Source organism: Lynx rufus, unplaced genomic scaffold, assembly GCF_022079265.1.
Source record: "Lynx rufus isolate CCGP_SWC_20201006 ecotype Redwood Valley unplaced genomic scaffold, mLynRuf1.p SCAF_1, whole genome shotgun sequence".
Classification (NCBI taxonomy): Eukaryota; Metazoa; Chordata; class Mammalia; order Carnivora; family Felidae; genus Lynx; species Lynx rufus.
In genome coordinates, this window is record NW_025814823.1 from 149,522,125 (window position 1) to 149,594,213 (window position 72,089).

General features: G+C 36.8%; 1 protein-coding gene and 1 non-coding gene across 2 annotated transcripts; both read left to right on the forward strand.

Moving 5' to 3' along the window:
* Positions 1–24,538: 24,538 nt before the first annotated feature.
* Positions 24,539–26,792, forward strand: LOC124518695 (cytochrome c oxidase subunit 7C, mitochondrial). The gene is made up of 3 exons (XM_047088724.1): positions 24,539–24,737; positions 25,723–25,866; positions 26,667–26,792. The coding sequence occupies exons 1-2, from the start codon at positions 24,663–24,665 to the stop codon at positions 25,837–25,839; spliced, it is 192 nt and encodes a 63-aa protein (XP_046944680.1). The 5' UTR covers positions 24,539–24,662; the 3' UTR covers positions 25,840–25,866; positions 26,667–26,792.
* Positions 26,504–26,566, forward strand: LOC124523601 (small nucleolar RNA Z39). Its single transcript, XR_006965046.1, has one exon. It is a non-coding gene; the product is annotated as a small nucleolar RNA Z39 (small nucleolar RNA).
* Positions 26,793–72,089: the final 45,297 nt, after the last annotated feature.

Below are 72,089 nucleotides of genomic sequence, written 5' to 3' on the forward strand. Positions count from 1 at the left end.
GATGAATTTCTTTTAAAGAAATGATTTTCAGGTTTCAGTTGAAAAGCCAAGCCTCACATTATATTCCAGGCTCAGTACCACAGTATACTACACAAAATATTGGGCAAAACATTGAATGTCAATCTTATTTTTTTGAAAATGTCTGATTTTTCTTACCAACGCAGGTAACGTATTTTGGGAATGACATTTGTTTTGCAGTCTTGTCTTACCTCAAAAGAAGTAAGAACCATAAACAAAATAAAAGACAACCACTCTGAAACATTATTCTTTATTGTTTTTGTTTAGGCTCCTAAGGCAAATCTATATGAATGCTCTTACACTGCTTCAGACAAGGTTAAACATGTAATCATTGCAAGATATTCTAAAATGTATGCATTTACCGATCAGTCAGCATTCTGAAGTGTGAAAGGCATCTCCTTTATAAGAGTTGGCTTCATACATGGGAAAGCATGGAGCCTGAAGGCTTAATTGACATTTGTAAGAAACAATCTGTCCGCACAGAGCACCATCTGTTTACAGTTATTGCCTATCAAAAGAATGTAAGAATCTTTGTCCTGTGAACAATGATTCTAGAAACCATTGTATTATTCTCACCTAGTAGCCGAGTAGCAGAAAAATATTTTGTTGGCAGGTAGGCTAATTTCCATTTAGGAAAAACTATGGAATACTGATTGTCCCTCCTTCAGAATCAACGTAATTTCTTGTCAATGCTTAAATTGTATATGGTAACCAAGAAGCCAGGTTTATTTCCTTTTTTCTTGAGCAACTAGAAATATTCGAGATGACTAAAAATGGCTGGGGGGTAGGGTTGTGTCTTTATACCCCAGACAGTGTCTTTCAGAGTTTTTTTATACATAATAAGAAGGTAAACACTTGTTGAATTTAATTGAAGAAACTGATGTGGCATCTAAACACAAAAATTGAGTTTAAAAAAAAACATAAATATATTTAGACTAAATGAACTACTTGCTTCCTATCTTGTTTTGGCATAAACACAGCACAATAAAAGTTAGCAAAGATGAAAATCTAGTACCTATTATTTTGGATAAGGACAAAAGCAATATAAGCCCTGCTGTTTGTGAACATAAAAGAAAATTGCTTATCTGATTCAGAAAGGAGTTGGACCAATTCTAAAAACATCATTCCTTTTATACTTTTTTTTTTCTTTTCACCAGTCCTGATGTTTTTCTAATTCATTAAGCTGAGATCATCTATGTGCAGGCTTGACAATATGGTTAAGTAGGAACAAGGCTCAATAAATCTAATGAATTTTTACTTACAATTTGAATGTCAATGATGCACAGTTTTTCAGAGACAATGACTATAATTAAGTCCATTCCCCATTTTTTTATCTGAAGTGATAGCATGGCAAAACTATAATTATGCAAAATGACACATTTCCCAAATTATGCATTATGAAGACATTAAAGATATTTAAAAAGTAATCACACGTATCTAAAAAAAGGCACAAGACTGTTATTTAAACCTTCAAATAAAATTATTGACTATCAAACTTACACTTAAAAAAACTTAAATAGATGTTCATGGGTTATTTGCTCTATGGTTTTGGTTTGCTTACATTCCTAAATTACTCCTTTCCTATATCTACAAGATAGTAAGCACTCAGATAACTTTTAAATATGTACTTCACCAACAAGAAAAGAAAATCAAGAAAAGACAGAGTAAGAGACATTAACATAATAAACTAAGGAGAACATAGAAATTGATTAAAATGTTAATAAATGTTATTTATATTTAATAATTAATGCTATGTGTTAAAAATAAAAATTTGTGGCACCCAGCTAAAGCAAGGCTAAGAGAGAATTTTATATCACTGTACATTTGCATTAGAAATAGTAAATTTTCAAATCAATAATCTACACTCTCACCTTACCTTTTATGAAGTTAATATTATCCTGACACCAAACCCAGACAAAAACAACACACGTGCACACACACATGCACGTACCCATGTAAAAACAGAATTTAACAGTATATAAAAAGAATTATGCACCATAATCAAATGGACAAGGTACAAGGCTGGCTCAATATTTGGAAATCAAATAATGTAATTCACTGCATTAACAATGAAGAAGAAACTCACATGATCATATCAACTGATGCAGAAAACACAGTTGACAAATTGAAATATCCATTCGTGACTTAAAAAAAAAAAAAAAAGAAGAAGAAGTCTCAGAAAGCCGGGATGGGAGGAGAACTTCAAGTAAAAAGAACAGGTACAAATTAATTCGCTGCTAGAATCATACATAATAATGAAGACAATACTTACTCCCTAAGATCAGAAAAAAGGCATGATAGCTACTCTCACCATTGCCACTAAACATAGTATGAGAAATTCAAGCCAGTGGCAAAGTAAGAAAATAATACAAGGCAAATAGATGGGAGAGGAAGAAATGAAACTGCCTCTATTTGCAGAACACATGGTGGTGTACGTACAAGATTATGTTGAGTGACAACAATTAATCTCAAAAAGTCTCATATTGTAGGTTGTTATTTTTATAACTTTCTCAACATATGAAAATTATACGGATGATTAATAGATTAGTAGTTGTCACGGTTATGGGATGATGGAGAAGAAGAGGGAGGTGTGACTATAAAGAGATGGCATGATGGAGATGTTTGTGTGAACAGACTAGTTCTGCTTCTTGTTTGTGACAGTGGTTACACAAATCTACATGGCTCATAAATGGTATCAAACCACACATAACATTGTACCATTGTCACTTCCCAGGTTTTGATATTGTATTACAGTTATGTCAGGAAATTAAGTAAAGGGTACATGAGACCTCTCTATATTATTTTTGCAACTTCCTGTGAAACTACAATTATTTCAAAATAAATTTTTTTTTAATTTTTTTTTCAACGTTTTATTTATTTTTTGGGGGACAGAGAGAGACAGAGCATGAACGGGGGAGGGGCAGAGAGAGAGGGAGACACAGAATCAGAAACAGGCTCCAGGCTCTGAGCCATCAGCCCAGAGCCCGACGCGGGGCTCGAACTCACGGACCGCGAGATCGTGACCTGGCTGAAGTCGGACGCTTAACCGACTGCGCCACCCAGGCGCCCCTCAAAATAAATTTTTAAACAAATGAAAGAAAATCACAGACTAGGAGAATACATTTGCTATTACTTTGAGTGACAAAGAATTGTTACATGAAATCTATGAAGAATCTGAAAATCAGTAATAAAACGTAAATAAGCAATTATAAGAATGTGCAAAGGCTGGAAGGAAATTCTTAGAGAAAGAAAAAGCACTAGCAGACATCATTAATTCACCCTGTTCATTTTGCTATACTCTTTCTCCTTTATATTTGGAATATTCCATTAATAAAGACATGAATTTCCCCCTAGTTATAAATGGAAAACTGGACACATAGATTTGTCCATACAGTTACCTTTTTGAGTTTCTCATTTCTTATATTTTACAAAAGATTCAGGCTTAAGAATAAAAGCTACTTCCATCAGAAATTCTTTGAAGTAGTGAATGTTAATGTACAACACCATTCCTAAACTCTTTGTTTAGAAGTCAAGATCTCCCAATTTCTAACTAGTTAAAAATACTGCAAAATGAATAAGACCACTTTATTTAATTGTTGCATAAATTGTTTGTGTAGACGATGGAGTATGAATTAAGAGAAACAGGGACATGGGAATGCTTGGGGGGGGTAGGGAGAAGTGTAGTTTACAAAGCTAAACAAAACTGTAATCTAGCCGGGACGTATAGAGTTTAGAAACTCAGACTGAGAGTGATTTTTTTTTTTTTTATTGATTTCAGGTAGTCATTTTTGAATAACAATGCCATGATTTCTGCCTCAGTTCAACTAAATTACCATGTTCATCTAGTTCTATCCTGAAGGAAGTAAACCTATCACTAAAGTGTCAAAGTTAGTTTCTACTATAACCAAATATCTCTGAGCTCAAGATTAATGAGAAAATAATCTCAGATAAAACCAAAAGGAAAAAAAATACCTTACAATAAACTAAATAAGTTTGATTTTTAGTCTATTTTTGTAACACATCTGAAATAAATACATATTTGCTGTAGGAGTATACATTTCTAGGAAGAGAACATACTCAGAAAATAAAGATTTGAGGTGTTCAGGGGGAAAATTATCCTCAGGAACCTATGTCAGCAAAATCATTCTTTTTTTAAAATTTTTTTAATGTTTATTTTTGAGAGAGTGCAAATGGAGAAGGGCAGAGAGAAGGGGACAGAAGACCTGAAACGGACTCTATGCTGACAGTAGCAAGTCCTAAGTGGGGCTTGAACTCACGAACTGAACCCTGATATCATGACCTGAGCTGAAGTCGTATGGTCAACCAACTGAGCCACCCAGGTGCCCCAGCAAAATGATTCTTGAACTGCCCAGTCCCTAAGCAATTTCCTGAGTAGGAACAAGGGTGGAGGTGGGGTTGGAGACCAATTCAACATGGTACTAGAGTCACGGAATTTGCAGTAACAACAAATTTGTGGTAGTTCAGGTTTAAGTATTATTCATTAAAGAGATAATCTGAAAAAAGTAAGTCATTAGAAGAAAAAATGTAATAAATCATTTGGAAAACAATAGCATTTGTCTTTTATGTTTTTATAAAATTTAAATTTGGGTTATACAAGTGTTTTATCAATAATAGGAAAGCTGGACATTTTGAAATAGGAATAGGAATAGACGTTTTGAAATTTACACATGTTGAATAAACTAACTTTAGCTGAATACAGATTTATTGACGGTAGGAAATAAATGAATTTCTACCACATTTTTAAAAATTAGATTTCCCAATATATTTTTAGATTTCCAGGGAAATTCTTCATTCCAGACTATATCTATCATAAATAAAATATTGTCCAGATATAGTATAGCATTTTGAATTTCACCACAATGAACTCCAAAGTAAAGATCTTTCATCATCGATTACCTTGTAATTTATTTATCATTTACTCAAAAAACTAAGTTGGAAAATCTGGTTGTTGAGAATGCTTTGAAAATATAAACTGATTTCAAAGGACCAATAGCGACCCCTTTCTTTTTTGTACTTAAATATCAAAGACTTAAATTCAATCGCTTACTTTCCTTTTGTTCACAAAAGTTATTAATGTATGTTAGTGAAAGATGACACTCAAGCAGAAGAATAATTTCAGGGTAATTAAGTAGTTTCTTACATTTAAGGTTATTAAGATACTTCTTGTTTATTTGCTTTTTTTACACACTTCTTTTGTCCGCATAAAAACAGAATATTGCAAAGGAAGATATATAGCTTAATAATCCACGTGAATTAGCATTACTAGACTAGTCAGAAGATACCAATGCATATAACAGCTTTTATGACAAATGAATACTTTTCATTTTTTTTAAGTTTTTTAATTTATTTTGAGAGAGAGAGAGAGAGGGTGCGATCAGGGAAGTAGCAGAGATAGAGGAAGAGAGAGAGAGAATCCCAAGCAGGCTCTATGCCACCAGCACAAAGCACAACTTGGGGTGATCTCATGAACTCTGGTATCATGACCTGAGCCAAAATCAAGAGTCGGAAGCTTAACTGACTGAGCCACCCAGGCACCCCAATACTTTCCAATGTTTTAATTCTCTTAATATAAGTGTATTAATGCTAGCATGCTTTTTATATGCATATATTACTTTTTCCATATATAAGTGTGATACACATTTGTTATTCAGTTTTTCACTTTAGATTTACATATTAACTGAGATATTTTTGTTTTAAATCTGTTTGGGGCACCCAGGGGACTTAGTTGGTTAAGGCTCCAACTTCGGCTCAGGTCATGATTTCACAGTTCATGAGTTCAAGCCCCCTGTGCGACTCTGTGCTGACAGCTCCGAGCCTGGAGCCTGCTTCTAGTTTTGTGTCTCCATTTCTCTGCCCTCTCCTGCTCATGATCTCTCTTACTTTCTCTCTTTCTCTCTCTCTCTCTCTCAAAAATAAATAAATATTAAAAAATTGTTTTTGAATCTGCTTGATTTGGATACAATGAAACACTATTATTTACTGCAACCTCAACTATTATAACTAAAGTATTAAAGGCAGCTAAATAAAAAGAATGGGTGTGATATTCCCAAGCAACAGCAAAGCACTCAATGAATTTCATAGCTGTAGCAAAACTTTTCTCTTAAAATAGGAAAAAGATATTTATATGAAACTTCATCATCATAATCAAATATAGCACTACTATACTGTATATTGACTTTATACATCATACAAGACTTCACTAGGACTGAAATGTATTATTAAAAGTAGAGTGACAGGTGTGACAAAATCTACTGCTTGTGTGCCTTCAGCTACATTAAGTCTCATCACAAACTGAAAGAAAAATGTATCACATGGGATAAAGAATAAAAAGAACAACTCCAAGGGTTATTATCTTGTCACTTCCTATATACCTAGACTTACTCTATAGCCCTTCTTTTAAGTGAATGAAGAGCTAGAATACATTACAGGCTATAGCATGCTTCTTTCTAAGACCTCTCTTTCAATTTACTCTTCTGACCTTAAGTGATCACCTCTAAGCCCATGGCCTCAAATCAACTCTAAATTGATGATGCTCCAAATTAGTTTTACCTCAGAATTCTTCTCTGAGGTCCATATCCACTATGGGCAATGTTTACTCAATTTCTCTATTTGGGTGTCTCAAGAGTGCCTCAATTTCAATATATCCAAAACTGAACCAAAATTTGTCAGTTTCCATTTTTGCCTTCTAAGTATTGTTCTCTTATTCATTTATCTTTATCTCCATTGAGAGTATCCCAGTCCAATCTACTATTATATGTCATCAAATTCTGCTATCACTAACAGCCTTCCCACTGGTCTCCCACAATTCATTTTTGCCCTATCCAAGTCATTCTTCACTCAATAGCCAGTAACATTATTTTTAAGACCAAAAAAAAAAAAAAAAAGATCTTGGGACAAAGGGAAAGATAAAATGTATCTTGTACTATTTTCTTTTTGAAAAAAAAAAGTTTATTTTGAGAGAGAGTGTGCTTATGCAAGTGGGGGGAGGGGCAGAGAGAGAGGAAGGAGACAATCCCAAGTAAGATCCATGCTGTCAGCACAGAGTCCAATATGGGGCTCCATCTCATGTACTGCAAGATCATGACCTAAGCTGAAACCAGGAGCTGGCTGCTTAACCAGCTGAGCCATTGATCTTGAACTACTTTCAAATAAAATGATAAATGACCAGAGAAAAATGAACAGAGGAATAAACAAAGTGTAGGACACTGGTGATGCTGATAAGAAATATCAGATTCAGTGGAGTGGTAGAGATGAAGGCAGACTGGAGTGAGATGCAATACATGTGACAGGAGGAAGTAGAGAAACTGTGTGAAGACAAAGATTTGAAGGAATTTATGGACTGAAGCAGAGAAAGAGGGCAGTTGTAACACTGAAATACTGAATCAAAGGAGGAATTCCCTAGGAAGCAAGGTAATAGAAAATATTTGAATGCTGATTGATCCCTCCTACCCCAATAGGACAAAACCAGGAAGAACAAGAAAGGCAGGTTTCTGTTTTTTGAAGAGAAAACATTTTTAGATAAAATCTGTAGCTCACGGAACATTTCCTCATCGAAAAACTTTGGCCCAATGGACAAGATTGTGATCAAAAAGGCAGTTGAGTAACTGGAGTGGTGACCCAACCCCCAACCCTCCCTGCACCCTAAAGCTGATGAATGTGAGGTACCTAGCTGTAAGAGGTGGATCTTCACCAAGAACTCTAAATGACACGCATTAGAGACTGGTCATTGTAGAACTCTGCCAGACTGTGGACTCCTGCCACTTCTCATTCATGTATCAGTGGAGTGCTAATAATACCCAAGGGTATTGATCTTTACTCACTCTATAAATAACATATTAAAGTGAGAGACAATTCGTGTTAGCCTAATGGAGTGTCCAGCGACCAAATTTTCTCAGATTTCTGGGCAAAAGAATTGTATTCCTAATACCCACAAGTTTCTGACATAAAATTATACCGGAATGTGAAAGGAAAAGCAGTGGAGTCCTTGAATCAGCACCAAAGGGTGGATAAAGGGATAAAGTGAAATTATTACAATAAAACAATGAAAGGAGTACTGACACTTCTCTCCGTAGAGAATTGCAAGTTCCATAGGTTTTTATGTAAAAGCCCAGGCTCTGGAGTTAAACTGGGTTCAAAACTCCTGCAGTCTCTGCCACTTACTAGCAGGGTAATTTTAAGCAATCAGTGATCTGGAAAGGTCGGTTTTCTTTGAACAATGGAAACTTTTTTTTTTTCTCAATTTCACAGTGATATTTTTATTAACACCAACTGTTTTGTAATTATTATTTTTAATGTTTATTTATTTTTGAGAGAGAGAGAGACCGAGAGACAGAGCATGAGCGAAGGAGAGGCAGAGAGGGAAGGAGACACAGAATCCCAAGCAGGCTCCACACTGTCAGTGAAGAGCCCTAGGCAGGTCTCAAATTCACAAACCATGAGACTGTGATCTGAGCAGAAGTCAGCCGTTTAACTGGCTGAACCATCCAGGCTTACTTTTTAAAAACTTTTTAATGTTTATTTATTACTGAGAGAGAGAAAGAGAGCACGAGCTCTGGGATGGGGCAGAGAGAGTGGGAAACAGAGAAGCAGACTCCACACTGTCAGCACAAAACCCGACATGGGGCTTGAAATCACAAACCATGAGATCATGACCTGAGCCCAAGTCCAACACTCAACTGAGTGAGCCACCCAGGAGCCCCTGTTGCTGGTTTGTTGTTGTTGTTGTTGTTGTTTTGTTTTGTTTTGTTTTTTTAAGAACAGTTACCACTAATATACAAGCTCTGCATCAGTTACCCTTGACTTCTCACATGTCTGAAATGACCAAGGAATAGCCATGTTGATACTGTCATAAAAAAGTTTAATGGCCTAACAGAAAAGTGAAACCATTTTTAGCAGAATAACTTATTCAGGAAAGCCTAGCTGAAAATCTTTTCATTTCTATTTTCTCACCCACATGCATTTCAAGGTTCTTAAAAGTTATCTTAAAAAAGAAAGAAAAAGAGCACCTGGGTGGCTCAGTTGGTTAAGTGTCCAACCTCATCTCAGGTCATGATTTCACAGTCTGTGAGTTCGAGCCCCACCTCTGGCTTTGTGCTGACAGCTCAGAGACCAGAGCCTGCTTCAGATTCTGTATCTCCCTCTTTCTCTGCCTCTCCTGCACTCTCTCTCTCTAAGAATAAATAAACATTAAAAATAATTTTTAAAAAGACAAAAATGATGTGTATCAGTTTCTCTTATTTAATGTGGCTATAGAAAATACTTGACCAAAAGCATTGACTAAACCCTATTCTAAATAGATTCAGAAAGAAAAAGCTAAGACTCCCGTTAAACAATTTGATATTTCTGTTTCATCCTTACTATTTTATTCTGTAAATATAAGGCATGGGTATAGTAAGACAAATTTACTTATGTTACTCTTTTATCTTATAATATTATGGATAAAAGAAATTGGATGAACTGGTGAAATACCATGTCTCCATTTGTATTAATAATATGAATGCAGGGACGCCTGGTTCACTTAGTTTATAGAGCATGCAACTCTTGATCTCAGGGTTGTGAGTTCAAGCCCCATGTTGGGTGTAGAGATTACTTAAAAATAAAATATTAAAATAATAATAATAATATGAATGGACATAAACCTTTGATGGACAAATATAAAAGTAAAGCATTTTACCTGTGAAAATTACAATTTTAAGGATAATAATATTAAAACAAATCCATCAAAATTCAGTGTGGATTCTTATGTCGGTCTTTGAAGGTTGGCATCTTCCCTCACATTTCCTGCACTGTCAGTGGAAAGTAGAGTGTTTTATCAACTTCTAGAGAAAAGGCAGTATTCTAAACAGGAACGGTTGACACACTTTTTTTTTTTTTTTAATAATGAGCAGTTTATTGCCATTAAGACAAGAAAATGCAGACAGTCACTTGTAACTCTAATTGCAGGCATTCTAAAATGTCTGTTTGGAAAATTACCTCTGGTACACTTATGAACTACTTTGAGATATATAAATTACAAATTTTTTTCCAGGAAACTAATCAAATTGTATATAAATATAGCTCAATCATCAATTAAGATACAAAGTTGCTACACTAACTTTAAAGACAGCAAGTATACTCCATTCCCTTACTTATACTTAACGTTTGTTTTAAAACAGCTCAGGCCTATGTCTGATATAACAAAACTTTGTGCCTCATTCCAGAAATAACTGTCAAATTTAATGAATGAATGATTCAATGAGTGAATTAGCAAAATAGTTAACCAACTAGTAAAGAACATTTATAGAGACAAAAATAGGTACTTTTTTAAAGGATTGATGTAGAACTGTTTTTTGTATTGAAAATGTTAATCTTGATTGTGTCAAAATCTTTCCAACTAGGATCATTCCTTTCATCTCACCCATTGCCTGAGCTCGGTGTTCTTTCTTTCAGTGACACTGGAAGGATGTTATGTTTACTTTATCGCTTATTGAACATTGTTATAATCATCTATATTTTGTGTCCCCTACTAGACTCTAACCTACCTTAGGGCCGAGGTCTGTATTCCTGGTAATTGAGCGCTCTACCCAATATGTAGCATTGTACTAACATTACATGAGTTAAAATGTTTTGAATATATTAATAAACAAGCTCATCTGGAATGAAATGAGTGACTTGGTATAGAGACTGAGAGGACCAGGGAAGGCTCTCTCAGGATACCACAGTATTTCTTTAGGATAAGGAAACTTTCACCAAGCAGTGGATGCAAGGGACATGGTTTAGGCAACCATATGCGAAGCATGAAAATTGGTAATGTTAGCCATTTCCCTTCCTTCTTTTACGTTTATTAGTTCTGACATGTTCTGTGTACTATACCATATAAAATAAGCATTTTATTTCAAATGGCTAAATGTATTGACATTGAGTAGTAAAAATGTTCCAAAACATCCTCTTCTATCTTCTGGCTGCAAAAGAATAAACTTCAAAGAAGCAGTGAAATCACCTCTCTGTTCTTCCTGTGTGCCTAAAAACAGTACACATTTATAAATATAATGGAATTGATTTTTTAAATTACACAATTTGGTAATTTTTTCTGTAGTCCATTCATATTTTAATTACTTAATCCATTTTCCCTTTAAAAACAAAAGTTACACACACTTGAGTAATGAAATGTTTGTTTTAAGTAAACAAAATAGGAGACTAAATTAGATAATAAAATTTCATACTCTGTTCTTTTTGTTTCACTACTGAAGCACCTGTCAGCCTATCTTATTTTTAAGTACACAAAACACATTACAGATTTTGCCAATAAAACCCAAGAAGGAGCAAACAAGATTAAGCAACATCATCCTTTTTTTCTTATCAACTGAAAATCAATGAACTTAGAAACTGTAGTTTTGGTCTTCTACAAACCAACTGTTATTCAGAGAAAAACTATACACTGTTACAAAATTTTAGGTAATGCTAACAACCTTCTATATACTCCCATTTTACAATTAGCTAGTAATTAGTAACTATCTAAAACTATTGTATCCTATTTAAGAAAAATAAACTGTTTCTTATTGTTTGATCACTTCCCCTTTCAAAATAAATTTTAGATTTAATTTTTGTTCATTATTTTGTAAATTATGTTTTGAACATTTATAATATGCTCATTGCTGCAGGCACCAAAGTGAAGTGAAATGGAGCATTAAGGCTTGTGCCACAGTCTGTTTCCTCGACTCAGTTATCTATATATTTCACAAGGAAAAGATTTGACCTAAATACTTTATTTCATTGTTGTTACTTTTTGATATTTGAAAAATTTTCCACTATTTCCTTAAAATCATATTGAATACTATAAGCAAATCTTAATATACTACACATTATTAAAGACATGAGATAGCATTTTCTTGAAAAATTGATTGTGAATTTTTTGCATTTGTTTTTTCTGGCCTATCCAAATTTTCCTTACATTATTTATAATTTTAATTGCCTCATTAATAAGGTCACATGCCATTAGACTACTATATGTAACATTATGTGTAATACATGCACAAAGAGAATCACTTGTACAAAAAAAAGCTAAAATTGTAAAATTTTAGCATGGAAGCCTTAAATTACTCTGTAAAATTATATTTACACAGTAATATGTTTGAAAGGGATAAAAATGATTTATTGCCAGAAACAATAAAATTTTGTGAAAAAGTAAAAAAATGTATCATGTTTTCTTGTATTTTCAATTTGACCATACCTTTCTAGCCAATATGGAAGAAGTGAAACTATTGTTTAAAAATTATTATTGAATATGCTAATTTCAAATAACTAAAAAAGATGTAATCTAAAATATAATATATGAATTTTATAGTTGCACATATGCCCAGGAAAGAAACTTTTTGTCTAGAAACCTCCATGACTTCGTAAAATGTACATGGTACAGAAATCACCTGAATATTTTAAATTTTGTCCAGAACAGTCTGTCCTAATTAAACAGAACAAACACAGAGAATCTTCCTCCTTCATGTTGTCTGAAATTATCTGTAAAAGCATCATTTCTTTTACTTAAACTTTGATTCTTACTACTTAGGAAAGTCTTCAGAGAACATTAGCACTCCAATATAATGCTAACTCTTATATATTAAAAAGATACTAATTTTAGATCTCATAAAAGGCTATATTTCCCAGAAAGAGTGTGTTTCTTGAGCCTTGGAAAGGAATGTGCAGAAGAGAAGAGTCACAGCGTGGCATGAACTGGAGTAGAAATCAAAAACAGAAATACTAAGGACGCCATTTTTCTACTTAAGGGCCATGTTTAATGTAGGTACTGTGCTCATACACAACCAGGTGTGACCTTGAGATGAGAAGCTAGGAAATCAAGTGTAAAGTTTTTAATTTTCTTAGAGCAATATAGAGGGAATATTTTCCTTTCATCCTTTCACTTGGACTCAGAAATAACCAGCTATTGTCTGCCCTGAGATACCCACTTAAAATGGTCAGCACTGCAACACTGAGCAGCTCTGTGTGCATGAGGAAGAGTATTCAGCCTTGTGTCTAGACCCCTCCTCTTTCTAGATATTTAAAACATTCTATGCTTTTTGTTTTCTTTCCATCCTTCTCCATTAAATGATGAGTACCTTGAAAAGAGAGAGGAAAAAAAAAAAAGTTCAAATACAATTCTCATATTCTAGATTGGGATGACCAGAGAGTGGAAATGCCACCCATGAAAAGAAAATTGGGAGGAAGAGTAGATTTGTGGTACAGGCTGGAGTTTCACCAACATAACACATTTGGTTTTACAAGGACTGTCTGTGGCGCTACTATGACTTCATGGGGCAGGGCAAGCGGCTGTATTAAAATCCTCCAATGATGGCACCATTGAGAAAAGTCAGGTTAAGTAGAGCAGGTTTAGGGCATCGCTTTCAAAAAGATGACCAGTTTGGTATCTAAGAGATACCAAATGGAGAACATTTTCTCCATCATCATTATTAAATCACCTTGTCAGACCTCTTTAGTCTTTATGATTTAAACTTTGGAATCCAGCATATTATTTTCCTGATAATACATTAATTTGGTATCCTTAATCTTTAACTCCTGTATCTGTCATTCCTTTCCTGGAATTCCAAGTTAGTTAAAGTTTCAAAGTAATCACATCGAATCTGTATATTTTCCACCAAGTTTCCATGACTCACATGAGAGAGAGAGCAAGAGAGAGAGAGAAATCTTATCCTGAACAAAATTATGCAGTTATGTATATATTATCATTTTTCATCTTGCATGTTGCTCTAACCAATCTCTAATTCTTTCCTGCTTCCAGGAATCAATCCCCGCCACACACACAACCTTCCCTAGAAATGTTGTCTTCTGGAAAGGTCTTGGATTGTGAATTTAAGTCAAATTCTTACTTCTGTTCTTAATGTGTATCTAAGCCTTTGTCTCTAATTTTAGAATCAAAGACTTTGCTTTCCTTTTGAGAATGATCAGAAAGTACTGGGATTTTTTTTATTTCCCTGTAGTCAGGTTTTGTCTAACTTCCCAATATATGCACAAGACTGCTCTGAGAGGTGGATATAATTCAAATCAGTTATTTTACTTCAGATAGTAAAAACCTGTGTCCTCGGAAAATAACTTTTAATTCATCACCTGTTTTTTATTAACCATAAATTACCTTTAGCCCTACCCTCTCCTACCATTTCCTCCCTTCAGGATAGAATTTCTACAGCAGGAATGCAAAGAAAAAGCCGGGGCGGGGCGGATCCTCCAATTTCAGCTTTTGAGTTACTGAAAAGACTTTGGAAAATACAGGTGACACAACAGGTTGAGTAATTAGGGATTTGGGATCTTGCATCCCTGGATACTGAGCGTCAAAAGTCTTATTAATGCTGATGGCTGTGCTATAAGAATACCAAATTCAGACTTCTTCAGCAATGACTTGGAATATATAAATTTAAATATAATTTATATATATAATAAATTATATATAATTTATTTATATATAATAAATAAATAATAATAAATAATAAATAAATATAATTTATTTATATATAATAAATTATATATAATTTATTTATATATAATAAATGTATATATAATTTATTTATATATATAATAAATGTATATATAATTTATTTATATAGATATAAATAGATATATGTAAATTTTGTATATAAATATATAAATTTAAATATAAACTTGGAAAAGTTTATTATAACCTATACATATGCAAATAATACAGAATATAATAATAACAACTTACACTTCTTTGATAGTCCTCACACTCAAGGTTTCTTGTGTGGTTCAGGTTCTCACAATAAAATGAACAATATTCTGAGCTAATCCGGTAAGGGAGGTGTTTTGTCTCACATTTTAAGTTTATATTCTCTTCTTAACAATTAAGCTATTTATCTTTAATAAACTTTTATTTATTAATTTTATTAAGTTTATTTATTATTTTATTATATTTATTATATATATTATATTATATTTGTATATAATATATATTATATTTATTATTTATTAAGTTTATTATTTATTAATAAACGTATAAATCTTTTATAAACATTTTTTAATGTTTATTTATTTTTGAGAGAGAGAGAATATGAGCTGGGGAGGGGCAGAAAGAGAGGGAAACACAGAATCTGAAGCAGGCTCCAGTCTCTGAGCTGTCAGCATGGAGCCTGACGCAGGGCTGGAACCCAAGAACCAGGAGACCATGACCTGAGCCAAAGTCAGAGGCTTAACTGATTGAGCCACCCAGGCGCCCCTGTAGAACGTGTTTTTAATCCAATGCTGTGTTTTCCTTTGTTAGTCAAAAAGTGCTCAGTACTAGTACTGAGCTCCATAGCTTTTCCAGACAAGCTCAGTACGAAAACTAGGAGACTGTAAGAAATACAATGTCTGGGGTTTTTCCTTCATAGGATGGTCTTTCTAGTGACATTAGTCAGAAAAGAAGTTCCTTTCCAGTCAAATGGTGATGGAATTTCCTAAGGAACTGATTTTTTAAAATCTTGCATGAAAAGCTGAGAAATGTGTGACCAGTGACTCAAGAGGCCAGGAGGGTAGGGGTGCCGTGGTGGCCTAGGCAGCTTGAGAAGGTATCTTTGGGGCATGTGAGCACAAATTTTGTGGCCTTAATACAAAAGCTGATGATACAAGCAGAGAGAAAGTGCAGTAACTATGAGGAGGGTAGGATTGATCTCAGCATGAAGACAAGAGGGAAAAATAACAGCAGCACAAACAGCGGTGTGGAAGTTATAATAATAACTGCACATTGCTATTGCCAGATACAGTGCTAAGCACACGTGTTCACGTAATTAAAAACTAATTGTCTATTTTAAAGGTGGAACTAAGGATAGGCTCATTACCTTCTAAATGAGTGGCTACCAGAGAACACAGATTCATAAGATAGGAATAAAACAGAAGCAAGTTTTAATATCACTTCCCATCTGCCCTTGATGCATTGTGGAACAGAGGGGAGGATCAATGGAAGCTTATAAATGTTCAACACCACGGGCAGTGGATAGCAAACACTGATGATGGAAAAGGGAGCGGGCACTCTGCCAGCAGACTGCAGGACACTAAGGCAGTTGGCCCTTCCCTTGTTGAGAAGGGTGAGTCATTGCAGTTCTCCAGATGGATCCCAGCAAGTGCAGAAGCATTGGCTCAGACTAGGTGTATGTTGACTCAAGTTGCTGTGAAGAGATGGAATAGGGCAGTGGGTTTTCAATCCAGAACAACTGTTGTCAACAGAGAGGACATTTGGTAACATCTGGAGACAAATTTGGTTGTCATAACTTGGGAAGTGCTACTAGCATCTAGTGGGTAGATGCCCGAAATGTAGCCAAGCATTCTATAATGTTCAGGACATTACTTCAACAAAGAATTATCTAGCCCAGACTGTAAATGGTCCCCTGTTGAAACACTTTGCAATAGAACACAATTTGGCTTTAATTAAGAATACCCAGGCATCCAAGTTTAAGGTGCTCAGTGGCAATTAACAAATCAATCCTTTTGAAAGTAATATTTTATTGCTAAAAGGAAATTATGGGTGATTGAAATATTCTATATCTTAATTATGGCATTAACCAATGCCAAGTGTATACAGTTGTCAAATTCATTGAACAGTACACTCTAAATAAATATGTTTTATTGCACATAATTAGTGGTTCAATAGAGTGGATTTTAAAAACTAAATCATAATCTCACCCTCAAAATATAGTATTTGTATTTAAATTCAAAACTGCTACATAATTTGTTCATTGGTTTCAGCAAACATTTCAAGGAGTGTCTCTATGGAGACATAGACACATGGGTGATCAGAAGAAAACAAAACTTGGTGCCCTGAGAGCTTACATGCAAGTAGAGCATTAGACTTCTTTATATGTCAGAACTACATACTTCAATGGTCAATCCACTGAGAAAGACAGAAAATTAATTAAAAAGTGACATATGGAGGGGGATCCCAAAAGGGAGTTGTTATGGGGAATTTGATAATATAACACTTCGAAGCAGCAAATATGTCCATTAACCCTTCCAGTAACCCTATAAAGTAAGGAACATTATTGTCCCCATTTGAAAGATACGGGAAGGTCATGCAACTTGCCCAAAGCTAAATAGTTAGGGTAGATTGTGCATTTGAATCCATGTCAGTCTGATTCCAGGTTATAATACATTGCCTGGAGTGTGCAACTCTGGGGAAATGTGCAAGACCAAGAAATTATACAAGAATTATGACAATTCGGAACCACTTTAGCAAAGTTCCGAAAGTATATATAACAAGTGGAAATTGAATTCTTATAGAGGCACTGTGTAAGATTTCAGCAAGAAACGAGGTCTCTGTAGAGGAGATGCTATCTGTTCAACCAAACCATTTCCAATTTCCTCTAGGACACACAAAAGTCTCAATTCCTCAGACTCCCTGCATCTGGATGGTAGTATATGACGGATTCAGATAATAGAATTTGGCACAAGTGGTGCACGCTTGAGCTGGTCCCTCACAACCCTGTGTGAGTCGCTACTTTCTCTTTCTTAGCATGATGGCAAGCAGGGTCACCCCAGAGGACTGAGTGGAGGCACAAGAGGATGATGACACTTGAATCACCATGTGGAAGATGGCATGCTGAACATCTGATTCCGACTGTGACATAGTGAGGAATAAATCTTCGCTGTATTAAGCCATTAAAATTGGGGGATCATTTGGTATATTAGCTAGCTTTAATTACCTTACTTAGCCCAGGCTCCATAAAGCAAAAAAGAGAAAACTGATAAAGTAAGTAATACTGCAACAACTCGCTATGTGAGAAAAAATTTATGATGTTTTAGTTTATTTACATGCTAATATTGTTCCAGAAAACATCTGAGGTACAGAACAAAAAGACACATACCATATAACAAGATAAAATAAGTTTAAAATTGGGGAGGAAAGTGAAACAAAGGTAAATAAATTTAGAAAAGTAGATGGAGCCGGGAGTGAGACACGCGAAATAGATCCATCGTCTCCACTAAAGATAGGTCACACTTTTGGCTCTAACATTCTAGGAACCAGTACAAGGAGGAAATTACAATCAAGTTTGTTATTCACAGTGCTCATAAGGCAGAAGCAAATCAGCTACCCAGGAGAGGCATGTTTACTCTAGTTTTCAGACCAGAGAAAAATTTGTCCTATGGGGCCTTAAAAATGACAATGTGAAATGTATTGAAACACATCCTACAAGGAGGGGGTGGGGAGAGAAACAACCTCCACAGTAAACCCAGCAATAAGATTCATAAGTCTGATATTTATAAAATCTCTTAGTACAAAGTGGTAAGAAGATGCTGAGCACAACTCACGTTCGATGAAGCAGTTTTAGAATGCTGTTCGGTGAGGGTCTAGTTTAATTGACAAATATGGAGAGAACTGCAAATTAAACCTAACCTACCCTATGGAATAATTTTATAATTAGTTGAAATGATTAAAATAATGTTTGGTGAGTTCAGTAATAATTTTCTCAAACTGCATAAATATTCTCAAGAAATTCCCATTTTTCTTAATTGTTAGTTCAAAGTGAAAAGCCAAATACAGAAACTGTTATAGCATAAACAAGCACATCTTGATGGGCTGTGTTAACCATATAGTTGCCAATCCATGGTCCAGAGAAAAAGGGGTGCCTTTGATCTAATTTCTGGTCAAAATATAGCAGCAGCTTAACATGCATTGACCAGCAGTAATGGACCTGGTTATAAATAAAGATTTCCATAAATCTTTAAAAAAAAAAAAAAAGGTTGGGGGGCACCTAGGTGGCTCAGTTGGTTAAGTATCCAACTTCAGCTCAGGTCATGATCTCACGGTTAGTGGGTTCAAGCCCCACATAGGGCTCTGTGCTGTCAGTGGTGTGTCTGCTTTGGATTCTCTCTCTCTCCCTCTCTCTTTGCCCCTCCTCCACTCATGCTTTCTCCCTCTCTCAAAAATAAATAAATCTGAAAAAAAAAAAAAAAGATGGGATCCTTATTGGCACAATCCTTCACAATCATCACATGTAATGCACCAAAGTTCATTCTATTCCCATTTATTTCCTGTTTTTCTTCTACTCTAACAAAAAAAAGCATTTCCTTTAGAATGATGCATCAAATTGATTTGCAAAATTCCCTTCCTCACTTAAATTATGTGTTTCTCTAAACTAAATAAATAAACCATTTAATCACTTAGTATCCCAGTTATGGAGACAACGGGGAAACGCCATGGTAAATTTAAAGAAACCTGTTCAAAACAATGATAAATACCACTGCAAGTTAAGTTAAGATGGAGATGGAACATAAATATAGTTAGAATCAGTGACTTTCTTTTTTTTTTTTTCAACATTTTTTTATTTATTTTTGGGACAGAGAGAGACAGAGCATGAACGGGGGAGGGGCAGAGAGAGAGGGAGACACAGAATCGGAAACAGGCTCCAGGCTCCGAGCCATCAGCCCAGAGCCTGACACGGGGCTCGAACTCACGGACCGCGAGATCATGACCTGGCTGAAGTCGGACGCTTTACCGACTGCGCCACCCAGGCGCCCCAGAATCAGTGACTTTCAAATTGAGAAGTGTTAGTTTCTGTATTCATCTTATACAAATGTATCTACCTCTACCTGCCAACACTGAATGACAAATTATTATATTAGGAGTTGATCTGTCAAAAAAGTGAATCGTCCTTAAACCTACATTGAGATTAAGAAATAACATTGGAATAAGAAACATGAAATGCTTTTAAGGAAATAATGGTATTCAAAAGTAATGAAACAAGAGGAAGAGTAAAATACACAGCTTGATCAAGTAAGCATTTTTTTTGGCATAACTTTTTCTTCCAGTTGGTCATCACTAAATCATTCAAAAGGCTGGCAGAATATTTTCCAACCCTGATTGCTACAGTGGAATTACATTTTGTCTTTTCCTAAAACCAGGTGTTATTTCCCCCTACAAATGTAAAATTTCAAATACAAGTTAACACAGAGTTCTGATTTTAATTCTGTAGTATGAGATATTCTAAAAATTTAAGACCAAAAGAAACATGTTAACTTGAGTTTTTCAATGTAGGATAGAAACATAATTTCTTTACTAAAGAATCCCTTTCTAAATAAACTCTAACCTAGTTCTTAAAAATCTTATATAGTAGCTGTTGAGAGAAATGACAAATATTGTACTTTAATTTTTAGAAATACTGTTCTATATAATGTAACTTCAGTCTCCAAAGACTCCTCTGGGTCTAGAAAGTACACTGCTCACTCTATGATATACACCCTACTCAGTACTTAAAATAATTGGATTTTATTTTTAAAATATAACTTTGGAGTAAACTTCATGTCCCTAAAGATGTTTTCTATTTTGTACCAATATGTGAAATGTCTCATTTCTCTTGAAATTCATTTTATAGCAAAAGAGTATCATACTGAATCAAAAGTTTCTCTAAGATAATTCACATTTTTCTTGCCAACTATAATGACTAAATTTAGATTGTTAGACCAATAAATAGTGCATGATACCTGTTCCAGGTTTTGTACTCCTATATAACAAACTACCCCAAACTTAGCAGCTTAAAACAATATTTTATTTTTTTCTCTTACAGTTCTGGAGGTTGATGGACTCAGCTGGGCAGTTCTTGTTTAACATAGCTCATAAAATCATAGGCAAATCATAACTGTGGCTGGAGTCACCTGAAGGCTTCTTTACTCATATATCTGGTGCCCAGGCTAGGATATGGCAGGAAGAGCTGGAAGCTGATCTGGCCTATTTTTCCCCCTCATTTCCTCCCCCTCCCCGCCATGAGGCTTCTCCAAAGGGTTCGCTTGGGTTCCCTTACAGTCCTGGTACACTCAGGGTAGCTAGACTTCTTACATGGTGGCTGTCTCCTCTCAAGAAAACATTCCAAGTTGCCTGAATGGAAACTTCAAAGCTTTTGATAAGTCAGCTTCAGAAATATCTGAATGTTACTCTATTGCATTCTATTGGTCAAGCAGGTCTCTAAGGTCAAGAGTGGGGGGAGTTAGAATCCACCTCTCAAAGGTAAGAGTTACAAAGAAATTGTGGCCATCTTTAATTTACCACAACGCCTATTCAAAAAGAAGATTAACAAATGTCTTAAAACTTTTTCTTCCCTCCATAGCGAATTTTAAGAGATTGAGATTAGCTTAAAACCCCGAAACTCAGAGTATCTTAGCTATTTAACTAATTTATTAATTGGTCACTAATTAGCAATGAAGAAAAATGATATGGAAACTAATAAGAAATTTTCCCTAGAGTTCAGTTTGGCTTTATGACAAAAACATTGTTTAGAAAATATTTTTAAATAACTATCAAGAATGTGTTCTGTGGGTAATATCTAGCCATTAACAAAAAGGTGAGTAATCATGCAAGGAATAAGTGATCTCATCAACTTTAAATCCCATTCCATTTACCTTCTAGTTACCAAGAGCATCAAAAAGCTGCACCGTGACTTTCTGAGGGTATTTAGCACTCCCTGAATTATGTCAGCTGCTGTATCACCATCAAATGGGGCCACTCTGCTTCCCAGACGTTCCATGTTTTGATATGTTCAGCACAGTCATTTTCGTTACCCCTAGAGAATTATCATAGAAGCATCATCTGACAGAAAGGTATGTATTAAGCAAAGATAAATGTTTTATGTAACATAAATGATTCCTAAATATAGATTGATGATAAGAAAGTGTGTTCTTCCAATGGCAGGTGATTTTCTTAAATAAAATGGCTATGTTACTTCTAGGTGTCTGTCCTGGTAATTCACTATTGCTTAACAAACTATTTAAATTTAAATTTAACTTAACAAATTTAAATTTTTCTAATATTTATTTATTTTGAGAGTGAGAGAGAGAGCACGCACACACGCATGAGCAGGGGAAAGGCAGCGAGAGATGGGGAGAGAGAGAGAAGCCCAAGCAGACTCTGCACTGTCAGCACAGAGCCTGACATGGGGCTCAATCCCACAAATGGTGAGATCATGACCTGAGCCAAAATCAAGAGTCAGAAGTTTACCTGACTGAGCCACCCAGGTACCTCCAAACTATCACAAATTTAATGGCTTGGAAGAACAATCATTTTATTTTATCTCACAAATTTGTAGATCAGCATTTTGGTCAGAGCTCTACTGGGCAACTCTTCCTCAAATCGCATTGACCGGGGACACTCACTGATGATATTCAGCAGGCAGCTCGACTGAGCTGGAGGATCCAGGATAACTCACTCCCATGCCTGACACCTGAGCTGACCCCTTTTACCTACTTTTGGTCGACTTCTGGGGACTCTCCAGGAGGCCTCTCCATAAAAGTAGTCAAACTTCTTACACGAATGTTCAGAGTTCCCAGGGCAAGTGTTCCAAAAGACAGGAAAGGACACTGTCAACATCATAAGACCTGGGCAGGACACTGGTACAGTGTCACTTATAACAAATTCTCTTAGTCAAAATAGCCAGAGTCCACCCAGATTTGGGATGAGAAGGCAGGCTCTATATCTTGATGAAAGGATTTGCAGCTATCTTTATTTTGGCACAGGGCCCATGAGGAGGCTGACAGTTCTGAGGCCATTTGCTAGAATCTATCCTGGAGTTCCCTTTGGAGTTAGACAAAAGCCAGATATGCAGGGGAGACTCAAACAGTGCGAATTAGAACTAACAGTGAACCAAATATACAGGGGATATTACATTCATTAGACTGAAAGGGACAATTCAGAAATACTAAATGTGAAAACATTTCCCAATTATAGTCAGATAAGAATCCTTTAGTATATAAAAGCCCTGAATGGGACATTTAAAAAATTTTAATGTCTTACATCCTCTATTAGGAGGAGAACACCAGTTATAATGCATTACATGTGTCTCTACTTAATCAGAAGTTACTTGTAGAAATAAACTTATTAGTTTTTTAAAGTGAGGTTTTTTTTTGCGGGGGCAGGGGGCGGTTGGAGATGGGGAAGCATCACTTTTCTCTTACAGAAGATAAGTAAAGTATATGTTAATGTATATATTTTATACCCAGTTTTCTTTTTTTTTTTTCAACGTTTATTTATTTTTGGGACAGAGAGAGACAGAGCATGAACGGGGGAGGGGCAGAGAGAGAGGGAGACACAGAATCAGAAACAGGCTCCAGGCTCTGAGCCATCAGCCCAGAGCCCGACGTGGGGCTCGAACTCAGGGACCGCGAGATCGTGACCTGGCTGAAATCAGCCCAGAGCCCGACGCGGGGCTCGAACTCAGGGACCGCGAGATCGTGACCTGGCTGAAGTCAGACGCTTAACCGACTGCGCCACCCAGGCGCCCCTATACCCAGTTTTCAAAGCAAGACTTTATTTACTGCTGCTGTATTAATGAGCCATCTAGGGCAATATATGCTCTCCCACAGATGAATAACATAAAACTTAGGTTAGCAGGGCTCTTCACAATTTAACCTAATACCACTTTCCCAGCCTTATATATCACTTCCCAATCCCACTAGTCAAAGACCACCAGAAACACACTTACAATTGAACAAGCTGGGTTATTACTCACTGCATCAAGGGAAACCAAATACCATGAAGAGCTATGGGCATCTCGGTAAAAAGATGTCAAGACTTAACAAGATTTGGGCTTGTTTTCTGTGACTATGTCTATCTTACCAAGTCTCACTTAGCAAAAAGAAAGACTAATCCAAAGTTAAGGTGGTAATTGGTGAAGAGACAGAACTCATCATGTTAGACTGGATATGGTGATGTTTGGTCATTTTTGTTACTTGGACAATGTTATCTTTTGTCTATGTTCAGATATGAAAATGGAGTGATCTTACTCTTTCCTTGATCCATCACTGACACAGAGTAACTTCGTCTGATGCTGATGTTCTGTGAAATTGTTTATGTTCAGCAGAACACCAATCCTCAGGCCAGGCTAACTCCAGATATAAGAAGCTGTTTTTCTCTTTCACTCTCTGAACATGCCATACATCGGCCTTGAGTTTGCTCTGCCCTGTCTCTAATTCTGTTCTATTTAATAACCTATATTTTTCAGGAATCCTTCCCTTAACAATTCATCTCAATTTTCTCTCCGACATATTTTGTACTACATAGTGTTTGGTTACTTCAGTTAATGCTTTGTTTCCTCGTATAAGATCACGGTATACACCTCTCTCAGCGCTGGCAGAGTACTGCAAGTCACAGGCTCCTGGCATTAAAAGAAAACAAACAAAAAATCCCCAAAAAACAAGAAGTAAAGGTTTATTTTTGTGTTCCATAAACTCGGTGAGACTGCGTCACTCAATTCAGTACAACTGTTCTGGAATCCGGCCCCTAAAATCCTGATCAGAACTCGACAAGAAATCAGGTTTGACTAAATTGCACGTAGAAACCCCTTGGGCTCTTACCCTCCCGGCCTCCCGAACACACACAGCCAGTACCTCTACCCGACCCCCACAAGCAATCCGGCTCTCGCGTCGGACTATGTTTCCCATAGTCCTTCAGAGCCGACAAGGCGATGCCGCGTTCTGAACTACAATTCCCACAATCCTCAGACCCCACCATCTTGTCTCATTTTCTGTGGCCGCTCCCCATTTCCCATCTTCCCTTCCGGGTCTTACACACCGGAGAACAAGGTCGTGAAAAGAAGAGGACTTGGTTTGGTACTGTCGTTTCTATCGTCTAGGGGCTCTGCGCTTTTCGCAGAACTTCCAACAGCGCTATGTTGGGACAGAGCATCCGGAGGTTCACAACCTCTGTGGTCCGTAGAAGCCACTATGAGGAGGGCCCAGGGAAGGTTAGTGTGTTAGGGGCCCCGTTTCGTTGGGGGAGGGGGCACTTAGCTGCGATTTGCTGAACTCCAAGGCCTCCCAAGGACCGTGGAGAGGGAGACGGTAAGCAGGAGAGGTGAGCTGGGACGTCGGGTAGCGTTCCACTTCCCCCAGGAACCAGGGGCAAAGCGCAGGACCCCGGTTGCACGCCGTCGGCGGGTAAAGGAAAGAATAGGAAGAGCCTTAGGCCCCACTTGGCCCTAGCGCTCCCGTCCGCGCCCTCCGAGATCTGGAGGGTCCCTGAGGCCAATGCTGCAAATATTTGTGGCTTAAAGCCGAACTAGAGGTCACCGGACTCGGAGTGAAGGTCGTCGGAAACAAAGGAGGATGTGAGGGCCTGTGGTTGTGGGTCGAGTCTAAGCTAGTTAACTAAATTAGAAGTATTAAATCTCTTTAGTTGAAGTTGGGTTTAGCGTCAAGTATCAATAGCTTAAGTCGAGTAGTTAGCAGTAACAACCTCCAGTGATCGAGGCCTAGTAGGAAAGGGCGGAAGAAGGGTTTTCGATGGTGGCGCCACTTGGTTATGAAAAAGTCAGTCTTCGTAATTCAGTTAACTTTGCCGTGTGCCTTTACAAGGTGACTAGTTTCTAACAAATAGCAAACCAGAACAGTGCATTCTTTTTCCAAAACAGGCCCCCTGAAGAATAAGTTTTTTGGCTTTTCTAAAGTAAAAGGGAAAACTTAACCAGTGTGATACACCGGAGTTATTAAGACCACTGCCTGTGCTCAGTAAAGCCAGTGCTTTTTTTTTTTTTTTAAACCTTACAGTGTTGTCCTACATGAAGGTCATAGGATGTAAAACATAATGTTTGAAATACGATATGATATATGGCATACATAACCTGATTATGTAAAAACAAATACCTAGCATCCCCTGTGTACTTCTGTAATCTATAAAATCAGATGATTCAGTTTCATTTTTGTTGGTTGTTCTCTTTTTTCCCCCAACAGAATTTGCCATTTTCAGTGGAAAACAAGTGGCGGTTACTTGTTATGATGACTATGTACTTTGGATCTGGATTTGCTGCACCTTTTTTTATAGTAAGACACCAGCTGCTTAAGAAATAAGGATGTTTTAATTAATCCATTAAACAGGTAATTAATGGATTTCTAATCTTAAAACATTGTTTTTCCTTATATTTTTTCCTCCCCCCCCCCCCATCACACCCACACAGTGTGTAGGGCTGATTTCTGAAGTTAGTGTAGATGTGGCCTTGGTGGAGACACTTTGGTGAACCAATAAACAAACGTTTCTTTGCCTGAAAGCCAGTGTATATTGGATACTACTGTTTGTCAGGCACACTTTACATTAATGTCGTCTAGTTACACCTAGCAAGCCTGTGAGGTTGGGTGACTTCACCTGGCCTAAGACACAAAGATGTTAAGTTGCCTCATATCCATTAACTGGTGATAGTGAACCAGGATTTTTAGCCAGTCTTGTTTCAGTTCACACACTTAACCAGGTAGAGTTCTGATAGACTAATTAATGTTAGGGCAACATATGTTTGTGCATACCCCAATCAGTCTTATGTGCTAGAATATTAACAGATTCTTTGCGTGAGAAGAAAAGATTTATTTAGCATAATCAGAATTTGCCTCAGCAACATTTTGGGAAGATCTGTGGAATGATTGGAATAAATTCCAAAACTATCCTTTGGAAAGAAAAAACTCTATTCTTCATAATATACAAGGGAAGTTCTTTATCCAAGTGATGCATAATGGAAAGATTTTGGTGCATATGATGAAGCAAATCAGTATGAATAAAGTCATGATACTGTAAACGCTTTCTGATGTACCAAACTGATGGACAGACAATATGTGTATGAAAGTACATGGTTTCTGTTTTAATAGGTGAGACATTTTAAATACCAATATATATTTTTTTTTATTTGCAGGTGTGAAAAGGAGCATTTTAAGAGGTGCAGTCTCTTTGAAAAATGGATCAAACTCTTGAATTCAACATACTCAATATGTTTGTAAATAAACTTATGGCATGAATCCTTAATGCCTCTTCTCTGAAACCTGGAATGTAATAATTGTGCTGACTTTTTATTTAGGAAATGTTCTAGTATTTGTTTGTTCAAAATATGTGTAAATTTAGCCTATTTTTTGGTTTTAAATTTTGAGATTTAATTTTTGATTACTAGGTCAGGACCTTGTTGGTGATTTATGTTATATAAAATGCAAACTTGACTTTGTTGTCCCAGAATAATTTTTTTTAATTGAAAAAGAGGAAGAAGTGTACATTTAGTCTTTACTTGAAGCAGTAAAGTTGTTTTTCTTCATGAGTAACAATTAATCATGAGGAAAACCAATAGTGAGTGTATAGAGTGAAGTCCAAGATCTTTTTTCCCTCCAGGCTTGTGATCTAAAACTAAATTTTTTGCCTTGATAAATTTGCTATTGACCAATACTAGTTTTGTTTAGACTGAATAAAAGTAGAATATTTGAAATGAAATGTAATAGCATGCAAGATAAAACATAGAAATACTCCCAAGTTTATTCTTGAACTTTAGTAGACATGGACTAAAAGATGCCTCTGAAGAGTAATTGTATCCGTGAATCAAATTTATGTTATGGATGGTAAAATGCTGTTAGCTCCTTAAAATATAATGACGTAGTTCCTAAGAGCTTTGAACTGGGGCAGGGAAAAGGTAGTTGCTGAATGTTTTAATCCTAGTTTGGTCACTTTTGGAATACCACTTGTATTAGAATGCCATAAAATAGAGGTTGTAAACTAGTGGTGTATTTGAGCTCTAGACTTTTTGGTGATTGGGGGGCTATGTTTGTTTTTTTGGGTTTTTTTTTTAACGTTTATTTATTATTGAGAGAGAGACACAGAGAATGAGCAGGGGAGGGGTAGAGAGAGGGCAAGACACAGAATCTGACGTAGGCTCCAGGCTGGGAGCTGTCAGCACAGAGCCCAATGCAGGGCTTGAACTCACAAACTGTGAGATCATGACCTGAGCCGAAGTCAGTCGCCTAACCAACTGAGCCACCCAGGTTGAGGGGCTATAGTTTTTAAAGCAGTGTTTAAAAACTGGAATAATTATAAGAAAGTGTCTGTGGATTCTTAAAAAATTGCTGTGGGTGGTTCTACATTTCTTCATGGAACAAAAGAGCTGCCTCACCATAACATTAGAGTTCCTGTATACCCCTAATGTTAAACTACTAATTTGCTGGAGCTCTAAAAACACACTTCTCAGTTTATGTGACAGGGCCTCTTCAATAGCTACATAACAACCATTTAAATATAGATACAATTAAATCTTTATGACTTTGCCTGGCTTATTCCCTGTACTTGCATGTCATTGTCCTTTTGTTTTTTTGTTTTTGTTTTTTTTTTTGATTATCCATTAATGAATCAGATGTCTTCCTGCGTTTTTGTAACATTACGGCTTTCTATCTTGGGGAAAGTAGGAAGTTTAAGGTTCATAAAATGATTTCAAATTCTTGGTTCAGATCTGTGCCATTAAGTTACAAATTTAGCTGTCTTCATTTTTTTGGAGGATCTAGGAATAGTGTATATCTTGTATTTTGAGATTCAATAACTATATAAAAACATTTTAATTTCTGGCAAGTCCTAAATGATTTTTTTCTGATGTAAAATATAAATCAGACTTTACTTACTATTGATTGGACAGCAGAGTCTAGGTAGATAACATCTGATTTATTATATTTGTCTTCCTAAGTTACAGTATTTGAGGATTTTACATGAATGAGGGGAAAAACCTACTTTGCCCATCCTGGGAGAGGAGCACAGATTGCCCCGTCATAAAAAGGCTTCATTCAGCAGCTATACTGAGTAGTAGTATACTCAGAAAACACCAAGTGGGATATGTATGTAGAAAGATTTGTTTTAAGAAACTGGGTCATGTGATTGTGGAGGCTTGACAGGTCCAAACTCTGGTGGGTAGCGCTGAAGGCTGGAGATCCAGAGAAAAGTTGCTTTTCCAGTCCAAATGTATCTTGGCAGAATTTCCTCTTCCAGAGGGTACCTGGCTAGCTCAGGGCATGAGACTCTTGATCTTAGGGTTGTAAATTGGAGCCCCACAAGATGTGAAGCAAGCTCTGCACTGATAGCAACAAGCCTGATGCAGGGCTTACACTCAAGAACTGTGAGATCACGACCTAAGCCAAAGTCAGATGATCAACCAACTGAGCCACCCAGGTACCCCTGTCTTTTTTTTTTATTAAGGTCTCCTACTGATTGGATGAGGCTAACCCACATTATGGAGAATAATCAAGCTTTAATGAAACTTCTTCAATTTAAATGTTAATCTCCAAAAAACACCACACATATCCAGAATAATGTTTGACCAAATACCTGGACACATGGCTCAGTCAAATTGACACATAACCATGACCATTTCATATAAGAATATGCTTCCATCTACCATATTTTAAAGTACTGGCTTGGCTTTTTTTGAAAAACCACCACAGAATGTTTTTGGTTTTTTTCTTCTTTTTTCCCCTATACTGTCTTTTCAAAATTCAAGCCAACACTTAAAACTACAAGATTCTCATAAAAATCCAGATTCTTTTGGAAAACTTAAACTGGAAGGACATACACGCATGTCTGAAACTAAGCTAGGCAAAGTAAAGTACCCCACAGGGATGCTTCCTTGACTACAGAATACCTGATTAGGGATGTTGCAAGGGGCCAAAACCCAGCCATTTGCTTTTAAGAAAACTATTATTGTTTCCATAATTAAGCTTTGGCCACCCCAAAGCAGAAAAAAACAAAAAAAAAAATTTTGCTACAGAGGCAGAACAAACGCAGTTAATACAGGTTTAGGACTTAAGATGCTTGGATTCAAAACCAGGCTTGATTGTATATTGTCTTCAAGAGACTGCCTCACTTCCTGTTACATCTATTTAGTTTCAAAGATTAGAAATGGAAATAGGTCTTATTTAGGCAAATTTCTTTAAGTGCCTAATGTGGACTGTTTAACTGAAAAACAGGTGAGGTAGAGGAAACACATTATTTAAGTTGTTCTAGTTGATCCCACAGCCTTTCTATAGTTGTGGGTTGGTATTTTCAGTTACTCCAGCTACAGTTCTAAGTATCCAGTTGATAGTTTAATCTTACCGTGTCCAAAAATGCCTGAGAGCATGTTAGTAAAATGCAAGTCTGATCTTTTTTTTTTAATTTTTTTTTAACGTTTTATTTATTCTTGAGACAGAGAGAGACAGAGCATGAACGGGGGAGGGGCAGAGAGAGAGAGGGAGACACAGAATCCGAAGCAGGCTTCAGGCCGTCAGCCCACAGCCCGACGCAGGGCTCAAACTCACGGACCGTGAGATCGTGACCTGAACTGAAGTCGGCTGCTTAACCGACTGAGCCACCCAGGTGCCCCAAGTCTGATGTTATAGTAAGCTGTCACCATCAGTAAAATGCCAGCTCCTTGGTATGTCATTCAGTCATTTCCCTACAGTTTCATTATCATCCTAGCTATATAGCTCCAGTTTTATGTACCTCCTCCAAATCTTGTTAGCTCAGGTGCCACATTTTCTGTAAAGATTTATCCTGATGATTCCTCCCCAATATCCCAAACACATTACACATAAGTCTCCAACACTTTGTAAACAGCTTTCCAATCAGCTCAGCATGTAGTGTAATTACTGATTTCCTTCCCTGTCTCTCATACCAGGGTATATTTCTGAGACCAGGGAGACTTATTTATTCATGTATCCTGCATGTATAATTTAGTGAGTGGTCAATGAACATTTATTGAGTAGAAACCAAGAATGATAAAACTACTTAAAAAGAGCAAATCCCAGGCCTAATCTGCACGCCAAAATAGTGTATGTCTCCATGTTTTCTAGATAAAAAAGTTTTTCCCCAAAGACTCACTGAATTGGTTTCTCCAACCAAATGTATATTGAAGTAATCCAGTTACTGCAGACTCAATGAAAGGAGTTTGTGCCAAAATGTAACTGAGCTACGTCACTGCCCACACTGTTTAGTCCATCTGATACTTTTTGTAGACAAACTTTGATGAAAAGGCAATAGCTGTGGATCTTGTTTGAGACTAGTATTTTGAGAAACACTGATGTAAAGAATTAGGGAATGCATAGTTTTACCTAACAAGGAATAGAGCCCAGTGGACTTAAAGGCCTTCTATCTTACTCAACCTGTTGTTCGTAACGTCTTGCTTTGTTTGTCATATGATGGCTGCCATAGTTCCAAGCATCCCACACAGATTTGACAATATCCAGCAAGAAAAATTACTGTTTCAAGTTTTTAATTTCAAGTGGGAGAGAGCGAGCACAAGCAGGGCAGGGGCAGAGAGAGAGAGAGAAAGAATCCCAAGCAGGCTCCATGCTGTCAGTGCTGAGCCCAGAATGTGGCTGGATTCCACGAACTGAACCATAAGATCATGACCTGAGGCGAAATCAAGAGTCAGTTGTTTAACCCATGGAGCCACCCAGGCACCCCTGTTTGAACTTATTTTTAAGTGTGAAGAAAGATTGCCTAGAAATCCACTCTTCATTGGTCACAAGGGTCATATATTCATTTCTAAATACAACACTAGCAAGGGGAATGGCTGGTACCACAGTGATTAGATTTGAGCAGTTAAGATTTCTCCCAGGTCTTCTATGGGAAGAGTGGGCACTGAAACAAATCTGTTTTCTACTGGAAAGGGAAAAGAAAGTGGCTTTTGGTGTGTGAAAGACAGTGCCTGCTGCAGCTAGTCTGTGTAGTACAGACGGCTCTCAACTTATGATGGTTTGACTTAAGGTGTTCAAACTGTAATGGTGAAAGCTGATATAAATTCAGTAGAAACTAGAATACTTGAGTTTTGAATTTTGATCTTTTCCCAGGCTAGCAATAAGCAGTAGGATCCTCTCCTGTGATGCTGCACAGCAGCAGAGAGCCACTATTTCCTGTCAGCCACAGTATCACCAGGGTAAACAACAGGGTTAACAAATATTCTGTTTTTCACTTTCAATACAGTTTTCAATAAACTACCTGAGATATTCATTTTATTTATTTATTAGAAAAAAAGGCTTTGTGCTAAATGATTCTGCCCAATGTAGGCTAATGCAAGCGTACCTTGTTTAAGGTAGGCTAGGCTAAGCTATTTCCGCAAGTTAGGTTTATTAAATGCATTTTCAACTAAATGATACTTTCTACTTAGATTGGGTTTAGCAAGATGTAACCACGTCATAAGTCAAGGAAGATCTGTGTACTGAAAAGAGGAAACCAAATGTCAAAATGTAATAAGCCTTTTATTTTAGTGTATCCAATAAATGAAGGTCTTTAGATTATAACCAGAATAAACTGTTAGGGAAGAGAGGAGAAATAGTGTTGTGGGTTATTTTTTTTTCTTCTTTTGAATAGAAAATAAATAATTTTTCTATAGTAAATAGTGGAATATTTTACATGATTTATATGCTGTATCAAAAATTTTTTAAAAATTTATCCATTATGAAATAATATTTTGTTCTTCCAGCTATTAACATGTTACAGATCAAAAGGAAGATAGCCACTTTCTATGTATTTAACATTGATACCGTGAAGATTTTTTAGTGAACATATAATTCAAATAATTTATACTTGATTTTGGACAGACTTCTTGAACTCATATTTGAATATGGGTACAAGCTGTTTGGGTCTTTTCCTAACCTGGTGTAATAGGCATTAGGGTTTTTCACAAGTCTGCCAGTTCTTCTATGTGCATGCCAGGATCGAACTCTGTCTCCTTTGCTTTAACAAATGAAAATATGATCAGAAGTGATGTGTTACTTCTTCATGGAAGCTTACAGAAGACAGTGTACCCCTTCCTTGTACTGCAGGAATACAGCCTCCATCAGCCTGGATCCCTGAGAGACTAGTGAGTACAGCCACTTGTCCAATGTATAGATTGAGCAAGAAATTTTCATTATTTTAAAACTCTGGGATTAGGATTATTACTATAGAAAAACTTGGCCTTCCCTCAATGAAATACTTGTATACTCCATAGGATCTTGAAAAAGATTACTTCCCTATATCTCTGTCCCATTGTAAAATTCCATGTCAACTCGATGACTTTCTAAGGACTCTTCTAATTTATTTATTTATTTTTTTTTAATTTTTTTTTTCAACGTTTATTTTTATTTTTGGGACAGAGAGAGACAGAGCATGAACGGGGGAGGGGCAGAGAGAGAGGGAGACACAGAATCGGAAACAGGCTCCAGGCTCTGAGCCATCAGCCCAGAGCCTGACGTGGGGCTCGAACCCACGGACCGCGAGATCGTGACCTGGCTGAAGTCGGACGCTTAACCGACTGCGCCACCCAGGCGCCCCAGGACTCTTCTAATTTAAAATGAATTGTGTCTACAAGTACAAATATGGGTACCACTCAAAAACTGAAATAATAAGTAAAAATCTCTTCTGCATCCCCGAATGTGGACTGGGGCCAGAATGATGGAGGTAAATAGCTTTTGGCTTTTAAAATAATTTTTTGAGATGCAGTTTTGAGTAACTACCAACTAGGCATTTCCACCTTATCTCTCATTTTGTTGGACCTCACTTACCCATTGGACACCTATGTAAAAATTAGAAAATTGAATCTCTTCTAGATGGACACAGCATCATACCAGAGCACTTTTGCTCCCTTGTCTAGTCGTCTTCATTCTACTTTGTACATTGGAAAACAGTACAACTCTACGTAGTATTCCTTGCAAAGTCATCTCAAATTTGAATTTTTCAGATTATTCCTACTAAAATCTACTGCCCTATCCTGAATTTATCAGGTATGACAAAAGGCAGATACCTGATAACTGTTGAGTAATTATTCAGTATCTTAATAGAGCTCTATATCCTTTAGAATAAGCTTTGTGTGTTTTCTTTGGTGGATTTCAAAACTTATACTATGCTTGGTAAATATTAAGCTTTTAACAGATATATTTAGATATATGGAGGTAGGATGAATACTAATTGGATTTAATAGCATTTCCAAGTATATGAGGAGCCAGTCTAGGAAACTGTCTCCTGATGCCTAGTAACAGAAGATGATCTGTTAAATATCTTAACCCTGATTTGTTCTAATTAATATTATCAAAAAAATTTCCCATACCTTACCTTCTAAGAGCTTTTCTCACTATCCATAAACTTAGTGAGAAATCTCTATCCATGCTCAAACTCTCATGCTAACTACCAAAACCCATCACATGTTCCCCAGACAGTATACATTAAGTTGAACCATATAAAATTACCAATTTTTCCAGATTTTGATCTAGAAGATGGCAATTTCTGATGGTTCAATGGTCATAGTTTCCCTTTTCAGCTACAGGAACACTCATGGAGTTTCTTCCCTCCATATATGTAATGGAAACCATAGATTTTCCCACCACTACAAATTAAGTGCGTTGTATGCATGCAGTGTAGCAGAACTGAAACTGTTTAACCTGGGTATCATTATTTTATTACCAATTAAAAAAATAAGATAATCTAGAATTCTCAAATGTTTTTACCCTAACAGCCTGAGCTTTGGGGGACATTGCTCTCATTTACAGTACAAAAAATACTTTCTCATGCACACAGTAGTGATGTGTTGTGGGCCAGGAGCGAATGGTCAAGAACGAATTCTTGAGACATTTTGCGTGCAAGAAAGGAAATTTTTATTAAAGCACAGGGACAGGAACCATGGGTACAAAGAGCTGTACTGTGATTGTGAGGAGTGATTGATTATATACTCTTAAATGGAGAGGTAGAGATAAAGGAAGTTTCTAAAGGGCTTTTCATATGTTAAAGAAGATTTACAGTATCCTAGAGATTTGGCAGTTGTCAAGCTAAGGTTGTTTTTTGCCTCTAGCAAAGCATTAATGTTAAGGCAGTTGTGAGTTCCTGAGGAATGTCACTCTGCTTGTCTCAGGTGTTTATCAGTGGGCTGCAAGTTGTAAGAAAATTTAATTTTATCTACATTTCTTTTGCCTTTGTTCTCCTCATCTGTAGGATGAGTTTATAGCAAGAATCTGGCTTGCAATTTTTTCCCTTATGGGATTTAATGTGAATTGTCTGAAAAAATTCTGTGGATTTTAGAAAGGGAATTATAAATATTTCTGTTACCACAGAAAAAAAAAAAAAAAGGTACTTCCAGCTATAGACTGAATGTGTGTGTCCCCCCCCCCCCAAAATTTGTGTTGAAACTTAATCTCCAGTGATGGTATTTTCAGGTGGGACCTATGGGATGTGATTAGATCATGATATTGGAGCATTCCTGAATGAGGTTATTGCCCTTTTAAAAGAGGCCCCAAAGAGCTCTCTTGCCCCTTTCTGCCATGTGAGGACACAGCAAAACAGCCATCTGTAAACAGGCCTTCACCAGACACTATCTACCAGCACCTTGATCTTGGACTTCCTAGCCAACGAAACTGTGAGAAATAAGTCTCTATTATTTATAAACCACCGGGTCTATGGTACTCTGTTATAGTAGCTTAAAAGAGACTAAGACACCTTCTAAATCTAATTCCCCACCACCACCCACCCCCCCCCCCCCCGCATGTCCTCCAAAAAAATCCTTTCTGATCATCAGAGAAAGTAAATTATAAATATTTGGTCATTCAGATAGCCACAGTATGTTCCTTCTACATATTTGGTCTTCATCCACAGTTCCTGGCTTACAGCTCCCCAAACCCTTAGACTTTCCTGATAAGAGCAATGGAGCATCTTTTGTTATAATATTTGGTCTCTTGCCCTCGGTTCCAGAAAATGCTGGAGCCATATAGGTGAAATGGGTGTGTTGTTATTCATAACAAGTCCCTTTCCATCACAACTGGGTTTATGTTAAAGAAGGTGACTTTTGGAAAGCACCTAAGAATGCAATCTGATTGCCAGGAGAAACAACCTTAAATGAGAGGGTTGGAATTTTCAGTCCTATTCCCTGCTTTTCTGAGAGAGGAGAGGGCTAGAGTTTGAATCAATCACTCTAGCTAATGAGTTAATCAATCATACCTGTGTAATGAAGCCTGTATAAGAACCCAAAAAGAGAGGCTTCAGCGAGCTTCATCAGAATGCTTCTGTGTACCACTGTGCTAGCCCCCAAGTTCCAAGAGGACAGAACTTCCTTTGTTCAGGACTTCACCCTATGAAGGAAAGGCATAAAACAGCTAAGAAATAAATACAAAACAAAGACATAAAAAAGTAAAATTTATATACAGCAAAAAGGACAAAATCTTAGTGGCTACTTTATGAATTTAGATGAATATATACTCATGTGTAATGCAAACTTTAAGCACAGAAAGTTCCATTTGTTGTGCCCCCTCCCTGTCAATCACTGTCCCCATTATCTCAGAAGCAACAACTCTTCTGATTATTTTCACTATAGATTAGTCTCTTCCAGAACTCCGCAGGGTATAAAATTTTTATATGTAAAAGTTTCAGAGCATAAAGATGCTTTAAATATACCTATTAAGTGACCTATTAAATAATTTAGGAAATATGAATGTAATGCCCCCGATTTTGAATCTGAGAGACCACCAAGGAGCCAATACAGATGCAAACGTATGAGGGTTTATTTGCAAGCTCGAGGGCCCAAGTATACCCGACACAGCGGAACAGGGACTTGGACCCCTAGGTTAAAAGGCATAGCAGTTTTATAGGGGCCAGTGGCCAATGAGATTGTAACACACACAGAAAGTTGCACATTCATGTCAGTCCACACGCAGGTGGCCAAGTGAATTACAATTTACCCTATAGTAACTGTTTGAACTAGCCTATCATTCTGGTCAGAATTGGCACGCAAGTTTGGCGGGCAAAAGGCAGGGTTTACATTCTTTGGCGGTTAGGGGTTCCGCATTCCTTTATGAGCCTGTTTCCAGTAAGGGTGTGCTCAGTGGCTTGACTAGGGTGGGGGAGTGTCTTAAGCAATAAGTAGGTCATGTGGGGGTTATACATGAGATGGTGGGTGTAGCACAAAATGGAGTTAGTCTTGCTCTGCTTGTCCAGGGGTAGGGGATTTTTGTTAAATTCCTTGGATCCCACATGAATATTATTACAAGTTCTAGAATTTTCAAAGCATTTCCCAGAGAAAAATCTGGCCTAAGAAGTTACAGATGACAACACAACTGAAGAAGAAATATGGAATATGGAGTAAGAGAATATATGGAGTAAAAGAATGAGCAGCATCAGGTCAATTAAATCAGAAATTTTTTTCTCAGAAGTATTGTGTAAGTAGCATGTACAGGAAAGACCAAAGGATTGACAAAGAGAGATTAAAAGAATGAACTATCCTTAAAGGCAACTGCTCCATATTTACATTTTTGTGTCCCTAGGACATAGCACAGTCTCTGGTAAACATTAGGTACTCAGTTAATGTTTGTGGAAGTGAATTAAACTGAAGAACGTTCCAAGTATACAGAAAAATATGAACATAGTTGAAGATATGAAAATAAGTAAGACTTCTGCAAGTGTGAAGAGCCCCTCGCCTAACTGAGTACCCTAAGATGAGACTAGACAGATACTTGTGGTAGAGGAAAGGTCATGGTCGGGCAGGACAGGTGGGGAGGGTTGATGTGACAACTGAAAGTCTAGGATTGATGGTGGGCCGCAATACTTTACAATTCTGAACCTGCAGGTGACAAGACTAATATTAATTTGTAACTACCTTCCTGACAGCCTAGTAAGAAAAGAAATGGGGAAAGAAGAATAACCAGGAAGCAGTAATGTGAGAATAGGAATATGAAAGTCAGTCAGAGTTAGAACATTAAAAATGGAAGGACAGAATATTCACTATAAGAGATACTTGGAAATGAAATGCAGGAAAATAATGTTTCTTGTTGCCCCCTAATTTTCTTGTTTCCATAATAGATTTGTACTATCTATGCACTTTATTATATTATTTAGCAATTCTATTATATTGTACAAAATACAAAAACTGGATCTTTACATTGTGGCTCGAAAAAGAATGAAAATAGAAAATTCTTCACGAGGCCAGCCAATGTGAAAAGTATTTTGGCTTCTCTATCTCTACAGTTAATTTAATTTTGGTTTTAAGATCTTAAGGCCTCTACATTCTAAGACCCGTGGTAAAGTCTTTTGATGTCTTGAATACTTAGCACTTTCTCTGGCATTATAAAATAACTTTATAGTGCAGTTAATCAAGTGACAGTAAGAGGTAGTACTCTACAGAGAGCTCATTTTAATATTTAATAAGATAAATGTGAACTCTAAAGTTGAAGGCAGCGCTATTTGCATATGTACATAGAATATCGGTACTCCATCAAGCAGAACTCTATGTGCCCTGCCCAAAGAGTTGCTTGACAAAGACATATATTTTGCTCAATATCTATTTAATTCCTACATTTTAAGTTGCTGTAGTGGTCTTTGAGAGAAACATAGCAAGAAGTAAGATGGTATTTCCCATCTTTCAGGAGTGCAGAAACCCAGAGATAAAGATGATAGATGCTTACAGGGGTGCCTGGGTGGCTCAGTCAATTAAATGTCTGACTTCAGCTAAGGTTGTGATCTTGTGGTTCACGAGTTTAAGCCCCACGTCAGGCTGTGTGCTGACAGCTCAGAGCCTGGAGACCCCTGGGATTCTCTGTCTCCCTTTCTCTCTGCTCTTTGCCTGCTTGCACTCTGTCTCCCTCTCACACTCAAAAATAAATAAAGATTAAAAAAATTAAAAAAGATAGATGCTTACATAGTTTAATTGAGTACAATTAGGATAGGATAAGTGTAGGACCAGAGGTTCAAAAGGGCTATGAGAGAATGGGAAAGCTGAATACTTGGTGTATCTGAGACAATTTTGTGGAGTTTGAGTCTTGAAGGGTGAGCAGAATTTGAGGTCATAGATATGTGGGGAAGAGGATGGGTCACACAAAGCATATATTTACATACCTATTATAGATAAAACACATATACACACATACATTTATATAGAGACATACATTTGCAAATTGCACAGAAACATTTATTTATAGGAAATTCCTTAAGCATTTCTCTTTAATGCTCCTGGTAAACATTTCATTTATTTTACAAGTGGTCTAAAGCACTGCAGAGGGATGATATTACTTAAGTATGAAAAACAAATCTGAAAATCTGGAACACTGAGCTACTAAGCTCTGGTTGCTATGACAACCTCTTTTGTAAAGTTTGTAAGTAATCATGATAGACTCCAAAATATCACATTGTTAAGAATATTCTTCACTAAGACAAAACTTCGGACCTCAACACTCTGGAGTCAAATTGAGGACAAAGCATAAGGCAAGCTGAGGGCAAAGTACAGGCTAATAGCACCCGCCCCACCCCCCCCAGGTAGAATATGTGTGATATTCCTTGGATACTCCTGCCTACCCAAAAACCAAGGACAGGGGTTTAAGTGCTTGCCATGGTGGTATGGAAAACAAAGGCAAATGAAAAACTAAATTCCCTTACTGCCCATTGACAAGTCCTTGAAACAGGCAGAGTGACCTCCCTCTAGGAGCTCAGCTGCCTCGATGTTGACACTTTGCTAGGGGCAAAAGGGAACCTTGGCTTAACATTATCCTGACCACCCCCTCCCCAATCCTGTAAACCTACTTTAACATATAAAAATTCCTTTTGGAAACTTCCTTTATCTCAACTCCTCCAGGATATATGCTGGTAATCATACCCCAAGTTTATGGCCCCCTTATATACATCTGAAGGGTCTCATGACTGAGTTTTTACTAAACAGTAATAAATGCCATTTTCCCAACAAATCTAGCCCCTCAAAAGTCCTGGAAACCTTGCTTCCAAAATTCTTTAGGGACTTATGCTCTCCCTAATCCCCTCCCAACCTGGGGGCATATAATCAGTTACCTGTCACAACCCCAGTGTATTTCTTTCTGCCTATGGGTTCTGTCCCCATGCTTTAATAAAATCACCTTTTTGCACCAAAGACATCTTCAAGAATTCTTTTTTGGCCATCGGCTCCAAACCCCTCATTACCCCAAAACCCCATCAAAATCAATCATCAATTTGAAAACGTGAAAAACTTCCCAAGCAGCAAACCAAAATAACATGTTAAGAGAATTTAAAAAGGCTAAAATTTAGCTGTTAAAATGTAGCCTATGAGTCACAAAAATGACTGTTAAAAGGATGGAAGCAAGAGTTGGCAGATTTAGAAACAATTTTTGGCAACATTTGTTCAAGGTTTCATTTAATTTCTATGTTCATAGAACTCAATATATATCCATTTAAATATATCTTTGAGTTGCCCTCAAGGATAATTTAGGCAGTTACTTCAGACTTTTAGCCTATACACACACATATGTAACAATCATTTCAAGAGAGTGAGTAAGAAAATTAATCAATTTTTTATCTCATCAGTATATTGAGAGTTTCCTAGAGAAGAGAGACTATGTCCTGAAACTTACTGAAAGATTGTAGTTACACTTAGTATATGGTAGAGACAATTAGGGGGCCGTTTCAGACTGTGTTTCATGAGGGGTCTACACCGACATGATGACTGTCTGGGTTCAGAGACTAGACATTAGGTTTAAACATTCAATTTTGTCTCTTTATTTGTGTGAATCAGAAAATCACAGAAGACTGAGTTATAAATGAGAATGACAAAATATTGGCCTATGCACATAATAATCTACACAGACCTTCTCAAGAGGGAAATTTATTGGAGAGATTAACTTAATGTAAAAAGTGTGCTTTGCTTGTTATAATCTGAGAAAATCAAATTTAAAAACATGGAAGAGTTTGACACCACACTATAAAGTGCAGTACCCCTGGTTTTGATATTCAAAATCAACTGTTGAGGAATAGGTGCTTCACACATTATATGATATATGTTTCACCACAGCGCAATGAGGTATTGATAGTCCTTTTTTTTTTTTCCTGCTCATCATGCAGTTAACTAAGCTGGTACTGTTTTAACTGCAGTGGAAACATTAATTAGATCTCAGGATATTTTTGTCACCTCTTAGTGTTATTGTTGATCTTCCTTCACTTGATTTTAAAACTGATTATTGTTTTTGACTGTGTGTATGTGTGTGTGTGTGTGTGTGTATGTATTTACTGTTTCCACAGAAGCTTAATCTTTTCAGGATGTTCTATTAGCCTAGCCGTAGGATTAGCTAAGCTACATCTAATAACACTATGAATGTGTCAGTGGCATAGGGCTCTAGACCTCAAAGCAAGCAAATATATTAATGAATAAAAAATGTATAGCTCATTGTAATCTTTTTAAAACTGTTGTTACATGGTGTTTCTTTTTAATGCTTATTTCTTATCCAGTTGAGAATATGGGGATAACTGATGGCATTTTATAAGCAGAAAAGTTTAGAAATATCTCGGCAAGAATATAGAAGGACTATCAAACCGTTTAATCTTCAAAACAACACTTATTGGCATAGACACTTATTCATTCATTCATTTAACAAATACTCATTGAGCACCTACCAGCTTCAGCACACTGTTCTGGGAGCTTGATATACATCAGTGAACAAAGCAGCAAAATCCCTCCTTTGTTAAGTTTACATCCTAAAGGGGGAAGAAAGATGCTAAGCAATAAGCATAATAAGCAAATGATATAGTATGTTAGAAGGTGGAGTGCCATTGGAAAAATTAAAGTGAGAAAGAGTGATAGTGAGTAGAGCAGGGAGGGGTAAGTGGTAATTTTAAAATGGTCAAAGAAAGCCTCACTGATGAGTTAATATTTAAGCAAAAACATGAGGTATCTGGGGGAAGAGTATTCTTAATGCAGGTGCCTGTTGGATTCAAAGAATAGCAAAAAAAGTTAGAGTGGCAGGAGCATAGCAGTGAGAGAGCCTAGTTAGAGGTCACTGCGGAGCAGAGCAGGTCAGATCTTGTAAGCCTTTGTAAGAACCTTGGCTTTTACTCTGAATGAGAAGGGGAGTCACTGGAATGTTTAGAGGAGCAGAACGATACAATCTGACCTAAATTTTCAAAGGTTCACGGTGGCTTCTGCATTAAGGACAGAAAGAGCGAGATTGGAAGCAGGAGACAAAGGAGAAGCATATTACAATTATCAGATAAGGTATAATGAGGATTTGGAGCAACAAGGATATATTTGAAGGTAGAGCCGTGGAATTTAACAAAGATTTCCTAGCAAGTTAATGGTTAAGGAGTGAGACAGAGAAGATTTTTTTACATATTAAAAAACTGTGGCTAAGAGAGAATGCAAGTGTGTCCAAGGACATGTACCTATAAAGTGACAGACCAACGGACATTTAAATTCATGTCTAGTTCATGCCACAGAAACTCTAAGTCACTAAACAGGGTTGGGGAGGAGTGGAAGAATGCTGTAGAAGCACTTATTTTCCCCTCCAAAATAAGTGTTTCTTTTGTAATTAATTTTTTGTGTCCCTATACCCTCCAACTCTTACTCATCTCTCTGTTTTTGTCTTCTAAATTATTTAAGTTTGTCTTTCAGTTTTCAACATGTCCTGTAGCATTTGGATCCTTATCAAGGCTAAAATAAATTCTCTAATTTTGAGCCAAAACTACTCAATAACATAATTATGAGAAAAAAATAAGTTAAACCATTGAAAGAGGCTCTGTCAAAAGAATTACAAGGAAAAAAGTTTCACACTTACTTTCGATGTTTGATATGAAAATTATGTGCTTATCATCTATAAACATATTTTTACATGTCAATTAAATTCACAATGCCTATAAACACTTTAATTATATGGTATTAAGAGCTAGAGAATTCTAACTAGGAGTGCTTCAGATATTGACTCCCAGATGTCAAACTAAATTACAGGTGAATTACAACTAAAAACAAATACCATGTGAACGCCATAGTCATATGAACAACTAATGTAACAAATACAGTCATGATTTATTTACCTCTATTTTTTACTGGGGTAAAATTGGTATATAACATTATATTAATTTCAGTTATATGATATAATAATTTGATATTTGTATACATATTTGATATTTGTGATCACCACAGTAATTCTAGTTACCATCCATCACCATACAATTTACCTCTTCACACTTTTTCACCCCCCAATTTCTTTCCCCTCTGATAACCAAACCAATCTGTTCTCAGTCTCTATAAATTTTGTTTTCTTTGTTTGCTGTTTTTATTAGATTCCATTTAAAAGCGAAATCATACAGTATTTGCCTTTCTCTGACTTAATTCACTTAGCATAATACTCTCAAGGTCCAACCATGTTGTCACAAATGGCAAAATTTTCTTCTTTTACATGGCTAAATAGTATTCCTGTGTGTGTGTGTGTGTGTGTGTGTGTGTGTGTGTGTGTATGGGTGTGTGTGATATCTTCTTTATCCACTCATCCATTGATGGACACTTAGGTTCTTTCAGAATCTTGGCTATTGTAAATAGTGCTGCGATTAACATAGGGGTGCATATATCTTTTCAAGTTAGTGTTCTCGTTTCATTCTGGTAAATACTGAAAAGTAACAAAGCTGAATCATATGATACTTTTACTTTTAATTTTTTTAAGAACTTTCATGCTGTTTATCATGGTAGCTGCAGCAATTTACATTAACCAACGGTGTACAAGGATTTCCTTTGCTCCACTTCCTCTCTAATACTTGTGATTTCTTGTCTTTTTGATAATAATCATTCTAACTGATATGAGGTAATATCTCATTGTGGTTTTGATTTGCCTTTCTCTACATGTGCTTGTTGACCATCTGTATATCTTTGGGAAAAAAAAAAGTCTGTTTAGATCCTCTACCCATTTTAAAAATTTTTTTTTTTCAACGTTTATTTATTTTTGGGACAGAGAGAGACAGAGCATGAACGGGCGAGGGGCAGAGAGAGAGGGAGACACAGAATTGGAAACAGGCTCCAGGCTCCGAGCCATCAGCCCAGAGCCCGACGCGGGGCTCGAACTCACTGACCGCGAGATCGTGACCTGGCTGAAGTCGGACGCTTAACCGACTGCGCCACCCAGGCGCCCCTCCTCTACACATTTTTAAATCAGATTGCTTGTTTGCTTGCTGCTATTAAGTTGTTTGAATTCTTTATGTGTTTTGGATATTAGCCTTTTATCAGATATATGATTTGGAAATCTTTTCTCTTATTCAGTAGGTTGCCTTTTTATTTTGTTGATGGTTTCCTTTGCTCTTTCTGCTGCTTTTTAGTTTCATGTATTCCCACTTGTTTATTTTTGCTTTTGTTGCCTCCACTTAGACTCAAATCCAAAAATTAAAAGGCTATGTCCAGGAGCTTACTACCAAAGTTTTCTTCTAGGAGTATAATGGTTTCAGTTCTTATAGTCATGCCTTTAATTCATTTTGTGTTGATTTTTGTGTATGGTATAAGATCATGGCTTAGTTTCATTTTTTTTATATGGTTGTCCAGTTTTCTCAGAACCATTTGAAAAGACTGTCCTTTCCCCATTGCATAGTTTTGGCTCCTTTGTTGTAAATTAATTGGCCATATATGTATTTTTTTCTCCCCCTGAGTTCTTTATTCTGTTCCACTGATCTGTGTGTCTGCTTTAATGCAATGTAATACTATTTTGATTAGTATAGCTTTGTATGATAGTTTGAAATCAGGGAGCATGATATCTCCAACTTTGTTCTTCTTTCTCAGGATTGCATTAACTATTTCATGTCTTTTGCAGTTCCATAAAAATTTTAGAATTATTTGATCTAGTTCTGTAAAAAATACCATGGAATTTTGACAGGGATTGCATTTAATCCATAGATTGATTTGGGTAGTATGGACATTTTAAGTATGGTAATTCTTCCAGTGTATAAATATAGAATATCTTTCCATTTATTTTGTGTCTTCTTCAATTTTTAATCAATGGTAGAGTGTTCATTTTAGGTCTTTCACCTCCTTGGTTAAATTTGTTCCTAGGCATTTTATTGGATGCAATCGTAAACAGGATTGTTTTCATAATTTCTTTCTGATAGTTTACTATTAGTGGATCAGTAGACAACAGATTTCTGTATATTGGTTTTGAATCCTGCAACTTTACTGAATTTATTTATTAGTTCTAATATACATACACACACACACACACATAAATATATATATATATATATATTGTTTGAAGTCTTTAGGGCTTTCTATATGTAGTATCATGCCATTTGCAAATAGTGACACTTTTACTTCTTCCTTTCCAATTTGGATGCCTTTTATTTCCTTTTCTTACCTAATTGTTCTGGCTTCTAACAGTATGGTGAATCAAAATGGTAAAAGTGGTCATCCTTCTTTTGCTCCTGATGTTAAAGGAAAAGCTTTCAGCATTCCACTCTTGAGTATGATGTTACCCAAGAGTTTCTCAGTATGGCCTTATTATGCTGAGGCAAGTTTCCTCTATAGTATTTTGTTTGAGAGTTTTATTATAAATGGATGTTGAATTTTGTTAAATGCCTTTTCTGCATCTACTAAGATAATATGATTTTTATCTTTCAGTTTGTTAATGTGGTATATCACAATGATTTATCTGCAAATGTTGAAGTATATTTGCATCCCTGAAATAAACTCTGCTTGATCATGGTGTATAATCCTTTTAATGTATTATTGAATTTGGTTTGCTTGTATTTTGTTGACTTTTTGCATCTATGTTGTATGAATATAGGCCTGTGTGTGTGTGTGTGTGTGTATGTGTGTGTGTGTGTGTGTAGTGTCCTTGTCTGGTTTTAGTATCAGGGTTATGTTGGCCCCATAAAATGAAGTTAGCAGAATTCTCTCCTCTTCAGTATTTTGGGAGAGTTAGAAAAGGATAGGTACTAAATCTTTGAAATATTTGATAGAATTCATCAGTGAATCTATCTGGTCCTAGACTTTTGATTCTTGGGAGGTTTTTGAATACTGATTCAATGTCCTTAGTAGTAATCTGTATATTCAGATTGTTTATTTCTTAATGATTCAGTCTTGGAAAAATAGTGTTTCTAGGAATTTCTTCTATGTTTTTTCATTTGTTAGTATATAATTGTTCACAGTAGTCTCATGATCCTTTGTATTTTTGTCATATCATTTGTGACTTACTCATTTTCATTTCTGATTTCATTTTTTAATGTTTATTTATTTTTGAAGGTCAGAGAGAGAGGGAGAAAGAGGGAGAGAGAAGCAAAGAGAGAGGGAGAGAGAGAATCCCAAGCAGGCTCCACACTGTCAGCACAGAGCTGGATGAGGGGCTTGATCTCACGAACCGTGAGATCATGACCTAAGCTAAAATCAAGAGTCAGATGTTTAACCGACTCAGCCATCCAGGCACCCCTCATTTCTGATTTTATTTATTTGAGCCTTCTTTTTTTCCCCTTGTATAGCCTAGCAAAATGTTTTTCAATTTTGTTTATCTTTTCAAAACACCAGCTCTTTAGTTTCATTGATCTTGTCTATTTTTTTTTAGTTTCTATTTCATTTATTTATGCTCTGATCCTTATTATTTCCCATAATTTCCTATTATTTCTTTATTGACTCTTGGTTGCTCAGTAGGTGTTGTGTAATTGCCACATATTTGTGATTGTTCCAGTTTTCTTCTTGTAATTGATTTCTAGTTATATACCATTGTTGTCAGAAAAGATACTTAATATGATTTCAGTATTCTTAAATTTATTGAATCTTGTTTTGTGAGTGACCATGTGATCTATCCTGGAGGATGTTCCATATACACTTGCAAAGAATGTGTATTCTATCTAGTGCTTTGGGATGGAATATTCTACATATATCTATTAAGTCCACCTAGTCTTATGTGTTGTTTAAGACTGATGTTTCCTTATTGATTTTCTATCTAGATGATCTATCCATTGATGTAAATTGAGTATTAAACTCCATTACTATTATTGTATTGCTCTTTATTTCTCCCTTTAGAAATGTTAATATGCTTTATGTATTTAGGTGCTTGTATGTTGGGTGCATAAACATTTACAAATGTTATATTATGTCATATATATCCTCTTGTTGGATTAACCTTTTTAACAGTATGTAATGCCTTTCTTTGTCTTTTATTAAAGTCTTTGTTTTAAAGTCTGTTTTGTCTGATATGATAACACCAGCTTTTTTCTTTTTATTTCCACTTGCATGGAATATATCTTTTTCTCTCCCTTCACTGTCAGTCTATATGTGTTTTTAGATGTGAACTAAGTCTATTATAGACAGTATATAGATGGGTCTTTTTTTTTTTAATCCATTCAGCCTTCTATGTCTTTTGATTGGAAAGTTTAGTTTATTTACACTTAAAATAATTATTTATTGTTTTTATTATGTGGCCTTCATGTCTCTTGACTGGACCATTCCTCCCTTGGAGGGTACTTTAATAAAACTTTGCCAGGCTTTACGTTCATTTAGCTGCCCTGTAATTCTTTACAGTAAAAAATACTGAGGCTTCTTTCCTTTTCCATGTCACTCTCAGTAACACACCTATGTCCCTACAGTGACATGTGGAACAAATTTAAAAGATGCCTGATTAAAATGAAAGGTTCCTTGTATTCCTATCATTATAAAATAGTGGCAGTTACAAGAATCAGATACATTACATGATTAAGAGAGGATAAGAGGGGTGTCTGGGTGGCTCAGTCCAATGAGCCTGTGACTCCTTGTTTAGCTCAGGTCATTATCTCTGGGCTTGGTAGCTTCAAGCCCCACAACCAGGCCCTGCCCTGGCCACCTGGAGCCTGCTTGGGATTCTCTCTCCTCTCTTTCTGCCCCTCCCCAACTCATGTGCTCTCTCTCTCTCTCTCTCTCTCTCCATTGTTTTCAGCCATTGCTTCTTTGAATAAGTTTTCAGCCATTTTTTTTCTCTCTCTCCTCTCTTTCTCAACCTCTATAATACAACTATTATTCTGCTTAATGTTGTCTAGAGGTACCTTATCTTCATTTTTAAAATTCTTTTTGATGGTCTTTTCAATGGGTAAGTTCCATTACTTTACTTTCTAGATGATGATCTGTTCTGCTTTTCCAGTCTGCTGTTGAACCCTTGTAGTGTACTTTTCAGTCCAATTATTGTATCCTTAATCTCTGTGACTTCTGTTTGGTACTCTCTTACATTTCCTATCTCTTTGTTGATATTCTCACTGTGTTGATCCATTTTTCTCCCAATTTCAGTGAGCTTTCTTTATAAGCATTCCTTTGAATTCTTTCAAAGTATCTTTGATTTCCTTCAAAGTATCCCATCTGGCTGACTGGATGCAGCTTCTCAGGCAGCAGCTTTTAAAGTCTGCAAATATATACAGTCTTGTGGGTTAACAATTGTAAACTTGCTGACCTCCAGACCCGGAGATCTTGAGGTGTCCCTCGGTGACAGTTGCAAAACTTGGGGCTTCAGACAAGTATACATGTTTCTTTCTGGGAGATATTAGTGGGGTGTGGTGAGGCCAAGGGAGGGCATCTCTCCCAGCCTATGTTCCTGGAGTGTCTCTATGCCTATAGATATGTGACATATCTAAAGCCTGTCCCTCAGGTTGAAGTTACAGAATAAGCAAATGGGCCTTTATTACAGACAGACTGGGATGTGTTTCACTGTGCTGTCTGTGTACTGCCCTGGGTATGGTCACCTGCCCAGAACTATCTTTCCACTTGTTCCAGATGCAAACATCTCTGTCCACCAAAGCCAGGAGATCAAAGGGTGTTCCCTTGTGGACAGCTTATCTGCCAGCTCTAGCAAGGCTGCAAGAGAATGTTGAGAGTAAGGCATGTCCACAGCTGTAGAGAGGCAGGGGAAGAGCACTATGGACTGATCACACCCAGTTTAATGATTGAAAAGAAGAGTACTTAGGTCACTTCCATGGTTTTAGCAAGGCCTAGAAAGGGCACAGGGCACTGGCGGCAAGGCCCACTCATGGCTTTACTGTGGATGTGTCCATGTGTGCTTGCCTGAGACAGTAAGGTGGAGGAAGAATGCAAAAATGGCACTTGTCACACCTCTGTCCCTAAAAAAAGCCCCTTAGCAAATGACCTAAGGGTAGCAAATGAATCTCCTCAACATATAATCCAAACTCCTGCCTTTGTGCTGGATCCCAGGATGAGTGAGTCCACTTGTAGGCCACTCAAAAGGAATCTCTCAGATTCCCACAGCCCCCTGGGTCCCCTGGATATAGGCCCTGTTGGTTTCTAAAGCCAGATGTTTTTAGAGCCTCATCTCTCCAGGGCAGGTCCCAAAGATTGGATTGCCTGATGTGGGGGACAAACCTCTCATTCCACAGAAAAAAGCTCTAGGACTGTGAGATCCCTCCCTGTTGTGGTTTGCTGCACTGGGGGGTCAAGTTTTTGGTGAGAAAATGCCTCTGCCTCTCCTATTCATCCCATTGTGATTCTTTTATCCCTTGTTGTGGAAGGAGCTAGTCAACTAGTTTTGGCTTCTTTTTCAGCAGGAATTATTCCATATGTAGCTGTAGATTTGGTGTGTTCCTGGGAGGAGGTGAGTTCAGGCTCTTTCTCCACTACCGTCTTGGATCACTTCCCTTTTTACCTCAATATTTTGAGGATATGGATTTGATGAGAGAAAAACTTCCTTTTTTTCATCAGCAATTCTAATCTCAAGGCAGAATGTTAGATTTTCAAAGGCAGACTCCTGTGGCTCTGTGTTGAGCTAAATTCAAGAAGAAAAGATTAAAGCTATGGATAAAGTTCGTGTTATTTTATGTTGGGTTCCACTAGACTTTCTATTTACAGAAGGAGGAATCTTTGACACATGATATACCAAAGATTTATATTTGTAAAGCCCCCATCCCTCAAGAAAATCTCACATCCCTTTTGAAATTTGGATTAGAATTTACATTGAGAAATATTTTAAAACTGATATTTAGATCTCCATTTAACTTCACTTAATAGAATAATAACATAACCTCAGCTTGAACATTTTATTTCAACCTTTAAAGGAAAAATTTGAAGTTTCTCTTGGTCCTTTTGATACCAAGTCCAATTTATAGTCAGACACCTGCTAGAGATCATCATGAGAAAAAAGTAGGGTGGAGGTGACAGTAGAAGCCAAGCTTGGGGAAATGGTTGTCCCCTTTAGGCACATTCTGGGCCAGGTCCATTGGTTAAGTTACTTTAAGTTATTATACTAAATTCGAATAAGATTTCAAAGAGTCAGAGTCCCCAGCTTCTTCTAAAGACTATGGCTTTTTCAGAATTTATTCAAAGGAAGTTCCTTTTTTTTTCTTTTTCCTATAGACTTACTACTGCTTTGAGTCTCCCTCACATTTGAATATATTGGATAATTGTTAGAGATATCCAGATGGATGTACAGATATCTTTGGATAACAAGGCCTTGAAAGTCATCATAATGCTTTTGGATGAATATAATACCAAATCCTTGACTGACATTCTTAGTTCTCAAAAGTATATATGCAGTCTTCCTTTTCAGGCTCATCTTTTCTATTTTCATTTATATAAACTGTTCTTTAGCCAAATTAGTCTAATGTTTTTTTTTAATTGAGAGAGAGAGAGTGAGCACGAGCTGGGGAGAGGGGCAGAGGAGGAGGAGGTGGTGGAGGAGGAGAGAGAGAAAGAGAAAAAGAGAGAGAGAGAGAGACTGAGAATCTCAAGCAGGCTCCATGCTCAGTGTGGAGCTTGACTTGGCACTCCATCCCATGACCCCAGGATTATGACCAAAGCTGAAATCAAGAGTTGGATGCTTAACTGACTGAGCCACCCAGGTACCCCTAAATTTGTCTAACTTTTAACTCTTTTATTATTCAGGTGAGGCTAGACCATGATAAGTGTGGGGACATAAAACTTCCCTGGAGTTCTCAATGTGCTGCCTCCTTTAGCTCTTGGACCACAGAAACTTAAAAATGATAAAATCAGAGAATGTTTGTTTTCACTTCTTTTAGAATGTAGAAACCATCTTCACATACCATGAAAATTAGTTCTGTAGTCATTTGTCTAGTTAATTTTTCTAATTTGAAAGGAAAATAAAACTTCTCCTATCTTCCAAGAAGACCAACTGATTAGAGCCTTGACTAGGTCCCTACTTTAAAACCCAGTGTCTAGTAAACTGGAGGGCTCTCTCAGTAGGGATTCACATGTCAGAAAGGGATGAAGCTCCAAACCTTAAAGACTGCTCTAGGTAGATGTTCTTACAAGTTGAGACATACAAGGGCTATCTCGCTCCTGGAGAGATTTATTTACAAAAGGGGAGGAAGATAGTTGCCTTCTTCCTTTTTATAAGCAGAGAAAAATAAATTTTTCTCATCTCTCCTATGGATGTTTGTCCCCTCACGTAAGACAACTGGCATGCCTTTCATTGTACTACTCTAAAGGTAAGGAGTAGGGCAAGTATGGCCCAGTGAATTAGCATTTAATATGAGGAATTTACGAAAAAATTTGTCTCTTACCCAGAATACTTCACGTGTACATTTAGGATAAAATAAATAAAAAGGAACTTTGAAAACAACAATAATGTAATAAAGTAATCCCAAAGTCAAAACTGTTTAACAAAACATTTATTCCTCATGATGATTACTCATCAAGTTGGGTGGGAGAGGTCTGCTTCTTCTTCAGTTAACCCAGAATAACAGAGATGCTGCCCTCTCGGGTCTGCTGTAGCAGGGGAAAAGAGTATGAAGGAAGTGGAGGGGAGCAGACCTACTTCTAGGCTTCTACCAGAAGAGAATGTCACTTCTGTTCAAACATCATTGGCCAGAACTAGTTACATAACCTTGCTTCACTACAAGGAGGCTGGGAGATGTTAGGAAGTGTGAAAATTTAATGCATGGTAAATATCTCTGCTGTATCTTTGCTTCTCTTCTGACTATTCCATAGGCTCATGGCAAAGAAGAAAATAGACTATTAGTCTAAGTGAAGGCTAATCCAAAAGTTTTAATTCTCCTCCTTGATGCAACTCTCTGACTTCTATACCACCAACACCTTAACTTACCTTTTCATTCTGCATCAAGACCTGCTCACACATTCGAAATACTGAAAGTTGCCAAGGTTATTTCTGAAGAACTGCCATGGAATTCTAATGCTAGAAAAACATTAGGAATTATGAATTTCCTGGAAGATTTAAAAGTTTTCTTCCTATCACAATTCTTTATCATGTCACTATTCATTTTCTACCCAGGAGTAATATGGTTTTGCTATTTCTTGGTCACTTCTATGGGGGGGGTGATTTGAAATTCACTTCATTGGACTATAATTTATGGCTATTTTTGCAAAAGAGAATTCTGGACAGAACAAAACCACAATGGAAGTCTTGTTGATAGGCATAATAATCATAGTTAATATGATTTGTAATTATTTACCTTTTTGTCATTAGAAATTAAAAATGATACCATAAAATACATTCCTTCTACAGTGAGAAAGATGTGAAGTTCAAAATTGTCATTTGAGACTACTAAGATACATAAAGGAAAGGAAAGTTCAGTACTCATTCCTGTATTGGGCTTGTTTGTGCAGCCAATTCTCATGATTCACAATAGTTATGTTCTATAACGTTGCCACAAGATCTGAATATTGAATATTGAATCTTTGCTACCGTGAGAAATACAGGATTAGGTTCCTATAAGCCCTTGCTTACAACTTTTAGCCAAACAATCAATACATAACTTTGTTTTATGTGTGTTTCTGTTTAAAGCTACCTTATTTAATATATATTGTTAAGTCATTAACATTGAACTCATAGCCAGCAGCACTCTAACTCTTGCCTAAACAAAGCTTACCTAACAGTTGTATTTTCTCCTGTAAGGAACAATACAGTCTTCCTGTGCTTATGAATACCAGACAGCACTTCATTAAGCTGGGGGGCTATTTTAAGCAAATCATCAACAACAAAAAAAAAACACAGAAATACAGAAACTCACCCCCCCACACACACACATGGCATTACGTTTGGAGGCTGTTTTAAACAAAATCACTAACAAAAAAACCCACAAAAATGCAGGAAAAAACCCTCAAACATGGCACTAAATAGATCCCCAAAAGAACATTTGTTTACAGAATGAGATTTCAAACAAGGCAGAGCGTCATTTTGCTCCTCAGCTGGGAAGGAGCATGTCCTATAATTAAGAAATGTTTGCCACTTTGTGGCATGCATGGCTGTGAAAAAGCTATGAGTATTGATTTTGAGGTTACAAATAAATTTTTGTGCATAGTCAAATTTCAAAGTACTGAATCCACAAATAATGAGAATTGACTATATTTTCAGAGACTGAAAGTGAAGTAAGCACCATATTGCTGGATATAGGCATCCATATTTTGAATTTTCACTGGACTTGTTGAAGCGGAATCTGGACAACCTTAGTGAGACATTTTGTGGAATGGATCAAAATATGGGAGTTTGGGGACAGCATGGTTTTTTAAGTGTCTATAAACACTGAGATTTTTAAGACTTGTTTTGTATAGATTATACTACAGAATGTGAAAAGATGCCCATGACCTTAGATTTAAAAAATATATTTTTAACAATTAGCCAAATATTTAAGTTGTCATATAATTATAACTTTTTTTCATGCAATAAATACCTTCTTCTGGCCATGTGTTAGACATTGTTTTGATCTTCAAAAAACATGTCCTAGGATTAGTGGGATGCTTACACACACACACACACACACACAATCCCTACAGGTTATACACTAAAACACTTAGACTATGTTTAAATTCACATAATCAAATTAATATGTTCTTTCTAAGAAGTTTCCTTGGGGAAATGAGCTAAGTTTCTTTTTTGTATTGTTGCCATGGTGTAAAAACTTTTTTTTTCCTCTTTAGAACTGCCCTGAAGGACCAGCTGTAGCTGGAGCAAGTGCAGGCTGGGAGAGTCCCAGTGTGTGCCACACTGGGCCTGCCCTGGAGGGATGGCTGGAGCTAAAGTGGGCATGGGCTAGAGGGTCCCCCAGTACCATTCACTATGGTTGCCTTGGCTGATCAGTTGGATCCAGTGCAGGCATGATCCGGGGGTCCTAAGATGTGCTGTGCCAGGACCATCTTGGCAGGATTGTTGGAACTGGAGTGGGTGTGGGCCAGGGGTTCCTGTGGTGCTCCACACCAGGATCTCCCTAGCAGATGGCTGGAGCTCACACAGGCTTGATCTGGGGGATTCCAGGGTGTACTGTGTCAGGGTCACCCTGGTAGCATGGCTGGAGCCGGAGTGGGCATAGGCTGGGGGGGTGGTTCTCATGGGGCATGCCATGCCAGTGCTGCCTTGTGTATGGGCAGTGGGGGACTGGAGCTAGCCAAGCCAGGACCACCTTGGTGGGATGGCTGGAGCTGGTGTCGGTCAGAGGTCTAGCGTGAGCTGATAAGAGTCTTAAAAGGGTGGCTAGAGCCCCTGGACCCTGTTCCTATGTATCCCACCAAGGTGGAAGGGGAAATTTAAAAAATGGCACTCTCCAGTGCCTCCAACCCTGGAAAGAGTTCCAGCAGTTCCCCACCCATTCAGCAGATGATCTATGGTTAGTAAATGCGTTTCCTTCACTTATATTTTAGTTGCCCTTTACAGTGCTGTTTTTTCCTTGTTCCCCAGAGTGTATGAGTCTTATGCAAGCCCCTCAGTGATATCCTTTCTTACTGAAAGGTGTCAAGTTGTATGTCTGGGAGGGGATTTCCATTATTATGTCTCCATCTCCATTATGTCCCTTCTCTGTGTGCTCCCTCTATCATTTGTTGTACAGGAAATGTTCAGTCAACCTTCAGTTCTTCTGCAGGAGAAACTCCTATACGTAGGTATAGATTCAGTGTGTCTGTGGGAGGAGGTGAGTTCAGGGTCTTCCAATGTCACTCTTAGACCACCTTCCTCAATGAGTATCTTTCTAAGAATATAAATTTGGGGTACAGAAGTGCATGATATCTATAAGTTATAAGAAAAAGTTTCATGCTTTGATTAAAATCAGAGTTGTCTCTTTAATTTCTCAAGTATTTCAAAGAAGTCCATTTTTGCATCCTTGCTGTAGAGTGCACTTTGATGGAAGAGTTGGCTTTTGATTAAAAAAAAAATAGTTCAAATTAACAGTTATTTCTATTTTGCATCAAATGGATACATTTTACCCAAGTCTTCTTAGCCCACATACTCCATTAACATTCTTTTATATTTTTTTTCTAATGCTGTTGCTGATGGGTTATTATCTGAGAGTGGGTTGGGAAAGATTCAATTTAATACAGTTTCTTAACTCCAAAAATAATTTCTTTTCAAACTAAAAGAACTGCTTTTGTTGCTTTTAAGTTTGTTATGTCAAGATATGCTTTTTCAAACCCTAGTTTGCAAAGTCTATTTTTTAAACTATAATTATCAACCAAACTAATTTTGTCACTAATTTATGACCCTGAAAGGAAAAATAAACAAACAAACAAACAAACAAACATGAAACATAAAGACTAAGGGACAGATTGAAATTTGAGATTGAGAGTTTAATGGCAAAAATGTTTGCTGCCCAGCAGGGAACCCAATTTGGCACTTAGTCTGGGCTCTGGATTTCAGGGGAAGAGACATAGGGTAGGTCTTTTAAAGCCAAACTGTCTCCATCTCCTTTTAGGAAAACAACATCTCCAAGAGTTGCAGACTAGCTGCCAGTGTCTGGATTTCTCAGGTAAATGTTGGCTTGATGGAAAGGTGGCTTCTGCTTTAAAGATGTAGCACCCACCTAAGGACTGTGGAATCCAGCTGCCTCTACTGCATGTGAGGTGGCCAATTCAGAATCCTGATGCCAGTCCGGGCTACGTCACCGTCAGTAAGTAGGTCCGAGGTAATGGTTGAGCAGCTGTGTTAGAGGTTGGTTACTCTGGTGTAAAAGAAGAGCGGTATGTGGTCTGACAGATTTTACTGTTGTTGTTCACATGAGAACCATCCTTGGACCTAACATTGCAGTAGCTGTTGTTAAAACCTTTTGTTATTACCACATGTTTTTGCCCATTCGTTGCTCTGTCTATTCTAGAGTGTTAAATCCTGTTAGTAAGCCAATAATGATATATGTGAGTCACCACATAGGTAAAAAGTTAGAAATAGCTTAGCGTAATCGCACTCTGGTTCTATCCACGTTGTTGCAAATGGCAAGATTTCATTCTTTTTGATCACCAAGTCATATTCCATTGTATGTATATATAGCACATCTTTTTTCATTCATCAGTCGATGGATATTTTGGCTTTGCCATAATTTGGCTATTGTTGGTAGTGCTGCTATAAACATTGGGGTGTATGTGCCCCTTCAAATAAGCATTTTTATATCCTTTGGATAATAAGTCAGTCAGAGAAAGACAAATATCATATGATTTCACTCATATGTGAAATTTAAGAAACAACACAGATGAACATAGGAGAAGGGAAGGAAAAATAAAATACAAGCAGAGAGGGAGGCAAACCATAAGAGACCCTTAAATGGAGAGAACAAACTGAGGGTTGCTGGAGGGACAGTGGGGGTGGGTGGGGAAAATGGGTGATGGGCATTAAGGAGGGCACTTGTTGGGATGAGCACTGGGTATTACATGTAAGTGATGAATCACTGGGTTCTACTCCTGAAACCAATATTACCCTGTAGGTTAACTAACTTGAATTTAAATAAATATATATTTTTTAAAAGTTACAAATAACCAAAACTGGATCTGATACTATGATAGAGTTGAATGGTACCAAAGGAGAATTTAAGTAAAAAATTAAAAAAAATTAAGTAAGTGTCTTTGTTAAGAGGAGAGAGAAGGAATTGCTTCATTTAACTCCTTGCCTTCTACCAAGATACTGCCTCACTTCCTTCTTCCAACTGGACTTGGCCTGACTGCCAGGCTCACTATGATCCATCTTTTCTTTCCCTTTTGAAGAAAAAATAAGTTAGTTTTTAGTTTTGAGCTTCTGATGCCTAGCTTCTGGATATTTAAGGGCAATTTAAGAAATTCTTTGAAGAAATATTTTAGGACCTAAGGAAGATTTTCCTGTTACCCATTAGAAGCAATATCTGTATTAAATGTAACTGCCAATTTTCAACTCTAAAATGTCATTTCAGGAATTTTTTCCTTGGTATGAATTTTCAAAAATATTTCTATTCCACCTTTCAAGGAAAATTTTACATATTCATTAATGTTCAGTGGTAATCTTAAAATTGGTTTTCCCTTTAGGAAACTTCAAGAAAAGTTTAGGCATTTCAATATATAGAGAGATACAAAAGGGACTCTAAGAATAGCTATAGAAAACAAATTTCAAAAAGTAGATTAATTAGAAAGTAGAAAAATATCAGTTATCAAAAAGAAGATTTAGCAGATGTATCAACAAAAGCCAAAATTCAGAACTGGTGACTGATAATTATGACTAGCAATACTTCCTGCTTCCACTGCCTTACTTTCCTTCAGTTTAGGTCTAAAGTGATTCTGCTGATTAGGATTAAATCCAGAGGTGAATTAGGAGGACAACATAGACTCAGAGAAATAGTTTAGGGAGCCCAGGAAAGTGAAATGTATGATCAGTGGTTACAGAATTATGTGGCAGATTTCTCAAAATTAGAATTTATCATTCTAAAATAAGAAACATTTGGGGGAAAAAGTTCTAGTACAGTGGGCCTAAATTGAGGTTAAGCATCTTTTTTCTGTGACCTTCCTAATTCTTTTTTTTTTAATTTTTTTAGTATTTATTTTTGAGAGAGAATGAGACAGAACATGATCATGGGAGGAGCAGAGAGAGAAGGAGACATAGAATCCAAAGCAGGCTCCACGCTCTGAGCTGTCAGCACAGAGCCCAATGCGGGGCTTGAACCCACGAACCCATGAACCGTGAGATCATGACCTGAGCCAAAGTTGGACACTTACCGACTGAGCCAACCAGGCACCTTAATTCTATGCATAATTTTTGTTGTTGTTGGGATATGCATCATTATTTACTTATTGATATATAAAGACCTTTTATATATTAGGGAATTAAGCCTCTGTCTTTTGTTCCATTTATGTAAAACATACTTAAATGTTTATCTTAGAATCCTAACAAAAAGGGGGAAATAAGGGTGCAACTTGAAAATTCTATTATAACAGAGAAAGAACTTACTGCTAACAATAGAAGCTTATGTTTCCAGTTCCTACAATCTTCTGTTTTCTTCATTAAGGATAAACTTTAAACCAAGATTTTTCCTGCAACTCTGTTAGGTTTGGAATTAAAACAATTAATTAAATGGATTTAAAATTAAAGAAAACTTTGTTCTTAATTGGAATCAATTGGCTTAGGATAGATCAGAAACTAAACGGTAATGGGATACAATCAAAATAAATTTAGATGATAAAACTTGTGTCTTCCCTTTCAGTCTGAGAAAGAAAACATTAGGTGAAGATATGCCTGGGAAATACTGCATGGTTATAAAATATCAACAGTGAAGTCTTAAATTAAGCTACAACTAAAACCATGTATTTTCAGAAGCACACTTCATAGCTTCTCTCATCATCTGTATCAGTTCATTAAATCAGCACAAAGAACTTCAAAATACCATAGCAAGTAATTTAATAAGAATTACTCAATGTACCTGATCCAATTCTTCTGCAGCTAGATAATAAAAAGGTGAATGTGGGAGCATTTAAGATTTTATCCAGTCCCATGGTTTTAAGTGTCATCTATAAGCTGAGGTGTCCCAAATCTCCATTTTCAACCTTGACATCTCCACTGAAATCCAACCACAAATACAGCCGAAGTGTTGCAAATTACCAACATGGCTATATATTAATTTATCACTGTGGATAAAACCATGTATTTGGCCACATCAATAACTAGGCATCCTTGCTCATCTTTTTTCCTCATACCCCACATCCAATCCATTAACAACTCTTTTGTTTGCTTTCCCGTAAACATAGTTTTAGCTCTAATTTTTTCTCACCATTGGCTCCCTGTGGAAGCCCTGGTCCATAGCACCTCCCTAATCCTTCTGCCTTACCTATTTCCACTCTTGCTTCCCTACAGTCTATTCCCCACATAGCTTCTCAGGTTTTAAAGCTTTGATTAGGTCACGTTCTAGCATCTAATTCTTCCATGGCTTCCTTTATCAGTAGTATTAAACTCAAATTCAAAATTTTTACCATAAACGCTCCTCCCCAATGTCATTTCCTATTACTACCCCAGGTTTTATTGTGGCCTTTTTCCTGCCTTGGGGCTTTGCACTCCCTGTTTTCCCTACATTTCCCCCACATTTTCATATGCCTCAGTTCAGCTTAAATGTTACCTTCCTTCCTCCTAGTCACTCTTTTGGTCCCATTTATTTTCTACATAGCACTTATTACCTGAAATTATATTATTAATCACAAGTTCACTGCCTGTTCTCCCTAATAGAAAGAAAGCAGGGACAGCCCATAATGCTTGTAAAGTTCAGCTTCCTTGTATCATGTAAGAAGAAACTGAGGCCCACAGAAGCTAAATGTTTTGCCCATGTACTTCCAATTAGTTGGGATGAGCCAGAAAGGAAAACTAATTCTCCTAAGACAACAATAGAGCAAGATGCTTCCTGTTCTATTTCCGTAAATCACACTTCATTGATGTTTGTTTAATCTAATTACCCTTCCTTTCTCAAGATATCCAGTGGAGGAGAGAGAGCTCAACTTTCTCACCACAGACCTGCAGTTTTACCTACCACAGCTTTATAATTGAAGTATGTTATTCTTTTTTTTTCTTTTAAAGTTTTATTTATTTTTGAGAGAGAGAAGACAAGTGGAGGAGGGGCGGAGAGGGAGGGTGACAGAGGATCCAAAGCTGGCTGGACACTGGTAGCAGCAAGCCCTATGTGGGGCTGGAACCCACAAACTATGAGATCATGACCTGAGCCAAAGTCAGACACTCAACCAACTGAGCCACCCAGGTGCGCCCATTATTTTTTTAAAGTAGGCTGCACACCCAGTAGGGGGCCCCACATATAGCTTGAACTCACCACCCTGAGATCAAGACCTGAGCTGAGATCAAAAGTTGGACATTTAACTGACTGAGCTACCCAGGTGCCCCTGCAGTATGTCTTGAGCACATCAAGAGTATTTATAGAACCATCACAAATAACTGAGATGCTTTCCCTGATAACTTTTATTCATTTGGTGGCACCAAACAACTATAGGGTTTGTTGTTGTTTGTTTGTTTGTTTTAATTTTCAAGGCTTCCTATCACTCCAACTCTCATTGGGATGGTGGGAAGCTATGAATTACAGCTTGCTATTAATTATTGAGTAAGGGGGTGCCTGGGTGGCGCAGTCAGTTAAGCGTCCGACTTCAGCCAGGTCACGATCTCGCGGTCCGTGAGTTCGAGCCCCGCGTCAGGCTCTGGGCTGATGGCTCGGAGCCTGGAGCCTGTTTCCGATTCTGTGTCTCCCTCTCTCTCTGCCCCTCCCCCGTTCATGCTCTGTCTCTCTCTGTCCCAAAAATAAATAAAGGTTGAAAAGAAAAAAAAAATTATTGAGTAAGTCATTGTAACTTGAAATCATAGAGATGATGTGTGGTATCTACTTAACTCTATTATTCAGAAACAAGTTTAGTGTGAACTTCTGCCTTTTGAAAATCTAAAATATCTAAAGTAGGGGTGCCTGGCTGGCTCAGTTGGTAGAGCATGGAACTCTTGATCTTAGGGTCATGAGTTCAAGCCCCACATTGGGAGTAAATTTTATTTAAAAATTAATAAAATAAAATTTCTAAAGTACTTATTTGCTTTATGAGTACAGTGGATAGAACACAGATTGGTTTTGATAAAGAGGGGTCTGGTAGTGCTGCAGGGGCAGTTATTATGCACAACAGTCTTCATGTGTAGCAGGATAACAGAAGACAAAGAAATAGTAGACAGAAAAATATCAGAGATTTGGCTTTGTGTTTACTTACTACCAGGAAGTTATTTACAGCAATTTAATTGCTAAAATTAGCTTGTTTTGTTATAACTTTAGTGATTCTCCGTAGAGAATTGAAAACCAAATTTGGATATTTGAGGACTTTGATCAGTTTATTTAAAAATAATGAATCTTTTGTTATTATTTGAGAAATTTTGGAAACAAATACCATAGTTTACATAAATTACTTTTTAAGAATGTATTAGTCACAGTATGATTAGCATTACATTAGCTTCTATGTGATGTGCATGAAGGAAGCAGAAAGCATGCTTCTTATCTTTTAATTTTTCATAGTCAACATCACCATACATTTTAACTTTGGTGCCCTTCTCTGAGCCGTTGCTGGGTAACACTTGGCTGATGTCAGCACGGTAGCCATATGAATATGGCTCTTTCTGTCAACACAGAAGTGGTAGGGCTCATTTTTCGAAATTACTGCAAACACCTTTTAAAGTTCATTGAGCATATATTTATAAAAGTTTACAGTGTGCACAATATTATGCCATGTTTTGTGAGTTAGGAGAAAACAATGTGAATAGATTTAAAAACTTGTCTTCTTTCCTAAAGGGGGTATCCAATAACTATACAAATCATCCCAATGTAAAGTCACAGGTGGTAATTGTTCTATGAGAAGAATTTACAAAGTATTGTGGACATTTAGAAAATAGAATGCAACATGATAAAACCATGAATAAGAAAGTCTCCTGGAGGGCTGGGGCATTTGTGTGGTGTCTTGAGGGTATTTTTATGGACAAGGATAAGAAAAGGACTGTGGAATAGGGATATTCCAGATGGAGAGAAACATAATGAAAGAAACAGAGTCAGGTAATCCTAGAATTCACTTGGGAAGTAGGAAATAACTCACTCCGGCCGGACATTAGGGCATATGTTAAGGAAGATTCAGACAAAGGTCATATATGCCAAACAAAATAGTTTATATCGAATCCTCTAGGTAACAGAAAGCTGCTGGGTTTTGTGAGCAGCAAGGTGATGTACTTAGAGTTGTGCATTAGGAAGATTAATCTGTAGCAGGAGACAAAATTAGAGTAGAGAAAGACTGAAGACCAATTAAGAGGCTATTATGATAATTCAACTGAGAGGTAATGAGAGAAGGGACCATGGGAATGGAACAGAGGAGACCAATTGAAGAGATTAAGGAAGTCAAACCAATGGGATTTAGTGACTAATTGTAGGTGGATGGAAAATGTATTAAGGAGATAAGGGTGATAACAAGGTTTTAAGCTTGAGAGACTAAGAAAATGGTATCATTGGCAGAAATAGTAATTTCTATAGAATACCAGTAGAATTGTTTTGGAATTCTTATTTGGTACTTGGCTTTGGATGTGTTTGAATTCTTGTGCAACTGGAAATGCAGACCCAAAGCACAGGAAAATGGTTAGAACTGGTGATAGAGTTTGTGTGAGTGCATGTATGTTTGTGTGTGTCTATCAGAAAGAGAGAGAGAGAGAGAAAACTTTAAGTAACTCTTTGTTGACACTGTAAAATTCAATGAACTCACTAAAGGATAAACAGTGAATATTATCCCTTACATACAGGAGGTGAAAAGAAGAGGCAGGTAAGAAGAGAAAGAAAGAGGTAACAGAGAAGCTGGAGGAGAATCAGTAGAACAGCATTTCTATATCAAGGGCATTTTTCTTTCTTTATAAAACACATGTGGCATCACTAGATTTTTTAAGATTGTGCTTTAGATTTCCTTTTAACTTCAGAAGGGACTTTTGAATATATTTACCCTTATCATAGTAATGGTATAATCAAGTAAAATAGCAAGAAATCTTAAGTCACTCCTTTTCTATAGAGGAAACTTGGGGTACATATTTTATCAGCAACTGCTGTAAATAAGTGAATTTTGTATTCATCCATTCAGCAAGTATTTGTTAAGCATGGAGGACACTTATTTTGAAATTGTGTCTGACTAGAAAAATAGGTCTAGAGGCTATTGATGGGAGAAATAAAAATTATGCTACTGATTCTTTGAGCCAGATGTGTTTGTGCTTTATTAGCAAGGGAAGTAAGTAAATAGTTTAAAGCCATTAAGCGTTACATATGCTAGCACACACAGATTTCTAATATAAGTTCTTAACTCACAATGGTCAACTATTAACTGTTGCCCACAAATAACCAGAGTAGATTTTCCTCTTCATTCTATTCTCCTTTGATGTAGTTACTTTTAACTACTCACTTTTTGAAATGATCTCACTCATTAATTCAGTATGGATTCAGTAAATATTTATCAAGAGCCTATATTATCAAACATCTTTCTAGGTCTTGCAAATCCAGCCCTGAATGAAACACACAAATATCTTTGTCTTCATGTAATTATATTCCAGTGGAAGTTTACATTAATGAAATTTAATCAAAATTTTAACAAACAAATTTTGTTTCAGTATCTAATATTGCATTATATCATTGTATTCTCATGTAATTTTCTAATATTACACATTTTTGTACTTACATCCTAGGTGGTTATTGATCTTTTTGATAGTATAGTTATGTGCTCCAGGAAATGTAGTGGTTGTTGTTGTTGTTTTCCAGTAAAGATGACTAAAAGCCTGCATGTTTCCTTCTTGATTTCTACTACAAAATTATTGCCACTATTTTGAATAGTAGTCTTTTGTTTTCTGACAATGTAAAAATATAATAAAAGTATTTGAGAAAATAAGTGTTATATATTGATCATATTAATAGATATGTATAGAAGAAATATAATTAATAAATAGATAAGGGATAATAAAATTAGAAGATCTCCATTTTAAAAACCCTCATACGATCATTGATCTAGATAGCAATCATCAATGCCTGCTAAAACCATTTGGTAAATGATTGATGGCAACTTTATAATGGATGAAGCTGAAGTTTTTATCAATCTGAATATCATCAACAGTAGGAAAATCAGATATTATGTGTCTCCAATGTAATACAATAAGAAGCACATAGAAACATTTATGTGTTTTTACCAAAGAAAATAAAATAAAACCTGAATTTCTGAATCTAACCATATGGGACTTGTTGGGATTCATATTCAAGTAAATCAACTATAAGAAGATGCTTTTGAGACAACTGGGAAGGTTAAAACATGGACTGGATAGTGGCTGATACAAAATAATTATTGCTAATTTTGTTAGGTATGATGATGGTACACCAATAATATTTTTAAAAATTCTTCTCCATTAGAGAGACATATTAAAGTATTTATGAAAGAAATGATATGGTGTCTAGAATTTTATTTACAATATGTGAGCAACAAAAGAAAAGGAAAATAACAGATGAGAAATCAATGAAGATGTCCAAAGGCTACAATTGTGAAGCATTGGGGCTTCATTCTTTTATGTTATTTTTAAATCTTTCCATTATAATAAGACAGTTGTACATGTATTTTGTAATAAAAATGTTATTTTAACCTTTGTAATTGTTTTCTTAGGTTGATATTATGGAGCCCCCATTGGTGCTATTCATGGGTATAGGAACATGATGTCAAATAGGGCTTTCAGAATGCATGCACTTTTCATTCTCATTACCGGCAGCTGACAAACCAAGACAAAAAGATTTCAAAATGAGGCAGGACATGATAAACTGGATTTGAAAGAAATTGCAGAGATAAAATATCCTAAGCCATGTCCATATTACATGATACCCAAAGATTTCTGAAACACTCCCCTCTCCTTTTTCCTCTTTTCTCTCCTTCATTATAAGCTTCAGACTTATTTAACTCCCTTGTCTGAAACTGACAGTTGGTTTGGTGATGTCTGGACACTCTAAATCATTTTTACAATGCCAGTACACTATCAGTTAGCATGAGGTGACCTTTTTACCAGAACAAAATCTTCCTGCCTATGTCTCGGCAAATGTTGACAAAAGTATGTGAGAACAAGAATGATAATAAGATTTATCATACTGAGGCACTGGGTAATAGGAATTCTTCTATAAATTAACAACCACGGTTGACATTATTTGTGCATTTGTGCAAATGCCAACACAGCCTAACATCTGTCCTGTCAGACAAAAAAGACACAACTCATTTGATATTGTTAGTGCCCCCCTCATTCCTGAAAAGGTCACTTGCTCTTTAGCCTGCTATATAAGATTAAAGTAGCTTCCAGCAAATAACTATGCTAGAAAGCAAGGCCTACTGTTCAGGTGATACTGATAGTGAAAGTACCATTTGCCTCATCTTCTAAATAAATTGTTTCAGAATGTGAAAGCCCCAAATGTTTACTACTACAATGTAACAACTTTTGTTATTAGCTCTCTATACATACACACATGAATCAAGAACCTTCACACATTTAACATTTGTATGCTATTTTTTTCTACTCCCAAAAGGGTTTCACTTTCATTCGAAAATATTTCATATTTCTAAATAATTCCCATGAGTTTCTTCTAGCAAGCCCTATTTTATTCCCTTCAGCAACATAGATCCTATGTGAATCTGGTGGCTCTGAGATTTGGCTCTCACAATATAGAATAAAACACTTTTTGTCTGATGTCTAATGATTTGAGTATCTTTACTTCATGTAAAGGGCAAGAATCCTTCTAGGAACAAAAGGGAAAATTTCTTGTTCTTTATTCCTTTCTAGTGCCTTCAAATTCAACCTGATTTTTCAGGACAATAATTTATGCTTTGACTATATCCAGAGCATTATCATCTATTTTTCTATCAACGTTGCTGACTTAAGTTTGTTCTCCAGCAAACAAAACTATGATGGTGGGTATATAGTAAAAAATGTGATTTGAAATCATATATTCAACATATCTTGATTATCCTGTCTGTATAAGCCTTTGGGTAAGCAATCTCAAAGATGCAAAGATGTATAAGACCCAGAACTTTCTTTTAGTTCCCAGTTTAGTAAAAGAGCCAAGAAGATGTAAAGATGTATCAGAGTCAGAGTTTTCCTTCAGTTCATAATTTAGTAAAGGAGCAAAGACTGGAATATTAAGTAAATTTGATGCTAGGTAGAAAATGACTTTTTTTTACAAAGCCATAAAGAGTTACCAAAAAAAAAAAGTTATCATCTATAGATAGATCAATGGGATAAAATATATAGTCTAGAAATAGAACCATACATATATGGTCAGTTGACTTTCAACAAAGTCATCAATACAATTCAATGAAAAAGGCCAGTCTTTCCAACCTTGACTCATGCACAGAATTAACTCAAAATGGATCAATGACCCGAATGTAAAAACAAAAATTCTAAAACTAAAGGAAAACAGAGGAGAAAAGATTTATGGCCTTGTGTGTAGCAAATATTCTTTAGATATGATACCAAAAGCATAGTACATAAAACTATATACAAACTGAACTTGATAAAAATTTAAAATCTTTTGCTCTCTGAAAAAACCTGTTAAATAAAGAAAAGCACAAGCCACAGACTTGAAAAAATATTTGCAAAACATGTATCTAGTGAAGGACTTATATCCAAAATATTTAAGGTAGTCTCAAAACTTAATAAGAAAATAAACAACCGATAAAAACTATGCATAAAGATTTGAATAGACACTAGACCACGGAAGATGTATATATATGACAAATAGATAAAAGAAAAGACATTCAGCACCATTAGCCATTAAGGAAATGCAAATTAAAATCACAATGAGATACCAACATACAGTTATCAGAATGCCTAAAATGAAAAAATAAAACCAGACAATTATAAGTGGTTGCAAAAATGTAGAGCAACTGGAACCCTCAAACACTGATATAAGAATACAAAACAGTTTGAAAAATAATTTGGCAGCTTTTTTATAAAGTTAGAACTTACACTTACAATACAACCCATAAATCCCACTGCCAGGTATTTATCTAAGAGAAAGAAAAGCTTCAGTTTACACAAAAATCTTTATATCAATGTTTACATTTGGCTGTATTCATAGCATCCAAAAGGTGGAAATAATCCCAACCACCTTCAATTGATGAATGTATTAAGAAATTGTATCTTGGGGCGCCTGGGTGGCGCAGTCGGTTGAGCGTCCAACTTCAGCCAGGTCACGATCTCGCGGTCCGTGAGTTCGAGCCCCGCGTCAGGCTCTGGGCTGAGGGCTCGGAGCCTGGAGCCTGTTTCTGATTCTGTGTCTCCCTCTCTCTCTGCCCCTCCCCCGTTCATGCTGTGTCTCTCTCTGTCCCAAAAATAAATAAACGTTGAAAAAAAAAAAAAAAGAAATTGTATCTTCAGGCAGTAGAATAATATTCAGCAAGCAAAAGTAATAAACTGGTCATTTACAATGTATATTACATGAAGAAATATCAAATGTATTATGTGAAGTATATGAAGCCAGACTCGACTAAATACTGTATGATTCCATTTATGTACCTTCTGAACAGGAAAAACTATAGGGACAGAGAACTGATGAGCCAGGGTCTGGACAAGGGAGGAAGTGATTCCTGCAGAGGGGACTAAGGGAATTTCTGAGGGATGAAACTTCTATACCTTGATTGTGGTGGCTACGGACTACATGCATTTGTCGAAATTCATAGAACTAACACTGAAAAGGGTGTTGTGAGTTCAGAGGAAGGAGGAAATCTCAACTGATCACAAAAGTTATGTGGGGCATCCTGCAATGGCAGTGAGGGCAAATTACGGTTGGAAAAGCCCTGGGGAAGGAAGCTGCAAGGTACGTCCAGGGATCAAAGTGAAAATGGATAATAAGGAACTAAATGGGGAAGACTGGCCAGGATAAAACTGTAAGAAGCCTTGACTGGCATGCTAGAGAAGTCTGGCTATGATACCATGGTAAACACTGGAGAGTTTTAGCATAGAAATGACCTACATCTATACTCAGAAAGAAGGAATAAGGTTTCTCAAAATAACTTGCGCATCTGAAATTCTACTTCTGGTTTAGTTAATAGGAGTGATGGACCAGAAATATGCATTTTAAAAAACGTTTATTTATTATGAGAACAAATGGGGGGGGGGCAAAGAGAGAGGCAGAGAGAATCTCAAGCAGGCTCCAGGCTGTCAGCCCACAGCCCTGTACAAGGCTCCATCCCACCAACCGTGAGATCATGACCTGAATGGAAATCAAGAGTTGGCTGCTCACCTGACTGAGCCACCTGGGCACCCCCAGAAATAAGCAATTTTGACAGAACCTTCAACCTCATCTTGGTGTGGTTTATTCATGAAGCTGAAAAAATAAAATAAAATTACTGTGACATTGTGTCATTCAGTCAAGTGGTTTCATCCATTGTTTGACCAAAAGTCCTAACATCTTCTCTTTGCCATGTGTGTCCTTATGGCCAGAGGTTCAGTAAATACACCTTCATCCCTCGAATGCTAACTGGCCCTTGGAGCCACTGGGAACTTACCTGTTGTTATTGGTGCCTACTATATGTGTCTTTATAGCTTCCACTTTTTTCTTGAGGTATCGGATGTGGCGCAAAACATGCTGAAATCAGAGTTGTGAGACCTCAGTCAATATCTTGCCATTTATGTGTGGCTCTGAAGCAGCTAGTCAACTTCTCAGAGCCTAAAGTTATCAACAGTGTGCATGCAAATTGAAATGCTTACCCTCTCAGCCTCAGGGTGACTTAGAGGTTCATAAGAAATCTTGTTTGTGAAAAGCTCTTTGAAATAATCTACTAAGTACTATACAAATGTAAGAAAGACATTTTAATCCCTTTGGGTTAAATCATTAAATCTCCAGACAACTCTCTTTAAATGCAAATATGTTGTATAAGAAGGTATAACATTAGCACATATATTAGAATTTTAGCTATGCATTAGGGTACATGGTTTTTTCACACAAATTTAACAATGAAGAAATGGGTGGTAAAGCCATTACATTTTGATAGGATAGGGGAAGAAACTGTACAGGAGGCAAAACTTCACTTCTATGCTCTTAGGTCCCGGGCTGGGCCTGAGAATTAAATTGACATAAGATAGATTAACAGGAGAAAAACATACAGAATTTTATATAAATTTTACATGACACAGAAGCCCTCAGAAGGAAATCAAGAACCGAAGAATTGGCAAAATCTAAATATTTTTATCTAATGTTTTCTTCTTTTGAAGAAAGAGACAATTGTAGAAAAGGAACTAAAATATGTGGGGAGGCTAATGGAAGATGAGTATTTTAAGATTTGCTTATATAGAATTCTGTCAGCCTTGTGTCCGCATCTTTGGTGATAAAGGATGTTTCTATCCTCCTAGTATAAAGAGGACATCTTGTACATGGGTGTTCTATCTCCTGCTCTTAGGAAGAAAAAAGCAGGTCTGAACACTCTTCTTATGGGCTTTTTTAATAAAACATTTTTTTTAATGTTTATTTATTTTTGAGAGATAGGAAGACAGAGTGTGAGCAGGAGAGGGGCAGAGAGAGAGGAAGACAGAATCTGAAGCAGGCTCCAGGCTCTGAGCTGTCAGCACAGAGCCTGACACAGGACTCAAAATCACGAACCATGAGATCATGACCTGAGTCGATGTCGGATGCTTAACCGACTGAGCCACCCAGGCGCCCCGTGCTTACATTTTTTACAGTGTTCAAAGTAATTCCTATGGCATATTCTGGGGTGGCATATACTTCTGCTACCATTCAGAACCATAAAGAAAGGAGGGAGAAGAGAGTTGGTAAAAATTCAATGCATGGATCTGAAGGCAGTTTTTAGGAGTTACATAGCTTGAAGCCCAAAAGTGGACCTGAAAGGCTCTGAAAGCCAACAGGCATACTTTGAGCTATTGCCAAGGTGAGTCCTGATTCCTGAAGGGGAAAACATCTATGTCAAAAGACATACTGCTTTCTTTTCCTAGAGGCAAACCATAAAGGGAGTAGTAGACATAGCTGAGTAACCTGTTGCAACCTGTGCATTGCACATTGACATCTATCTGGCTCAAAGAATGGTTGTGTGGATATACCAAACTGTGTGAAACACAAATTAGCATCGCTGTTGAGTTGAAGAGACCACTGTGTGTATGAATTTGCCACTGCTTTACATCCTCTAGGGTCTTAACATTTAGACCCTGGTATACTGAGGGGAGAAAAGAAATCTCCTGTTATACAGCTTCCACTTTAGACTCTCCCCATAAAATGAAGTGGGCTATGACATTGCCAGAAAAGAACCTGTAGGTACCAGCTTTCACAGACCATCAAAGACATTAAGACTTCAGAAAATGGCGAAAGGTCATAAGTCAAACTTGCCCGGCCCTGTAGCTCATTTGCACATATCAAATTTCATTCTCTCCTCTCTTGCCATTCAAGTTGAAGGCCCTTAGACACTAGGAGTGTTAGAGCCCTGGAAACCCCACATATCTACAGGGAGGGCAATGCCACAGTTAAAGGAAGAGGGTTCCTCTGTCACGCATTTAAATCACTTAGATGGCTTGGTAGTCCTTGGCTGAAAGGCGGTCAATTGTGATGACCCTTGGGGTTTATCTGAGCTTCTCAATTACAAACCAGCACTTTCACCTTTGGGATTCCCAGCCCTGAATATGCTGCCCAAATCTCCCATCACTTGCCCAAATAAGAGCCAGCTTGGCTGGCTTCCTCTGGGCATTTCTAGCCACCATCTATAAAGGCTGCTAAAGGAAAAAGAGTTGTGAGAGGAATACAAGGAAATCATAGGAAAAATAAAATCTTGTTTCAACAACAAGTACCTATCTGGACTCTTATGCAATTTCTGTCAAATGACAAATGAGTTCCAAATGTAGAATTAATTTTGCACAAAGCCTTCTGTACTTGTCTTCATATTCATATCTGACATTTGGCAGTAAGACACAAATTCATCTCCTTAGAACTCATTTTCTTTCTTTTAAACATTAAGTAATGAATGAAAAATTTCTGAAAAGTAGAGCATCCCCATGACAGCAAATGCAAAATGCCCACAAGGGTATAGGGAAGAAAAAGAGTTCTCTTTCATCCTACCCCCAGCCACCTGTTCCTTTTCTAGAGGCTAAATCCCACCAATTGCAGAGATAGTCTTCATATGCAAACATTTATTTGCATGTCATTTCTTATTCTTCAAGTAGTAGTGTATTATAGATTTTCTTTGCACCTTGCTTCCTTGCTGTATCTTTATCTATCTCTATGTCTCTATATGATAACAATTTTTATTTTCTATGTGAGTTACGTATACATTTCCCATATTATTTTTATTAGCTGCACAGTGTTTCTTTGTGTGGATATAGCATAATTTATTTAACTGAGCCCTTATTCATAGCCACTTATGTTGCTATGGATGTCTTATATTACAACATTGAGTATCGTTGTAGTGGTATAATTTCAATCAAGTGCAAGAATGCATTAGATAAATTTCTAGAAGTGGAATTGCTGCAAAAAAGGAACACGTGCTTTAAACTTTGATATATATTTTACTGAATTTCCCTCTCTAAATTATTGTGCCAGTTCAGACTCCACCAATGACATCTAAGATTTCCTATTTCCTTCTGTTATTGAACTTTTAGATATTTGATGACTAGGTATATGAACATTAGAATTTTAATGTAGCTTTTATTTGCCTTCTTCCTAAAATAAGGATGATTAAATATCTTTTTATATGCTTAGAAACTATTTTATTATTTTTCTGTGAACTGTCCATTTATTAGCCTGTTTTTTTTTAAATTGTGTTTTTGGTCTTGTTGATTTATAGGAGCTTCTTTATATTAACTGTTAAATGTAAGTATTTTTTCTAAGGTTTTGGTCTTTGTTTTCTGGGGTTTTTTTTTGGGGGGGGTGTCATCATTTGATGTTATTGATGCTATGCTTAAAAAAGCATTCTTTTTTAATTTTATTGTATCAACTACCACGTTAACAATTTTTAGGACTTTGTGTTATAGCTTTGTGTTATATTAAATTTTTTTTAATGTTTATTTATTTTTGAGAGAGAGAGAGACAGAGTGTGAGTGGGGAAGGGGCAGAGACAGAGGGAGACACAGAATCTGAAGCAGGCTCCAGGCTCTGAGTTGTCAGCACAGAGCCCGATGCAGGGCTCGAAATCACAGACCATGAGATCATGACCTGAGCCAAAGTCGGCCACTTAACTGAGTGAGTCACCCAGGTGCCCCTTTTGTGTTATATTTAGAAAGTACTTCACGTGCCAAATTAATTTTAACAATTAACTCTTGTTATTTTTGCTGTTTTATGTTTTTTACGTTCTTTACTTAAAAATTTTATCTGAAATTAAAAAAAAAATTTTTTTTTGAGTTTATTTATTTTGGAGAAAGACAGAGCCTGAGTGGGGGAGGGGCAGAGAGAGAGGGAGACACAGAATCTGAAGCAGGCTCCAGGCCCTGAACTGTTGGCAAAGAGCTGGATGCGGGGCCTAAACCCACAAACCGTGAGATCAGGACCTGACCTGAAGTCGGATGCTCAACTGACTGAGCCACCCCAGGTGCCCTTCATCTGGAAATTTTTTTAAGGAATTAGGGAGATAGCCATAAAACCTTTTTTTTTTTCTGTAGAAGTATACCTAGTTATCCTAACACCAATGTTGAATAACCCATTTTTCTATGATATGAAATGCTGCTTATATCATAATCATACTCTCTTATCTCTTTGGCTTTATTGCTAGATTTCTAAAATAATGTTTTAACTTCATAATAGGGCTTGGTATTTAGTAAGTTGAATTCTCCCTTTTATGTTTCTTTCTTCTCTCTCTCATGTGCATGCTCTCCTTCTTTTTTTAAAATACCCTGCCATAAAGGTGAAAAGACCTAAATGCCTGCATAAAAATAAAGTTCATCTCACCAGGGCAACA

Coding starts and splice junctions, on each gene's coding strand:
- LOC124518695 (XM_047088724.1), top strand. CDS start 24,663: ATGTTGGGACAGAGCATCCGGAGGTTCACAACCTCTGTGGTCCGTAGA. Junction 24,738..25,722: donor ATGAGGAGGGCCCAGGGAAG/GTTAGTGTGTTA, acceptor TTCCCCCAACAG/AATTTGCCATTTTCAGTGGA.